This window comes from Phocoena phocoena, chromosome 16, assembly GCF_963924675.1.
Source record: "Phocoena phocoena chromosome 16, mPhoPho1.1, whole genome shotgun sequence".
NCBI classification, from domain to species: Eukaryota; Metazoa; Chordata; class Mammalia; order Artiodactyla; family Phocoenidae; genus Phocoena; species Phocoena phocoena.
Genome location: NC_089234.1, coordinates 62,036,349 through 62,107,481, shown reverse-complemented (window position 1 = coordinate 62,107,481; position 71,133 = coordinate 62,036,349). Strand labels below are relative to the sequence as shown.

General features: G+C 47.1%; 2 protein-coding genes across 2 annotated transcripts; one reads left to right on the top strand and one right to left on the bottom strand.

Annotated features, from left to right (window-relative positions):
- Positions 1-18,033: 18,033 nt before the first annotated feature.
- On the top strand, positions 18,034-36,267 carry EIF4EBP2 (eukaryotic translation initiation factor 4E binding protein 2). The gene is made up of 3 exons (XM_065894574.1): positions 18,034-18,178; positions 33,666-33,851; positions 35,413-36,267. Exons 1-3 carry the CDS (start codon positions 18,034-18,036, stop codon positions 35,442-35,444), a joined length of 363 nt encoding a protein of 120 aa, XP_065750646.1. The 3' UTR covers positions 35,445-36,267.
- An 8,768-nt stretch (positions 36,268-45,035) lies between these two features.
- NODAL (nodal growth differentiation factor) lies at positions 45,036-52,172 on the bottom strand. Its single transcript, XM_065894718.1, has 3 exons — positions 51,977-52,172; positions 47,068-47,765; positions 45,036-45,188 (listed from the first exon to the last, which is right to left on the bottom strand). The coding sequence occupies exons 1-3, from the start codon at positions 52,170-52,172 to the stop codon at positions 45,036-45,038; spliced, it is 1,047 nt and encodes a 348-aa protein (XP_065750790.1).
- Positions 52,173-71,133: the final 18,961 nt, after the last annotated feature.

Genomic DNA, 71,133 nt, shown 5'->3' with positions numbered 1-71,133 from the left:
CCAGCAACCTCAGAGCTCTGGGCATCTTATTATGTGGCTTTCATTCAAGCTTTTGAGGAGAGGTTTTTTGTTTTTTTGTTTGTTCGTTTTTTTGCGGTACGCGGGCCTCTCACTGTTGTGGCCTCTCCCGTTGCGGAGCACAGGCTCCGGACGCGCAGGCTCAGCGGCCATGGCTCACGGGCCCAGCCGCTCCACGGCATGTGGGATCTTACCGGACAGGGGCACGAACCCGTGTCCCCTGCATCAGCAGGCGGACTCTCAATCACTGCGCCACCAGGGAAGCCCCAGAAAGTTTTTTATTACCTGCAGCTGAATGCATTCTTAACTGGTCCATCATCTCCCTGGACTGTCTTTAGCTCATCTGCACTTGTTAGGGGACCTTCAGAATCTTATATAAGAACATCCCACTCATCTGTCTTCTGATGTCTTATTCTAAAGTTCATGTAACTTCCAGAGCAACGGCAAGACACAGGCACACAGAGTCTTTACTGAAATGCCTGAGAAGGCTGGGCTTTGAAGAGACATGCTATTGGAATGCAGTGGACCTCATAGCTAAAGGCTGAGCCGGAGGAGAATTAGAAACAGGATGGTGATTGGGGTGAATGAGAAAGGGAAGTGAGAAAAGAGGCAAAAAGCAGATGGGTTTAGTAATGCTTCCTACTGAGGAGACTAGGGAAGGTGGATTTACTAGGATTGGTGAGAAGGGAGAACCTAGAGGAAGTCCCAAGGGAATTTCCTCCATTGCCTAAAAACAATAATGTAAAATCACAGGCTACATGAAAACTTGAGAATATCTAGTTCAGGTATAGCAAACTCAGATGTTTCTGGGGTCCATGCAGTAGCATGAGTGAGTGAAGTAGGCAGGTGAAGACTGGAAGGTGGTCCGCCAGATGGGGCAGCGGTAAATCAGCGTCCAGTCTTGATGATCTACTCTGGGCCAAGAATTATTAAATCTGATTTTTCAAGAAAAGCTAGAAATCCACTTTTTATGTTGAAATCTCTAGGTTTTTAATGTGGAAAACTTATTAGGTGGTTTTGAACCATATGTGAGCCAAATAAAATACATCTGTGAGCTAGATGTGGTCAACCAGAGTGCCACGTCTGGTCCAGCCCTACCTCATACTGAAAGCAGTAGACCCCACTACAGTATCCTGCACAAGGGCTCCCCAAACCTCACCTTGAATGCCTCCAGTGACACAAGTGTTCATTAAAAATCCACCAAATCCTACAATTCCAGACATCAACCCACATCTCTACTGCAGCGTAAAAAAAGCATAAGACCGCTTCCTCCATGCATCCAATACCCTTTTCTTGTTGCCTGGTTAAAAAAAAAAAAAAGTGCCATACAGAGACAACAGATACATCAGAATCTTTCAGGCTCTCCATATGGGACTAAGGCAGAAAAGAGAGAAACAGGTGGATGCACGTAAATATTTAAGTCAGAAAATATAGGTCACTGTGACTGATTAGATATGAGGGGTGAGCAAAAGATAAATCGAGGTTGACCTTTAGTCTCTGGCTGGAGTGAGCCGGGGTTGATGGTGCCATGTCCCAAGAAAGGGCATGCAGGAGGTGGGAGAGGATTTGGAGCAGAGGGGGAGCAGCAGGCTCGATTTAGAGCAGCAGTCCCCAGCCTTTTTGGTACCAGGGACTGGTTTCGTGGAAGACAAATTTTTCCATGGAAGGGGTGAGGAGGATGGTTCAGGCGGCAATGCGAGCGATGGGAACGGCAGATGAAGCTTCCCTCACTTGCCCGCCGCTCACCTCCTGCAGTGCGGCCCAGTTCCTAACAGGCCTCGGACGGGGGGTTGGGGACCCCTGATTTAGAGGATGTACAGTTAGATGTGCTTGAAGGACATCCATGTGGCAGTTAAAATCTGAGATGGGAACTCAGCAAGGGATTCTGGGCTGAAGCTACAGATTTGGGAGCCATCGGCAGAAGCTGAAGCAGCAGGAGTGGACGAGCTCACCTTAGGGCGATGTGGGGCAAAAAGGCAAGAGGACGAAGGGAAAAACCCGGGGAACATCAACAGTTACATGAAGGGCAGTAGGTGGCAGATAGTAGATGAAGACCAAAATGGTGATGCCAGGAAGGGGCGACGAGAAATCCCTGAAATGCAAGGGAGGAGAAAGAGTTAAGAAAAAGAGAACAGTCAAATGAGGACCAAAAGTATCTACTGAATGTGGCATGGAAGCAGCTTCAGTGCAATGGCAGGATGGAGGCTCAACTGAAGTGACCGAAGAGTGGATGCCTGGAAATGGAAGCGCGATCGGCAAGTGCAGACAACTCCTTCTAAAAGCTTGGATGGAAGGAAAGGAGGAAAACATGGCCTCAATAAACTGGGAAGGGCCTTAAGCCCTAGAGAGGGTAAACTTGGGCATATGTAAAGTCTGACGCCAAAAAATCAGGGGAGGCACAGAAAGCCCATTTGGAGAGACAGGAAAACACTGACCTGAACTCTGGAGCCCCTCAACCTTATTTTTATAGCATAAGATACAGCCTTCTAGATAACCCCATGTCTGAATCGGCTCAGACAGCCATAACAAAACACCATATGCTGGGTGACTTAAACAACATGAATTTATTTTCTCACAGTTCTAGAGGCTGGGAAGTTCAAGGTAAAGGGACCAGTCCATTTGGTTTCTGGTGAGGTCTCTCTCCCTGACTAGCAGATGGCTACCTTCTCCCTGTATCCTCACATGGTGGAGACAGAGCTCTGGCATCTCTTCCTCTTTTTATCAAGGCACCAGCCCTACAGGACTAGGACACAACTCTTGTGAGCTCTTTTGACCTTAATTGCCTCCTTATAGGCCCATCTCCACATGTGATCACATGCGGGTTAAGCCTTCAATAAATGAATTTGGAGGGAATATAATTCAGTGCCCAGCACGCCATGTGCTCACCTTTCTGTCTATTTCTGGAGCAAGCTATTTGACGCTTCGTGGGCCTCACTGAAACTGCCAAGCTGGAGCTCCCTCCACCTAACCACACCCTCCCCTTCTCCACCTGTGTCTTCCCTTCTCTGACTCATAGGAAGGACATTGTTAAGAGAATTGCCTGATGGTCAAAATACAAGATGTTCTTCTGGAAGGAGGAAGGAGTCTGGAGCTTCCAAGAGAAACACCCTCATGCCAAGCCATGGGGTGGCTCATGTGACTGTTGTATGGACACAGATCATTCCCACCAAGGATGCCCCCAAATACACCTGTAGCTTCAGTTGTCCAGCTAGGTCACAATAAAAGTGAGTTTTTAGGACTACAATATCCACTTTCCACCCAAGTCATTTTAGCCTGTAACCATTGAACAGTCCAGCCCCTGCCTATCCCTTCACTCCTTTTGACCCTGAATGTCCTATAAATCATTTATTTATTCAACACATATTTACTGAACACCTACATGTGCCAGGCACTGTGCTAGTCCCTGGGGAAATGAAGAGACCATGACAAGGTGCTTTCATGGCACTTACAATCTGGGGGTGGTGGTGGTGGGGGCAGTTATTAATTAAATAATCACACAGTTATAAATGTATAAGTCATGTGGAGGTGAGGCACACAATGGCACGAGAGCCTCTAACAAGGAGATCAGGCCTTGGCATCTTGGCTGATGAGAAAACTCATCTCGGTGGGATGGGAATGGTAAGGGATGAGTAGGAGTAAGCTAGGTGAATGTTAGAGAATAGGTTGGTTTTCTACACTGCATATAGAAAATAGTAACACATTTACGCAGCTTTTTCTTTTTTAAACAACAAAGTTAGCAACTTAAAAGAATACCTTTGTGGGAATTCCCTGGAGACCCAATGGTTAGGACTCGGCACTCTCACTGCCGAGGGCCCAGGTTCAATCCCTGGTTGGGGAATTAAGATCCTGCAAGCTGCATGGTGCATCCAAAAAAAAAAAAAAAGAATACCTTTGCTATCTCACAGTTTCTTTGGGTCAGGAGTCCTAGCACAGCTTAGCTGGGTCCTCTGCAAGGCTGTAATCAAGGTATGAGGCAGGGCTGTGTTCTCACATGGAGGTCTGACTAGGGAAGGTTCAGAGGCTCTAGCAAGATGGAGTCTTACACAACATAATCACAAAAGTGACATTCTGTCACCTTTGCCATATTCTATTGGTTACAAGCAAGTCACAGGTCCCACCCTCACTCAAGGGTGTGAACACCAGGAGTTAGGGGTCATGGGGGGGTCACCTTAAAGTCTGTACATCACAGAGAACAACCAAAGGGAACAGCATGTGCAAAGGCCCTGTTATGGGAGTGAGCATGGTCCATTTGAGGAACAGAGCACAGAAAGGGAGAGGGAGATGAAGCCAGACCGTGGAGGGCCTTATTCAGGATCCCAAGAGGTGTGGGATGTCATGGGTAGAAGGTGGTGGTACAATACAGTATACACTGACAGCCATTGCTACCCCAGGGCTTCTGAGCCTAACTCAGTCTGGAAAGATGAATGACCCCATCTAAATCCAGCCAGAAGACCTGGATGCAAGGAGCTGAATGCATCCCATGGACGCTCCATGAGGTTTGCCCTTGTTCACCCCTGAACCCAGAGCCATGGCCATACCAACAGCTCAGCAGATATTTCTGAATGAATTAGTTAATGGAGATATGGAAGCCAGGTAGCCTGTCCAGAGCCTTTGTGGAGAATCAGATCCCCTAATCGAGTCAAGTCTTCCACCCTGAACTCGACAGCACCACCCAGTCACCACTAAAGGATTCCCAATGAAAACCCTGGGCTTCACCTAAGAGAGCGCAGAAGCTCCCGGGGCAAAAGCGCCCCTTGACTCAACGTGGCAAGCACCCAATCTGGGCTGCCAGGCTCTGTACGCTGTGTGCCTTGCCTTTGGGCTGTGGCTGGCACAGGGCGTGGCACACCATTCATTGTGGATGACAGTTTTAAAAGTGCTCTCATTAAAAAAAAAATAAAAGTGCTGTCTCTGGTTGGAGCTCAAGCTATCTAAACCAGCACATGCCACTGGATATGGTATGGCATTAAGTGAACTGCCCACTTTCACCCTGCAGGCAAGGGGTGCCAGAGGAAACGTTATACCCATGAAGAATCTTCTACTAAATACTGAGATGGAGAGAGAAAGACAGGAACTGCAGGTGCTGACGTGTAGTAAACAGGCAGACAATAAACAGGCTTCAGCAGAGGACTTATGATACCTAAGTAACTTTGAACAAACTGTACCTCATTTTCTGAAGTCGGCAACTACAGACTTTTATTTTTTTTGCAACACGGCACCATGCGAGGCTTGCAGGATCTTAGTTCCCTGACCAAGGATTGAACCCCTACCTCCTGCAGTGAAGCATGGAGTCCTAACCACTGGACCCCAGGGAAGTTCCTACAACTTTTGTTGGTGTCACCTGACAAGGCGGAAATACCAAGACTGAAGCATGGCCTCTGCTTCAGTCAGACATGCTGCCCTCTACCCTCAGGGGCCCTGGCATCTTCTAGGACCCAGATTGGTGCCTAATCATCATTCCCATCTGCCAAACCTTGGCTGGGCCTGACACTTAATCCTCAGAAGAGCACTCTGTGAATGAGGGACTCCTCCTTTTATTCACATGAGAGAACACGTTCAGGCTCATGGTCACACAGCAAGCAGGTGGGAGAGCCAGCACGTGTGAGGTCATAGCCTGTGTGCAGTGGACGGTTCCCAACCGCAGTGAGAGGGTAGAGCATTTCCAGAGACACGTCAGGGGACCTCGGGCAAGTTAGCCTCTCTGAGGCTGCATCCTTATCTGTAAAACAGGCATAATAATACCCATCTTGTATGGAAGTTGGGAGTATTTGAGATAAGATCTCTACAAGGCCTAGAACTGCCCTTGATTCAGGCTCACTGTCTATAAAAGTTATCGATGATTATTATTACCTTCTGAACACATTCTGCCTTTTATGTGTCAGGAGCTCAAGAAATGGCTGCTGCTCATCCCTGCATGAGTTCAGCAGGTGTGACAATAAAGAATGGGTCCCCAAGGGGCACCTTGCCCTCTTTACGATGCAGGAAGCCAGTGGGCACAAGAGGAAACACATAGGATGGCCAGCCAGAAGCTTAAGAAGTCATAACCTCTTTGAGTCTCAGTTTCTTTATCTGTGAAGTGTAAGAATAATGATATTGATAATAATAATGAAAATAATAAGCAGGCTGCCTCCATCACAGGGCTGTGGCTCAGCTTAAGTGAGATAATGGTCTGACAGTGCTTGTTAAAGTGGAAAAGTGTTATCTAAAGATAAGGAGCTATTATCCCTATGATGATACAGATGGAGAGTGGGTAGCCTCATTACAGAGGGCAGAAAGAGCCCCCCTCTGCCCCTGGGAAAGACAGAACCAGAGAGAACAGAGGTAGCAGTTACGTACAGGGGAGTCAGAAGGAATGAGTTTGGGGAGGCCCTGCTGGCTAAACACTGGAATAATAAGTTACAGAAGGAGCATCCCTGGGTTGGGGACACCCACGCCACTTCCATTTTTTGAAACTCAAGTTATACTAATAAACATTAAAAACAAAAAACTAATAAACATTAAAACATTAAAATAAAACATTAAAACATTGAAATAAACTAATAAACTAGAAAGGGCTGCCCAAATGTGGTATATATTGCATGTTCAATCCTGGCAGCACATCGGGTATGGGTCCAGGGGTCACAATCGCATCAGCAGCTTTCAAATCACCAACTATCTAGATAACCTCATTCAGAGATAAGATTCTGCTCCCAATTCCAACATGTGCATTTTTTCCTCACTACCAAGCAATTCTCCAAGACCAGCTGGGTGCCCTATAATTCTGACACTAAGTACCTGGAGATAGTGTCAGATGCCACAGGTTAAGGGCTCAGTCCTACAGGACTGCTCCCCTCCAACTTCAGATGCCAATCTCAAGTTCAGGTTGTCGCCTGTGCTTCTGACCGAGTGGCTATAGACAGGTGATTCTAATTACTGCCCCCCTCAGGTTTGATTAATTTGCTAGAGCGGCCCACTCTAGAACTCAGAGAAACATTCTACTTACTAGACTACTTACTGGTTTACTATTAAAGGATATAACTCAGAACAGCCAGATAGGAAAGATGCTTAGGGCAAGGTATGGGGAAAGGGTGTGGAGCTTCCTGCTTTTTCTGGGCGTACCACTCTCCTCAGATCTCCACATGTTCATCAACCTGGAAGTTCTTTGAACCTCCCCCCCTCCCCCATCCCCAATCTTTTTGGGTTTTTATGGAAGCTTCATTACATAGGCATGATTGATTAGATCATTGGCCATTGGTGACTGAACTCAATCTCCTGTCCCTTTTTCCTCCCCAGAGGTCAGAGGGGTGGAACTGAAAGTTCCAGCTCTCCAATTACTTGGTTGGTTCCACCGGTGACCAGCCCTCCTTCTTAGGTGACCTAAGGGCATTTCAAGAGTTACCTCAACATCACAAAAGACACCTTGATCACTCTCTTCACTTAGGAAATGCCAAGGGTCTTAGGAACTCAGTGCTAGGAACAGGGACTGAGAACAAATACGTATTTCCTGATATAAATCACAATATTACAAGAGCTAATACACAGCCTGTACATTTGAGGCCAGACAAGACCCTCCTAGTTCCCTATGGTAGGTTCTGGGAGAGGGAGCAGAGATATCTTTTTCCTTGAAATTCTCATCTGATCAACAGACTGTGGTATATCCATAAATGAAATACCACTCAGCCATAAGAAGGAATGGATTACTGGTATAGCAACACATGTGCTGTATATAAAACAGTGTACACAGTGCGCTTCCATTTATATGAAGTCTTAGAACAGGCAAAGCTAAGCTGTAGTGATAGGCAGCAGATCAGTGATTATCTAAGGCTGGGGCTTGGGGTGTGAGGTGACGACTACAAAGAGGGACAAGGGAACTTTGGGGTGTGAGGGAATGTTCTAGATCTTGATTGTGGTGGTATTTACAAAGATGGAAACATTTGTCAAAATTCATCGACATGCACACTTGAAAGAGGTGCACGTAAATTACACCGTAACCCAGTTGATAAAAACAAATGCTCACCTGAATAGGGCCACCCACTGCAGAACTGCCCGCAACTGTGTCTAATGTTTGTATCTCAGCTTCCACAAAGACTCCCGAAAGTCAATTCAACACCACGGACCACAGGCTGGTTCTGAGCCAGGCCCCAGACGATGCAAGGTGAGGAGGGGCCCAGTTCTCACCTTTGAAGAGTTCACGGTCTTGCAGGGAACCAGATGCATAAGCAGGCAACATTCACGCACAAGGTTGGTACAAGTGACCTCAGTGTACACAGGGCACTATGGGAGCTCTGGGGGAGGGAACCAGCTCTGGCCAGAAGGAGGAAAGTCAAGGCAGGTCAACCCACACAGAGTACTAAATAGGAGTCTGGGTTAGGCAGGGAAGGGGAGGTGGGGAGGAGAGCATCACTGCAGGCAGAATGTTCACTCCCCTGAGCTGGGGGGCCTCTGTCTTGTTTACTGCTATATCTCCTCCCCTAGAAAGTACCTGACACTCAGTAGGTGCTCATTAAGGATCTGTTGAGTTAATGGACAATATAAGCAAAGAAAGGGGAGCTCCCTGGCGGTACAGTGGTTAGGACTTGGCGCTTTCACTGCGGGGGCCCAGGTTCAGTCCCTGGCCGGGGAACTAAGATCTCACAAGCCATGCAGCACGGCCAAAAGAAAAAAAAAAAAAAAAAAAGCAAAGACAGGGTCTGCAAACTATGGCCCACAGGCCAAATCCAGCTGGCCACTTGTTTTTATAAATAAAGTCTTAACTGGATCCATGCTTATTTGTTTACATGTTGTCTCAGGCTGTTTTCTCACTACAACAATAAAAGTTGAAAACTTGTGACAGAGACCATATGGCCTGTAATGCCTAAAATATTTACTCTCCAATCTTTTATTGAAAAAGTTTGCTCACGCCTGAGCAAAGGCAAGGAGGCGAAGCTTTTAGAGTTAATCCCAAAGGCTAAGAGGAAGGAAATTAGGTAAGGTGAGAAAAACAATGCGAATGGATCCTTCATTGTCCAGTTACAAAATGTGTGTACACATTGACTTACCTTTTCTGGTGGATACATAGATTAATGCCCTTGACACCTGATCTAACTTCCTTTTGGTCTGCCTTCCTACACTGCAGAGGCTGGAAGGCTGAAAAACAGTATTTTTCATGTTCCCTTGCAGCAAAACTCCCCAGATGCATTTCGGAGGTTGGGGTTACACCAGTCAGATGCCTTCAGGGACTTCCCTGGTAGTCCAGTGGTTAAGACGCCATGCTCCCAATGCAGGGGGCATGGGTTTGATCCCTGGTTGGGGAGCTAAGATCCTGCATGCCGTGTGGCGCGGCAAAAAAAAAAAAAAAAAAATCAGACACCTTCACACAAGACTTGAGTGCTTACCTGAGTGTAGAAGGGAGAGAGGCAGTGTTGCTCCGGGCCTCCACTTAGTGGATATCGGTCTAGCAGACTGCGTGGGTTTGAAGCTGAAAGTGCGGCAGCAGCAGCCTGATCTCTGAATGTGGCTAAGATGGGACTGGCAGTTGTTTATTAGTTCACAGGTCCCTGACTCTCATCCAGGTTGCAGCTCTCTTGGAGGATCAGTTCTGCAGGGTTCTGACAATCATTCCTGGAGGCCTAGCCTTGAGCCCATTCTTCTAGTTTATCCAGTATGTTTCAAGCACCTACTTCTCTGAACCAACCTTTTCTGTTACTGCAACTGACTCCTGATGGATATATTATTTAAACATTTGTGCTGTGCTCTTTAAATGAAACCAGGTAGATTAATAAACATATGTGTTTAGCTCTTCTTTCCCATTAGACCCCCTGCTAAAGTAAGAGCAGAGGAATTTTTTTTTTTAAGTATAAACCCATAAGGACTAAGAAGTCAGGAAAGGATATAGCAGTGGAAGAATAAAGGCAACAACATTTTGGAAGCTGGAAAGCAGAGAGGGAAGTGGTAAGTGACTTAGCAGAGTGGGAAAAGTGAAGGTGGAACAGCTAACAAGAAAAAGGCCAGTTCGCCATATGACCCAGCAATTCTATTCCTGGGTATACATCCGAAAACCCCAAAAACACTAATTTGAAAAGACACATGCACCCCAATATTTATACCAGCACTAATTTACAATTGCCAGGGTATGGAAGCAACCTAAGTCTCCATCAACAGATGAATGGATAAAGAAAATGTGATATATGTATAATCACCAGATGTGTACACACACACACACACACACACACACACACGCACCACACAATGGAATACTACTCAGCCATAAAAAAGAATGAAATTTTGCCATTTGCAGCAACACAGATGGACTTGGAGATGAAATAAATCAGATGGAGAAAGACAAATACAATATGATATCACTTACACGTGGAATCTAAAAAATACGGCAAACTAGCGAATATAACAAAAAACAAACAGGGACTTCCCTGGTGGTGCAGTGGTTAAGGATCCGCCTGCCAATGCAGGGGACACAGGTTCGAGCCCTGGTCTGGGAAATCTCACATGCTGCGGAGCAACTAAGCCCCGGCGCCACAACTGCTGAAGCCTGCGTTCTAGAGTCCGTGCTCTGCAACGAGAGAAGCCACCACAATGAGAAGCCCATGCACCGCAACGAAGAGTAGCCCCTACTTGCCACAACTAGAGAAAGCCCGCATGCAGCAATGAAGACCACACGCAGCCAAAAATAAATATAATTAATTAATTAAAAAAAAAAAGAAACAGGCTCACATACATAGAGAACAAACTAGTGGTTACCAGTGGGGAGAAAGAAGGGGGGAGGGACAAGATAGGGATAGGGGTTAAGAGGTACAAACTACTATGTAGAAAATATATAAGCTACTACAAGGAAGGAGATATATTGTACAGCACAGGGAAGATAGCTAATATTTTATAATAACTATAAATGGAAAATAACATTTAAAATTGTGAATCACTATGCTGTACATCTGTAACATATATTATGCATCAACTATACTTCAATTTAAAAAAAAAAGAAAAAGTCCAGTTCATAGCACAGCACTCCAGGAGGGCTGATGAATCAGAGGCTCCAGGTACCTCTGTAGACAGAGGTACAAAGTGGGGCTGAAGAGATAAAAAAAAACTAGTTCAAAATCTTTCAAAGGAGCAGCTGGAATCCTCCCAAATCTGCTCCACCATCCTGCCCAGCTAAGATGATGGGAGTGTCACCTTCCTCCCCAACGCCTGCAGGTGATGGGAGGGTCACCTTCTAACAAGGCTGAACAATATATACAGCAGGTATCTGGGAACGCCTGGGTCCCTGGAGACACCCCCCAGGTGTGGCCTGGGGAAAGTATACTGAAAGCAATGGAGTCAGTGAAAGTCTGCATTCTAGATGGAGACCCCCACTCCTTGCCCTGCCCCAGCCTGGGTCTCAGAACCCGGCACACAGACTTCTACTCCCCAGGCAGGAGAATAGAGGACCCTTCTTGGGGAATATTGACCAGCAAAAGACAAAACATCTATAGACACTGACATTTGGGGGTCCCCCAGTGAAATGGCTGGTCTAGATCTGATGATCTCACAGAGAACCTCATCCCGAGACAAGCCCTCCCACCCACTCCTCTCACTCAGAGCCTCCTCTAAGTATTTTAGCCCCTCACTAGAGGCTGACTATGGAAGGACAGCCAAAAATCATTAGGCATGTGAGGAACTCTTCTAACCTGAAAAACAGGGCCTTAAAAGCAGGTAGGAAAGTAAACCCAAAGAAATAGAGACAATGCAGGTTGCAAAACTTCAAAGTTTTGAACTTTGAAGATATTAGATATCTTCAAAGATATTAGAACTTCAAAGAGTCTAATATCTGAGGGAGATAAAAGATACTGCATTGTGGTAGACTTATACTGGTGTCCCCCAATGAACTATAACTCCTGGTATGTAGGCTCTTATCCTCTGCCACATTGATTCTGGGCTTGGCCATGTGACTTGCTTTGGCCAGTGGGACGTTAACGAGTGTGGTGCAAGCCAGGGTTTATGAGTGCTTGCACACTGGGCTTCTCCTGCTAAAACACTTACAACCTTTTTGACTTTGGGCAAGTGTGGTGGTTTTAAAACATGTCCACAAATTATCTGATATGCTGTCCTTCAAAAGGTGAAGCCTAATTCCCCTCCCAAAAAATGTTGGCAGTACTTAGTGACTTAATTCCAATGATTAGAATGTAGCAGAAGTTACATTCCAAGGCTAGGTCATAAGATTCACTGTAGCTCACTCCTTGTTCCCTCTCTTGGTTCAATCACTCTGGGAGAAGCCAGCTGCCATGTCATGGAGAGACACAAGCAACATTATGGAGAGGTCCATGTGCTGAGGACTGAGACCACCTGCCCCCAGCCATGTGAAAGAGCTAGGAAGCAAATCCTCTGGTCCCAGTCAAGCCAGCCTTCAGGTAATTACAGACCAGGAAACCATCTTCACTGCAACCTCATGAGAGGGTGGCTTTCCTGACCCTCAAAACCTAAGAGTTAACAAACATTTGTTGTTTTAAGCCACAGGTTTTGGGGCAGTAATTTGTTATGCAGCAATACATAACTAATACATCAAGTTATTCAACTTTTTTGAGCTTCAGTAAAACGGATATAATAATGGAGACTACTGCACAGGGTTGCTGTCAGAAAAATACAAAGCAGTGGTGCACATAAAGTGCTTAGAAGAGTGGGGTATTGTAGTCACTCTTGGACATTGGTTGCTGTGGTTGCTATCGCCCAGCTGAATCTAAAAGGTGCTTTGCTAATCTACAATGCTCCCACTTCCTGAGTTCTTCATCTGGGAGTACATTTCCCCAGAGAATGTCAGCTTAGGGAAGGAAGTTTTTGCCAAGACAATTCAACGGGGAAAGAATAACCTTTTCAACAAATGGTGCCAGGTCAACTAGATAAACCACAGGCAAAAGAGTGAACTTGGACCCCTACCTCATACCATATACAAAAATTTACTCAAAATGGAGCAAAGACCTAAATAAGAGCCAAAACTATAGAAAGAAACATAGGCACGAATTTTTGTGACATTCGATTAAGCCAACAGTTTCTTGATATGACATCAAATGCATAAGCAATCAAAGGAAAAAAATAAATTGGACTTCACTGAAAGTAAAAACTTCTGTACTTCAAAGGATGCCATCAAGAAAGTGAAAAGACAACCCATAGAATGGGATAAGTTATTTGCAAATCATGTATCTGATGAGGCTCCAGTTTTCAGAATGTACGAAGAACATTTAAAACTCAATAAAAAGACAAATAACCTAACTAAAAAATGATCAAATGATTTGAATAGACATTCCTCCAAAGAAAATATACTTTGTAATAGTCAATAGGCACATGAAAAGATGCTCAATGTCATTAGCCATCAGGGAAATGCAGATGAAAGCCACAATGAAATAACACTTCACACCCACTAGGTTGGCTACAATCAAAAAGACAGATTATAACAAGTATTGGCAAGGATGTGGAGAAATTGGAACACTTATACACTGCTGGCGGGAATGTAAAATGGTGCAGACACTCCAAAAAACAGACTGGCAGTTCCCCAAATGATTGAACTCAGAGTTACAACACAACCCAGCAATTCCATTCTAGGTATATACCCAAGAGAACTGAAAACACGTTCACACAAGAACTTGTACACAAATGTTCATAGCAGCATTATTCATAATAGCCAAAAAGCGGAAACACCCTAAATTTCCATCAACTGATAAATGGATAAACAAAATGTGGAATATTATTCAGCCATAAAATGATCCAAGTACTATATACATGCTACATACGGTTGAATCTTTTTTTTTCTTTCTTTTTTTAAATTTTACTTATTTAATTTTTGGCTGCGTTGGGTCTTCGTTGCTGTGAGAGGGCTTTCTCTAGTTGTGGCGAGCGAGGGCTACTCTTCTTTGCGGTGTGCGGGCTCCTCATTGCGGTGGCTTCTCTTGTTGCGGAGCACAGGCTCTAGGCAGGTGGGCTTCAGTAGTTACGGCACGTGGGCTTAGTAGTTGTGGCTCGCGGGCTGTAGAGCGCAGGCTCAGTAGTTGTGGTGTATGGGCCTGGTTGCTCTGTGACGTGTGGGATCTTCCCGGACCAGGGCTTGACCCTGTGTCCCGTGCACTGGCAGGCGGATTCCTAACCACTGAGCCATCAGGGAAGCCCCGGTTGAATCTTGAAAACATAGTAAGTGGAAGAAACCAGTCACAAAAGACCACATGTTATATGATTTAATTTATATGAAATATCCCAAATAGGGAAGTCTATACAAATAGAAAGTAGATTAATTGTTGCCCGGGCTGAGGAGTTTGAGAATAAACGGTGGGTGACTGCTAATACATACTGGGTGTCTTTTTTTGGGTGATAAAATGTTCCGGAATTAGACAGTGGTGATAGTCGCACAACTTTGTGAATATACTACTAAAACCCACTGAATAGTATACCATAAAAAGTTGAATTTTATGGGGCTTCCCTGGTGGCACAGTGGTTGAGAGTCTGCCTGCCAATGCAGGGGACACGGGTTCGTGCCCCGGTCCCGGAGGATCCCACATGCCGTGGAGCGGCTGGGCCCGTGAGCCTTGGCCGCTGAGCCTGCGCGTTCGGAGCCTGTGCTCCGCAACGAGAGAGGCCACAGCAGTGAGAGGCCCGCGTACCACACACACACAAAAAAAGTTGAATTTTATGGTAGATTATTTTAATCTCGATAAAGCTGTTATCCAAAAATGGAGCAAGTTTTTAGAAAGGGTGTGAAAAATTAGCTGAGTGAGTTTTTTTAGGGTTTTCTAGAGGTGATGAAATCCATACCATGTACATACACAAATCCATGTACATACACAACCAAATGCATTCATGCGCGCATGCACGCACACACACATCAATTTCAAAAGAACACTGAAGCAATTTTGTGGTACTTTTGAAAACAGAACATGTGACTATGACACCTTTTTTTTTTGGGCCTTGCCTCCAGGCTTGCGGGATCCCAGTTCCCAGACCAGGGATCCAACCCAGGCCGTGAAATCACCGACTCCTAACCACTGGACCACCAGGGAACTCCCTGACACCTTCTAACTGGGAAAGGAAGACACCAGAGGTCCCAAGAAGAAAATCCTAAACAATCATTTTTTTTTTGGCCACATGTAGTGCGGATCTTCGTTTTCTGACCAGGGATTGAACCCATGCCCCCTGCAGTGGAAGCATGAGCCATAACTGCTGGACTGCCAGGGAAGTCCCATATCACCATTAATTTCAATATGACTTTGCTAGGAGGCAATTATTTGCCAAACAGTTTATACACTTAACTCATGGGACTACTCAGTGAGGTAGCATCATTATCTCCATATTACAAATGAGGATCAGAGAGTGTAAGTACCTTGCCTGGGGTCACACAGCATGTTAACGGGAGAGCTCCTTTCTCTACTCCAGGCTACCTGTCAAAATGAATAAAAAAAAACAGTTGATACTCCCCATCCCTGAAACTTCAAAACTGTACCCTGGTGTCAACTTCATTTACTTCTTCTCATTCTATACTACAACCCAACATCTATGTCCAACTTTTCCTACCTCCTTCACACTTTGCTCTGGCCAGAAATATCTCCCTGTTCTCCCTGAATGTCCCAAAATCTGTTACCAAAAGAGAGATCAAGGAGGGGTACATGTTGTAATCAGTGTACTTTGTAAGCTCTACACAGATGTAAACTAGCATTTCACCTTTTCCTTCCTCTAGGAAGTGCCTTCTTCTCTTGACATATGCAAAGCTTTAGGATCTTTCAAGATTGAGCTCAGCCCTCTCCAACTCTGGGAACCTCCAGACTGCAGGGTAGGCAGGGGGCTTTTCCTAGATTCCTGGACATTCACCATAAAATCCCTTCCACCTCATGCCCTGGTCCAACCTGACCACCAACCACAATATTTGCTTTGCTGTATAAGTTCTTTTGTCTGTATTTTTGTTAAGAAGTAATAGCTGTTTTACCTGGGCTGAACACTGGGTATTAGTCTCAATTTCCTCATTTGTCAAATAGGAACGATGATAGCTATGTTTATGGTACCCATGATTTTCTTTTCAATTCCATTTTGGGAATGATGTGGACAGAGACAATGTTGACTAGAGCATCAGTTCTCAAAGCGTGGTCTGGAGATACCTGGGGGTCACTGAGACCCCTTCCAGGGACCTGTGAGTTTCCTATTTTTTCAACTACATACCTGTGTGAATCTGAGTTTTCTTCTTATACTTGAATCAACACAACAGATTGAATGCAGAAACAGATGTGAGGGTTTCCCTGGTTGCACAGTGGTTAAGAATCCGCCTGCCAATTGAGGGGACATGGGTTCGAGCCCTGAATCAGGAAGATTCCACATGCCACAGAGCAACTAAGTCCGTGCGCCACAACTACTGAGCCTGCTCTCTAGAGCCCGCGAGCCACAACTACTGAGCCCGCATGCTGCAACTACTGAAACCCGCGCACCTAGAGCCCATGCTCTGCAACAAGAAGAGCCACCACAATGGGAAGCCTGTGCACCACAATGAAGAGTAGGCCACGCTCGCCACAACCAGCAACGAAGACCCAACACAGCCAAAAATAAATAATTAAATATATAAAAAATCTTAAAGAAAAAAGACACAGATGTGAGATTGCAGCTGTTTCCTATTACGTATACATTAAAATGTTTGCCAAAATGTAAAAAACCCCACGGTTTTCACTAATTTTTTTGGAAAATATAACTTTAAAAATAAAATATTATGTTTACATGGGATGACATTATTTTATGAATTGATAAACATTTAAAGATTCTGTTTTAGTTTCTAATAGAGTAATTATCAACAGATATAATCCACACAAACAAAAGCTCTTTGGGATCCTCAATAATTTTTCAAGAACGTAAATTTTAACATCAAAAAGTTTGAGAATCCCTAGAGGAAAGAAAGTGTTACAGATTTGAATTTTCCAGGTAACTCGTGGTCTTAACCTTCCCCTGTGCTTCAGTTTCTTTTATCTCTAACACAATACTCACTCATGTGACATGGGCAGCTATTAATTTCTTTGTTTTCTTAATGTTTATATGTTGCATTATGTCTGTATATAAGGACTGTCTCTGGAAGAATACACAATAAACTGGTCCCAGTGGTTCACCCTCGAAAGGGGAATTGGGAAACTGGGAGAGGTGGCATCGTAAACCTTTCTGCTGTGTTTTTTAATAAATGCATGCATTGCTTATTTTAATATTGAGCAATTAAAAGTAAAATAACACTTTTGTTTAGATGGATAGGAAACAGAAGTCGGCTCAAGGAAAGTAGTGTTGATTGACAATTAAAAAAAAACAAACACGCGGGCTTCCCTGGTCGCACAGTGGTTGCGAGTCCGCCTGCCGATGCAAGGGACACGGGTTCGTGCCTCATTCCGGGAAGATCCCACATGCCACGGAGCGGCTAGGCCCGTGAGCCATGGCCGCTGAGCCTGTGCGTCCGGAGCCTGTGCTCTGCAACGCGAGAGGCCACAGCAGTGAGAGGCCCGCGTACCGCAAACAAACAAACAAACAAAAAACACGCAAGTTTTCCGTGCCCACCGACGGGCAGCTGACAAACACTTGTTGTAGGCTCTGCCCGACTCGCGCCCAGCCCTCAGGGCTTAAGCCCCAGCCCATCAGCAGCCCCGCCTCGTCGCACAGCACCCGCCCCTCGTAACGTCACATCCGGCCGACCAGCTACCCCGAGCTCTCTCTGGCTCCCGCCTTCGCCCGCTTCCGGTCGTCGTCGTCGTCGCCGCTGCTGCCGCTGCTGCCGCTGCTGCTGCTACTGCTACTGCTGCTACTGCTGCTGCTGAGGCTGCTGGCGGAGGCCGGAGGAACGGGCGGCGGCGGCGGCGGCGGCGGCTGAGAGGGCGGCGGCGGGAGCGGAGCGGGACAAGGGAACGAGAGGAAGCGAGCGAGGAGCGAGCGGAGCGCGCCGAGCCCCGCCCGCCCTTCCGCCCGCCGGAGCAGCCGAAGCAGCCCGGGCCCCCAGCCGCCGCCGCCGCCGCCGCCGCCGCCCACCCGCCTGCCCACCCGCCGGACAAAGCCCGAGAGCCCGCGTCCAGAGCCATGTCCTCGTCCGCCGGCAACGGCCACCAGCCCAGCCAGAGCCGCGCCATCCCCACCCGCACCGTGCCCATCAGCGACGCCGCGCAGCTACCTCATGACTATTGCACCACGCCCGGGGGGACGCTCTTCTCCACCACGCCGGGAGGTGAGCGCCGGCCGCCCGCGCGGCCCTCACCCGAGCCTGGAGCCGGCTCCCGAGCGCGTCCGCGCCAGCCTCCGCGGTGTCCCCTCAGTTTCCCGCCACGATTCTTTAACTCAGGGCGTGTCCACGCTGGCCGCTCCGGCCACCCCGGCTCCGCCGCAGCCCCACCAAAGCCCCCGTGAGACAGCTTTCGGGAACCTTAACTTCGCGTTCTCTCTCGCCTGCAGCTCGATTCAGTGCGTGCCCACTCTGGGAAGTGGCTCTCCTGTAGCGAAAAAAAGCTCTTGTTCCCGCCTCGTGGCAGGTTTACGCACTCTGCCCAGTTTTCTGCCCCCTCTCCTCCTGCTCCGGGGCAAATTCGTCTACATTTGGTCTTGCACTCACTCGGCATTACCTCTGCCTCTTACATATTGTGTAGTTGTGCACATTGACGCTTGATTTTGGAGCCGTCTCCCGGGCCTTTGTAGAAAGGAAGTTGGGGAGAGTAAGTCGCTCCTGCGACGCTGCGATGACTTGTTTAGCTGCTTTTAGAACACCAGGAGAAGGCTGGAATGCGGAGTTTGGAAGCCTCGCCCAGTGTTATCCTGCTTTGACAGCATTGTTTACTTTGCTGGACCAGGCCCCGCGGGTGGGGGGAGTCCCCAGGCTGGAGGAGGAGTGATAAAATAGTGCTCAAGTAATAGTGTTGAGGGTAGAGCGCTGGCAGCCTTGAGGGTAGAGTTTTGGCGGCGCCGCCTTTGGAGGTAGATCGAAGAGGGCGTTGTCAAGCAGGGCACCCTTGCTGGGGGGCTTGCTTGATCCTGGGGAAGGGGCAATGCAGAGCGGGGTTTATGAACACTGCTTTTCGAAGTACGACCAGAAACTGTTTACAAGGAAGAACACTGGGGTAGAGGTGAAGAGCGTTGAATTAATTGGTCACGGGAAAAGGGAGCTCAAAGGTTGTCTTTCCCCTCACTGGGCTTTTCTCCAGAGGGAGGAGACTGGACTGCGATCTTGAGGTACATTATGAAAGGAATGGTGCTTCATTTTTAACTTCGTGACTTTGCCTTTTGGTGACGGCCTCTGGCTAGAGGGTTGGGACTTTGCTGGCAGCCCCTGCAGTCTGCAAGATTGCTAGCTTCGTTCTTGTGGGCTGGGCTCACCAGTTGTACTACAACCAATCCCCTGCAGTTAGGCCTGGGCGATCCTTTAATCGGTCGCACAATAGCAAGGCGGTAGAGTAAGAAGACCTTGCCAACAGGGGATAAAAATCTAGGAGAGAGCTCTACAGAGGAATCCAGCCAGGCCACTCTAGGAGTGGGGTGGCTGCCTTGGAAGACTTTTAAATGACCCAGGCAGGAGAAGTTCATCAATAAGTGTGGAGAACTGGGCTTAAGGACGTTATAACTTTGCAGAGGAGTGGAGTTTCTAGTGAGGTGGCTTACCTCATTGGAGAAACCTCCCTCCTGACCTGATCTGTTCAAGGCCAGACCCTAAGCATGCTGAAATCTTCTGGCCTTTTAATCGTGAAAGATTTTGGCAGATCAGAATCTGCTCCAGATAGGGTTGTCTTGAACTTGAACTGACAGCTTTTAAGAAATGGATACTGTTTTCCAAGGTGATGGACAGAGATTTATAACTTCTTCCAGAATTCTTTGTGAATTCCGTAATGCCTGTGCTTCCAGCAGTTCAGAACTTATGTCATAGTAGCAACTGCACTCAGATATTATTTCTTTGAGTAAGGAACTAAACTTTTAGCTGTATATTAATCATTATTCCCCTGAGGGAAGAGCCACAGGGACACCCTTTTTGGCATATTTCAGACAGCCAAGCTACAATGCTTTTAAAGTAAGGGCATAGTCTTTAGGCATACTTTAAAGATAGAAGCCTGGGGCTTCCCTGGTGGCACAGTGGTTGAGAGTCCGCCTGCCCATGCAGGGAACATGGGTTCGTGCCCAGGTCCGGGAAGATCCCACATGCCACGGAGCGGCTGGGCCCGTGAGCCATGGCCGCTGAGCCTGCACGTCCGGAGCCTGTGCTCTGCAACAGGAGAGGCCACAACAGTGAGAGGCCCGTGTACCACAAAAAAAAAAAAAAAAAAAAGAAGCCTGTCTCATAGTCTGGATTAGTTCCTACAGTGCTTGGAAAGATTCTGCCAGAAATACTGATTCATTTATCCTTCCTCCCTGTGTACATAGACGCTACTTCTTTCTCAAATATCACTGACCCTGTCTCCAGATTCTACACTTCTTTTTAAAATTAATATATTTAGTGGCTGTGTTGGGTCTTTGCTGCTGCGGGAAGGCTTTCTCTGGTTGCGGTGAGCAGGGGCTACTCTTCATTGCGGTGGCTTCTCTTGCTGCGGAGCACAGGCTCTAGGCACACGGGCTTCAGTAATTGTGGCGTGCGGGCTCTAGAGCACAGACTAAGTAGTTGTGGCGCACGGGCTTAGCTGCTCCGCAGCATGTGGGATCTTCCTGGATCAGGGCCCGAGCCCGTGTCCCCTGCATTGACAGGCGGATTCTTTTTTTTGCGGTACGCGGGCCTCTCACTGTTGTGGCCTCTCCCGTTGCGGAGGACAGGCTCTGGATGAGCAGGCTCGGTGGCCATGGCTCACGGGTCTAGCCGCTCCGCGGCATGTGGAATCTTCCCGGACCGGGGCACGAACCCGTGTCCCCTGCATCGGCAGGCGGATTCTTAACCAGTGCGCCACCAGGGAAGTCCCAGTTTCTACAGTTTTTAATTTCTGTCTTAAATACTTGTCGTCTTAGCTCATCTGTTATATTGAGCCAATATTTGTTGGTAGAGCACATTGTCATCTTTAAATTTTTAACACAAAGACTTACATAATGTGTTTATAAAATATAGCACTGTTGTGATTGAATTTAATCACTATTTTATAGCAATTAACTCAGTGCTGCCTAGATCAGTACTTACTGATTTAGTTTCCCCCCGCTTTGGAAAATTTCCAATTTTCTGATGGTTTGTTCATCTCTTTTGTTACATTTCCCTCTCTCCTCTCATGTAATTTTCCTTCCCTGAACCAGGGTTGTTATTTGGTCACCTCTAGGCACCTGAATTAATCCGGTTAGGTACCTTAAGTGAGTTTTGTGGGTCTAGCAAAGTGCTTTGCACAAAAGGGGACTACAGACAAAAGTAGGAAATGCAGTCTTTGTTCTGAATGGTCTTAAAATCGTGGTGGGGGTTAGGGGTGAAAAAGCTTTTTAGTTCTAAAACAAAAACTTTTAAAGAGTCAAGTGCTAACTTATATATTTCAGACTTGAAAACATTTAGAAAAGCGATAGAAGGCTTGTATTGAAAAATCTATTTAGTAGGAAGGAAGGGGATTAGAGTTTTCTGTCTCAAACTTCTGGAAACTTTCTGGAGTGTCATACACATGTCAGAGCATTCCAGGATAACAGTTGATGTGCTGAATGCCCTAAATGATCAGACTGGGCAAGGACATTCACAGCACAGTGAACTTACCATCTCTCCCCACAGAGGATACAGCTTACCCTTGAAAAGGTTTCTCAAAATTGCATTCCTGTGGTTTGGAAAATGAGAGTTGGGTGAAAACATACTTGTATTTCTCATATTTTTAGAAGTGTACATTTTCTCATTATTAAGGAAGAGTAAAATTTTTGAGTAAATTCAAAATGCCCTTGGATTTTATTTTGTTTTGTTTTATCTGCCTGTGGAGGAATGGGGATGAATGACGTTCGTTTCTAACTTTGAGAAGCTGCTTCTGGCCTCAATGAAAGGTAAAGTTACTGTAGTCTCCTTCACTTCTGTGACATTAAGAAGGAACCTAATGCTTTCATTCTGTAACTGAGAGAAATTAAGTAACTTGTTAGTGTCATACAGCTAATTAATGTCAGTGGGTAGTCGCAAATTTACTGTCCTGATACCTAGTCCAGTTTTTTCCTCTCTTGTCTTAAGATGTGTATTTTCCTAGGAAAGGAGGTTTACAAACATTTAAAAAGACTCTTCTACCTCTGGAATGCTAGCTAATGCGATTCTTTTTGTTATCTTATTTTTTTTTAAGTTCTGAACTGTCTCCCTGTGGGAGGGTTGTGCTCTGGGGAGTGAGCAGAAACACAGAGACCTCTTTGAGCCTTTCTTTTTGCCTTTCTTTTCCTGCATAACATCCTCATCAGCTGTGGAAAAGTATGCTGTTGCCATAACAAGAGCACCAGAGGGGAACTAACTATGATGGTCTGAAATCTTGTTCATACTCTGTGCTTCCTCTCTGCCAGCTGGAGAGTTGCTGTGATTGATTGGTTCACTGAAGGCCATTGGAAGGGTCTGGGGATAAAGGAGAAGACAGGAAGAAGGGAAAAGAATCCACTTGGAGTGAGCCATAATAAAGTAAGAGTATTTGGGGGGAGTCCTGAGTGTTAATCTGATTCCTTTCTTGGGAGAAATGAATAGAGCTCTGTGTAGATATGGGGAAGGCAGGCCAGTTTCTCACTGTTATAAAATTTCTAATTCAATGACCTTGGGCTGAGTTTATTCTAGGCCAAAACTTCTGAACCAGCAAGAGTACTTATTTGGCTCTCTCGTTTCAGTTATTAACCAAAGGACTTCATGATTACATGTGAGAAGTGTGTGAAAAACATGTTGAAAGTTGTCCAATCACTTTGCCTTGTGTTCGAGGAAGATGGCATTTACTTATCTAAGAGTAACAAAAATTAACATGTGTTGTCATTCTGGAGCAGATTTGGCTGTAGTCTCATATTCATCAGCTGCCAAAGCATGTACTAGAAGACGTAGCTCAGTTTTGTGTTGGGTGCATGTTTGCTGATGAGGGACTGAATTCTGAGCCTGGGAAGGCAGCAGCCCTCAGCCGCAAGGCATATAGCAGCGTGATGTGTGGAGGGGAGTGCCTCTGCCTGCTCCACGTCAGTCACAGCCTGATGAGGGAAGACAGAGCTCGTCCAGGCTGATAGTGCACAACTCCCTTCTGCTCTCCGGAGGCCTGTGTGTGAACCGGGAAGGGTGAAACGTGATGAGTCTGTAAATTGGCACTACCAGTGTTGTTCCCTGGTGCAAAGACCTTGTGAGGACTGGAGTCTTAAAGATGATTTTATGGGAGGGGTCTTGCATGGTTTGGAGTCAGTGTAAAGATTTGCAGATCAAGTCCTTTCAATTTTTCGATATTGTCTTGAATAATATTCAGGCTTCATGGATTTGTATGGACAAAAAAATATTTTGGTGTGTGGACATGTCATAACTAATGACCAAGGAATGTCAAGTTTTTATTTTTATATGGAATCAGCCAAAATAATTTTTGGAACTCAAATAGCTACAGTAGTAAATAATGTAGGAGATGCTTCATTGCCAGTCAGCAGTAAAGTAAAGGCTGTGATAAGGAAAAAAAAAAGATTTGCTGATCAGACAAGGTAAAGTTAATGTGGGAAAGCTAGTTCATCTGGTTGGAGAGGAAGAGAGCCTGAGCAGGACAGTAGTTTGTTGGTGAAGGATAGAACTTTTTCTTGGCTTCCAAGTGTTTCGATGAACAAATTAATGTTTAAAAGATTTTTGCGGGACTTCCCAGGTGGAGCAGTGGTTAAGAATCCACCTGCCAACGCAGGGGACATGGGTTTGAGCCCTGGTCCAGGAAGATCCCACATGCTGTGGAGCATTTAAGCCCGTGCGCCATAACTACTGAACCTGTGCTCTAGAGCCCACGAGCCACAACTACTGAGCCCACGTGCCTAGAGCCCGTGCTCCGCAACAAGAGAAGCCACCACAATGAGAAGCCCGCACACTGCGACGAAGAGTAGCCCCTGCTCGCTGCAGCTAGAGAAAGCCCCTGCGCAGCAATGAAGACACAATGCAGCCAAAAATAAACAAATTTTTTTTAAAAAAAATATTTTTGCTTATCTATTTATAATAAAACAAAAGTCAGTTGAAACTTGCTGTCATTCAACTTATTGAATAGATAAGGCCTAGGCTACCATTTTCAAATTTGTTTATCACAGAACTTTGTTTTGCAAAGATCCCTTAAAACCTGTGTTATAACACCCAGCAGCTATCTATCTGATGTGTGGCTTGTTTTTAAAGGACCTCTTCACCTGATACTCAGGCTACAGTTTGAAGCCAGAAGCTTAGAAATTTATGAGTGTTTATATCTGAATAAATGATCTTTCAGATCCTTAGGACAAAGGCCCCGACAAACTGAAGCTGTTCATTTCATTGAGTAGTTTTTAAAAGTAAAATCCTTAACAAGCAAGGATCAATTAACTGGAAAATACAATTCAATTCTTATAGATTCCTTGGGATTATCTATATACAAGATCACAGTTGCCTGTGCATAGAGATAGTTTTACTTCTTTCTTACCAATCTAGGTGCCCCATTTTGTTCTGTTTTTCTTGCCTAGTTGCCCTGGCTAGAACTGGAACCTTTAGTACAGTGTTGAGCAGAAATGGCAAGAGAGTGACAACAGATTCCCTTGACTTGTTCTCAATATTAGGGGAAAACCTCCAGTCTTTCATCGTTAGGTAAGATGGTAGCTGTGGTTTTTCGTAGATGCTCTTTATCAGATTCAGGAGGTTCCCTTTTATTCCTAGTCTGTTGAATGTTTTTATTATGAAAGGATGTTGGGTTTTGTCAAATGCGTGTGTGTATATATATATATATATATGTGTGTGTGTGTGTGTGTGTGTGTTGCATCTATTGGGATGATCATGTGATTTTTGTTTTTTATTCTATTGTTATGATGTATTATGTTAATTATTTTTAGATGTTCAACCAGCCTTGCATTCATGGGATAAGTGCCATTTGGTCATGGAATATAATCCTTTTTATATATGTTGCTGAATTCAGTTTGCTAATGGTTGAGAATTTTTGCATCTATATTCATAAGGGATATTAGTCTGTATATTTCTTGTGGTATCTTTGTCTGGTTTTAGTATCAGTGTAATACCTCATTCAATTTTAATTTTTTTAGAAATGGCCTGCTGTTTGTAGCAGAAGTGAGGACTGGTGAAGATAGACCATTGCTCTCTAGGTTCTAAGAGGTACCTATCAGAAAGTTTGAGAGGCTTGTGGTTCATTTTAAGATGTCATAATTAATCCTTTGAGCTTGAGAAAGGTGCTCATCTCATTACCAGAGCATGTTTATGTTAGAGCCAGGCTGCTTTTACATTGAAATGAAACCACTCTCTGGTCTGATAAGTTCCTAGAACCATTATGAAGAAGCAGCACTGAAAAAAAGTGACCTAGACCAGTGATCTCCAGTAGGCTTCTTTGCCTCTTATGAACTTTATTGATGAGTTCCTCACTATGAGTAAAAGTAGAAGACATTGATATGTATATATGCATTGTTTTTATTTTTATTTTTTAAGTGCCCAAGAGGAGTGAACTTGGGAGGAAGACAAGAAGTGGGAATGAAAGCCAGGCTTGAATCTGAGTGCTTTCCCCATACCAAAGCAGTGAACAAACCTTCATTAATTATTAGCATTACAGAGGCTGAACCACAACATCTGTGAAATCTAATCCAAAGAATTGATCCAGGATGCAGTCAACAGTCTGGCAGATCCAACCAACATTTTCCTGGAATCAGAGCCAGGCATTTCTTGAGAAAATTTATTTCAAGATGAATGTTCTAGCCCAAACAGACGTGGACATATTTGATGTACTTCATTTTGATAGACTTAAAATCAGTCGGCATTTATTTGAGATTAGTTTGTGGTTTGTATACCACTTTGGACCTGGTACTAACTAAAAAGGTCATTTGTTTCAGATCACTTTGCAACCAAGACTCAAGAGAGCCCGATTTGCTTAGAGTACCTTGCTTATTTGTGTCGGTCTCCTGGCTCCTGTGTCACTGTGTGATCTTTCTTTGGATGCTAGTTTCTCCATCTGTAAAATGACAGGCTTCCGCCAGATGCTGTCTAAAGCCTCTTCTAGCGCTGGACCTTCTGCATAGGAAGATGGTCATTATCAACTTCCCTTTCAGCCTAGGTTTGTGTTCTGCTATGGCAGTGTCCTACGTGATTGGGCAGGGAGCCATCCTTTGACATTTAATATCTTGGAAATCTTTATTGGAGTTAATCTTTATTGGAGTTAATCAAAGGACCATAAGGATTGGCTTTTCACAAACCTTGGAAGTCTTCCGTTTGCCATAATTATTTAGCCATACTAAGTTATAATATACTCTGGCTCCAATTGTGCCTTTTTTTGATGTAAAAATTGTCCCTCTCATGGTTTTATTAGCATTTTAGGGATTTGATGGTTGTACACAGTAAATGTGGTTTGGCCACCATCAACTTCCCTGGAGGATACTGGGTTAGGCAGCTTTTAGCCTCCTCTGGGTTATCTGGCATAGAGCTTTTAGGAGTCTGTCCTTTCATCCAGAGCCTCCATGAAGAACAGATGTTTAGAACTGTAGTTCATTGAAGAATGTTCTCTAACACAGTCAGTCAAACACAGGCCTTGTTAATCACCCTCTTAAGCTGGAATAATAAAAAGCAAAGGAAACCACTGTATTTGTAAGTCCTTTCTGTATTTTCACTTCTTATTTTCCCTTATTATTGGGGGAGACAGGGGCTTGGGAGGAAAGAGGGAAAGCGGCAGACTACCTTTCTGAGTGTATTGGAAACACTTGCTGCTTGTTCATCTTGTATCTGTTTCTGATCTCTTGGTGGGCCCTTACATGAGGCATAGATGGAGAATGTCAGGAATTTCTAATGGAATACTGAGGTTACTTGCCAAGTGTTTTGTTGTTGATGTTGTTGTTTTCATTTCTAGATTTGAAGGATACCTTCTTCCTCATGGCTTTAGTGTCAGTCTGTTATGTATGTATGTATATTTGCAAATTATTTTTGAGTCATTTTTTTCCCCGATACCTTATAATGGGGTTTGCTTTTTTTTTTTTTAACACTTTCTCTTAGTCTTAAAAAAAAAATTTGATGGTGGGGGGTTCTTTAAACAACAAATTTATTCTGTTACATTTCTGGAGGCTAGAAGTCTGAAATCATATATATTTCTTATTGGGAAATATACATAACATAAAATTGACCATTTTAACCATTTTTAAGGTACCGTTCCATGATTAAGTACATTCACATTGTTGCGCAACCATCACCACCATCCATCTCTAGGACTTCTTTCATCTTCCCAAACTGAAACTTCATACCCATTAAACAATAACTCCCCATTACCTGCCCACCTCCGGCCACTGGCAGCCATCGTTCTATGTTCTGTCTCTATGAATTTGACTAGTCCAGGTCCCTCATATTCGTGGGGTCATAAAATATTTGTCTTTTGTGACTGACTTGTTTGACTAAGCAAAATGCCTTCAGCATTCATGCGATCACCCTTTTATTTTTCTTTTACATTTATTTTTTGTAACCATGAAAGTAAAGTTTAAAAGTCATATAGTATTAGGCTAATAACAAAAAGCAACATTCTCATGCCCCATCTCATCTCCAGTTCCACTCCCCAGAGAAACCATTTTAAACTCTTTCAGCCATTTCTTCTAGCGTTTACCTCTGGATTTCTGAATGACATGATTTAATGCTATTTCTCAGTTTTAGATATTAACAGTTTCCTACTGTGGAAGATGAGGATTTAAATTTAGGTAAATATTAAATAGAGACGTGACGTGACTGACTCTATTGGTTTCCAGCCCAACAGCCGTTCACTCTTTTTCCATGCTACGCCAGATTCCCTCATTTTTTTAAAGTGGTAGCGTGCCAAGTCCCAGAAGATGCACCCTGACTACTCTGTGGCTTCCCCAGTGTCTGGGCTGGCGGGCATCTGACCCAGTTCTGGCCTAAGGATTGTAAGCGGGAAGACCACTAACGCTTTTCTGAGAAAGATTTTCCTCTTTGATGGCTAAAGTCCCCTGCGGGAAGCCCTATTTGACCCTACACTCTCCCTTCTTGCCTAGGATATTGTTAGGAGGGTGTAGGTTCATCTCAGCCTTCTTGGAGGGTTTTGTCACCAGCTATTCAAGCTATTCACTTCGGGCAAGTTACTTATTGTTTCTTTTTCTGAAGTGTCTATTTGCATGAGTGGATGCTTAATTCTAATTCTGGAAGCAGCCTTAGTTAAACAGTTTTATGGTCAGGACCCTGCAAAAGTATAGTAACTACTGCCCTGTCAGTTAACCATGTTACAGTGGACTTTGTCTAGGTGGTTTTATTTCAGGTTATACAGTTTCTTGGGTGTATATAGCTTAATATATGCATTAATTATAATTTAAACTAAGCTACTTGGTCTTGAAAGAGGCCCTTAGGCGTGAATGACCTTGTTTGTGTACTAACCATCTTCACAAGCATAATTTTGGGCCTTCTTCATTCACCCTCTTGTTCCCTGCCATTTGAAGATCACTAGTTTTTAGATCAAAAGGTAGAGCCTTTTTTTCCTCCTCTCTGTTCTCCATCAAAGGGACTCAGTTTTACTCTCATGTTTTCCTAGGAATGTCAGCATTTAGAAAATGCTGGGTCAGGGTATTAGATTTATCCAAAAAAGTGGTCACCAAGGGATGAAGAATGTTTATAGATATCTAATGTTAACCTAGATCTAAAGATTCCTATTTGTTTTGAAATCCAAACATGAAGACTAAAGTAATATATGCAAGTGTTAAAATCAAAATAGAAAAAGAAAAATTGAACAGAAGCACATAAAATGCAGAAATGCCAAGAGACTACTGCTTTTAACAGTTTCTGTTTATAGTGATTTTATTGGTTATACACTGTTACTGTAAATAATATACGTATACCACAATTTCTTGATTTCTTAACATTGGATGATACTGTTGACTCCCTATTATGAAAATGAGGCATATAGGACACTTTCATTACTTTCTATCCTCTCATTTTCCCTCCTCTCTCCATTTACCAATTTTTGTAGATTGTTTTATCGTTTTGGGTTCTTCTGGGTAGTTACCTTTAAAACTGTAAATACTATAGTTAATTAACTCTTGTGTTTCAATCTGATAGGTTTTTTTTTTTTTTTTTTAAATTAATTAATTTATTTATTTTTGGCTGTGTTGGGTCTTCGTTTCTGTGCGAGGGCTTTCTCTAGTTGCGGCCAGCGGGGGCCACTCTTCATTGTGGTGCGTGGGCTTCTCACTATTGTGGCCTCTCTTGTTGCGGAGCACAGGCTCCAGACGCGCAGGCTCAGTAGTTGTGGCACACGGGCTTTGTTGCTCCGCAGCATGTGGGATCTTCCCAGACCAGGGCTCAAACCCATGTCCCCTGCATTGGCAGGCAGATTCTCAACCACTGCACCACCAGGGAAGCCCAATCTGATAGTTTTAACTCTCCACCATATGAGATTATACTATCTACCTGTCCTGCCTCTACCTCCCTGGTAGGTCTGCCTTTCCATTATTTTTTACGATATCAAGGTCTGTAATATTTATATACTCTTCCTTAACTATGATAATTCACTTTTATTATGGTTTGATTGTAAACATTGAAAATCAATAAATAGCATATACGATACTATGAATTTTGTAACTTTTCAATATAAAACCAAGGAGTATGATGATTTTCATAGAAAAGGAAATGGAACACTCACTGGACAGAAAAAGTTTCCACTGTCAGTGTCAAATAGATTCTTTTTTTTTTAACACTCCATCAATTTATTAAAATCATGCTCCATTTTAATATTGTGTTATATGCAAGCTATGGATTTTTTTAACCTTCTTTAGGAATTTATGGTTAACTTTTCTCTAGTTAGTTGTGGATGCATTGCATTGGTTGATGTTGAATTGGGCTGACATAAATGTGGCCGGCAGTTGAAATTTGAATTATTGGAAGTTCTTGCTTCAGAAAATGTGTCTATGCATATGTATAAGAGACCCTGAATATTAGGTTTTTAATTGTCTTGGAATTCATATAATTTCACAGTAAACACAATATCTAAAAAAGGAAATATAAAGGGTTTTTTCCCCTGGCATTTTATTCATAGTCAGGTCTTAATGTTTTTCTTTTAATAGTTTTGGTTTTTTGAATGTCAAATGCTTTTCAGTTACACCACAGAATCCTTAGTCACATGTTAATTCCCTTTTTTTTTTGCTCTGTATCTGCTACAGTTAATTTTTTCAGCTTGCAGTGATCTAAAATTCAGACACTTAAAATACCGTGGTTTTGTACCCATATTTTCCCTGGCCATATTTAAGAACATTAACAGCATCAGTTAAGATCCTAGTTCTTCAGGGTGTCTTCTCTTCTGAATTGTTTATTTTGTGTACATTTGAAACCAAATGTATCTTAAAAATCCACTAACCTATTAAAACAAGTGAGTTTAGTAAGGCTGAAAGAAACAAGATTAGTATACAAAAACCAATTGTGTTTCTGTATACTTTCAATAAACAATCCAAAAATGAAATAAAATAATTCCATTTATAATAGCATAAAAATGATAAAATACATAGGTATAAATTTAACAAAAAAAGCACAAAACATATACTGTGGAAACTAGATGACATTGTTGAAAGAAAGAAGACCTATATAAATAGACAATCCATGTTCATGAATCGGAAGATTTAATATTGTTAAGATGGCACTACTCCCCAAATTTATCTATATATTCAGCACAATCCCCATCAAAATCCCAGCTGGCTTCTTTGCCGAAGTTGACAGGCTGACTCTAAAACTCATATATGGATCTTTAAGAGACCTAAAATAGCCCAAGCAATCTTGAAAAAGAAAAAGTTAGAAGACTCACACTTCCTGATTTCAGAATTCGTTACAAATCAAGACCGTGTATTACTGCCATAAGGATACACATAGATCAGTGGAAGTCCAGAAATAAACCCTCACAATTACGGCCAATTGATTTTTTTTTAATTAATTAATTTTTGGCTGCATTGGGTCTTCATTGCTGCGCGCGGGCTTTCTCTAGTTGCATCGAGCGGGGGCTACTCTTCGTTGCGGTGCACGGGCTTCTCATTGCGGTGGCTTCTCGTTGTGGAGCACGGGCTCTACGTGCGTGGCTCAGTAGTTGTGGCGCACGGGCTTAATTGCTCCACGGCGTGTGGGGTCTTCCCCGACCAAGGCTCGAACCCGTGTCCCCTGCATTGGCAGGCGGATTCTTAACCGCTGCGCCACCAGGGAACTCCCTACGTGAATGTTTATAGCAGCATTATTCAAAGTGGAAACAACCCAGATGTCCATCAACTGGTTAATTGATAAAATGTGATTTATACATACAATGGAATATTATTTGGCAATACAAAGAAATTAAGTACAGTTGATCCTTGAACAACGTGGGGGTTAATCCATGTGTAACCTGTAGTTGGCTCTCTTCCTCCATGGATTCAACCAACACTGACCATATAGTACTGCAATACTTCCTGTTGAAAAACAGTTCAAACTTGCATTGTTCAAGGGTCAACTGTACTGATAAATGCTAAACGTGAATGAATCTTAAAAACCTGCAAGTGAAAGAAGCAGTCATAAATGGACACCTATTGCTTGATTGTATTTTATGAAATGTCTAGAATAGGCAAATCTATAGAGACAGAAAACAGATCAGTGGTTGCCTAGGCTGGAGAGGTTGGCAAAATGTGGGGAGGGACTGCTAAATGTATATGGGTTATCTTGGGGATGATGACAGTGTTCTAAAATAGTTTGTGGTGGGAATTCCCTGGGGGTCCAGTGGTTAGGACCCGGCGCTTTCACTGCTGTGGCCCAGGTTCAATTCCTGGTCGGGGAACTAAGATCCTGAAAGCCTCATGGCACAGCCAAAAAAAAAAAAAAAGATTGTGGTGATGATTGCACAATTCTATGAATATACTAAAAACTATTGAATTATACACTTTGAATGAATTGTACATGAATTATATCCCAAAGAAGTTAAAAAATGTATTTTATTGCCCCTGCAAAGTCACAGGAATTCTTCAAAGTTTCTCTTATATCTGACACATTTAGGTAGAATTTCTACTACTTATTTCCTACTTGGTTCAATTATAATTCTTTATTGTTTATGTTGTTGTTAATATATAATTTAGAAATAGAAAGCTTGCTTTTATCCTGTGCTTTTTTTTCACCACCTCACCTCAGTTTCCAAGCTTAGTGTACTACAGAAGTGAGAATAATCTTGTTCCGACTTGCAACGTGAATATTAGTAAGAACATCTCAGGGTGAAATCTCACCCTTCTGAAACCTAGCCATGGACAAAAGTGGAGGTGACACAACAAAATCCATCCACTAAAGCTGCTTCCCTTTGTTCATTGGAAAACCATCAGGCGCCTTCCCAGCCTACTTGCTCGTATTTTACATAGTGTTAAAATAAGCAGATCACCAGTTTCCAAACCCAACAGATTAGATGTATCAAGTTAGAATGGGTGTAAAGGGTGTACTGTAGACTGAATTGTGCTCCCCCCCATTCATATATTGAAGCACTGACCCCCACAATGTGATGATATTTAGAGATAGGGCCTTGGGAAGTAATTAGGTTTAGATGAAGTCCTGAGGGTGGGGCTCTCACAATAGGATTAGTGTCCCAAAAGAGACACCAGAGAGCTTGCTCCCCTCTCCCCCGTGGCAGGACACAATGAGAAAGAACTGTAAGGAAATACATTTCTGTGTAACACACCCAAAATGTGGTATTTGGTTAGAGCAACCAAACTAAGACATGGACAAAAGATGGTTCTTAGCCAAATGGTGAGGGAAGAGACAAGGAAACCATGGTGGAGAGGGCTATAAGCACAACCTGGCTATCTGAATCCTATTCAGTATAAGGAAAATACAGAGCACCAACTGAATAGGCCCTGAGACTTCCTATGTCACAACATAGTATAATAAATGAGTTTCATAATAATCAACCGGATTCATCAAGAAAGGGTTGGTTTTCTGTTTAAGGTGGTAAAAAGTTTTAAAATCTGTATTAGAAAAATTTCCATCCAAAATAGTTCAAGTTACTCATTTTTCGAAAATTGAACTAAGTTTTCTACTCTCCAGAATGATTCATTCCTCATAATTTCAGCTACCTTTTTGTTTGTTTTCTTTGGCTGCATTGGGTCTTCGTTGCTGCATGCGGGCTTTACTCTAGTTGTGGCGAGCAGGGGCTACTCTTCATTGTGGTGCACGCGCTTCTCATTTGTGGTGGCTTCTCTTGTTGCAGAGCACGGGCTCTAGGTGTGCGGGCTTCAGTAGTGGCACGTGGGCTTATTAGTTGCGGCACACGGGTCCTAGAGTAATCGGGCTTCAGTAGTTGCAGCGCATAGGCTCAGCAGTTGTGGCTCACAGGTTCTAGAGCGCAGGCTCAGTATGTGGTGCACAGGCTTAGTTGCTCCATGGCATGTGGGATCTTCCTGGACCTGGGATTGAACCTGTGTCCCCTGCATTGGCAGGCAGATTCTTTTTTTTTTTTGCAGGCAGATTCTTAACCAGTGCACCACCAGGGAAGTCCTGCCTTTTTGAATTGTTACTAAGTTCTTATTTTTCAAAGCAAGGAGAGTGAAGGTAAATTTCTACTTTCCTTGTCCTAAAATTGTATTTGAAACAGGGTACAAAACTTCTGTCTTCTTTAAACCCTGTTTTCCAGGAACTCGAATCATTTATGATCGAAAGTTTCTGTTGGATCGTCGCAACTCTCCCATGGCTCAGACCCCGCCCTGCCATCTGCCCAATATCCCAGGAGTCACCAGCCCCGGCACCTTAATTGAAGACTCCAAAATAGAAGTAAACAATTTGAACAACTTGAACAATCATGACAGGAAGCATGCAGTTGGTAAGAGAATGCTGGTATTAGGGACCAAGAGGGTAGCCCTGGGATTCGAATGTCAGTCTGCTGTGGGTTGAAAAAATGTTGATGCTTCACTTATAACTAATATTCAGTCATATGTCTCTAAGGTTCCCCGCACTCCCCTCACCAAGGCTTATTGAATTGTTCTGAAAACCCTGAGTTCTAAACCATAACCAAATCTAATCTAGGTGGGGGTTGGGGGGTGAGGAAGAATCCAAAATCAGGGAATGGTAAATCCCAAAGAGGACTCCTTGAACCTGGGCTTTGTTGGACTAAGGGTAACACACACACAGAGAAACAAAACAATTTAATAGCTCCCATTTCCATCACCCTCAAGAAACAGAACTTGCTTCTTACAAGAAGAACGTCATTTTTGTGGTGTAGGGCAGCGGTCCCCAGCCTTTTTGGCACCAGGGACCAGTTTTGTGGAAGATGATTTTTCCATGGACTGGGGGGTGGGGGGATGGTTTTGGGACGACTCAAGCGCATTACATTTATTGTGCGCTTTATTTCTATTATTATTACACTGTAATATGTAATGAAATAATTATACAGCTCAATCATAATGCAGAATCAGTGGGAGCTTGTTTTCACTTGCCCCTCACTGATAGGGTTTTGATATGTGTCTGCAAGCAGTTGATTTATTATGGTCTCTGTGCAGTCAGACCTCTCTGCTAATGATAATCTGTATTTGCAGCTGCTCCCCAGAGCTAGCATCACCGCCTCAGCTCCACCTCAGATCTTCAGGCATTAGATTCTCAAAAGGAGCGCGCAACCTAGATCCCTCGCGTGCGCAGTTCACAGTAGGGTTCACACTCCTGTGAGAATCTAATGCAGCTGATCTGACAGGAGGCAGAGCTCAGGCGGTAATGCGAGCAATGGGGAGCGGCTGTAAACAGAGATGAAGCTTCGCTCACTTGCCCACAGTACCAGTCCGTGGCTGGGGGGTTGGGGACCCCTGGTGTAGGGAAAAGCAGTATGGTTTTTCACCCCGTTTTCCAGGACTGCCTATAATATTTCAGTAAATACTCCCCCATACTCACACACACACGTTTCTTAATGAGTCCTCTCTGTGTCTGTGGAAATGGCCAGCTCCTGAAGTACACCTTGGATTGCACTCCATGACCCTTTTACACGAGCCAGCATTCTGCCTCCTCAAATTCCAAATGAGTTTTTAATGGACAAAGTGTCGATTCAGAGCAAGGCCAAAGTTCAGAGCCTCCAGAAGAATGTGCTGACTTGATAGATGGCCAGGTGCTCCCCAGGAGCTCCCGTTTGGTCAACCTCTGGACAAAGGGACACTCAGAAAGTTTTCACTTGTATCCTTTCCCCCAGTTGCTCCTCCCTGTGGGTGATTTGACTGCCATTCTTGTTTTTCCCCCAGATTAAAAAGACTAGCCAAAGCAAAGCAGAATAGTTGTTTCAAGGCTGCAGGGAATGGGACAGTTTGAATTCCTTTTTGACCTTTGTGCAAAGGGAATAATAGTTAAAACTGTTTTTCTTTACCTCTTCATGCTTAACTTTTCCTGTTCTTCATTCTAACCAGGAGATGATGCTCAGTTTGAGATGGACATCTGACTGTCCTGCGCGGATCAGAAGAAAAGCGGCAACACTGAGACATGTGTGTACCTGATTTGGCCAATAGGATCAACAATGCAGAGACAGAAGAGGCAGTACCAGCAATCCCTGCTGCAGTCTCCTGCTCCCCTGCTCCTTTTCCGGGTGCCAAAGGATGCAAAGATGAGCTGCATCTGACCATTTCTTCTCCCTATTTCCTGTTCCCCTTCCCAGTTAGACAGATTGAAGGCCCTTGGCATATTTCTGTAGAACTAAGCAGCCCACAGAAGAAAACAGTTAACCTCTGGTTCCCCCTTCCCCCCATTTTTTTTTTTAATCCCAAATCAAATATCAACCTACCAATAATTGGCTGGCTGGGAAGTCTGGGGAAGTGATATGGAGGTTTGATAGGTTTAGCATCATTCCTGTTCTTACCCTCTGTCTCTCCTCCCTGTCTTGCTCATGTTTCAGTGCTGCAAAAGTCTGAGTTTGGGGTCTTGAAAACCCTTGGATGGAAATAGTAAACAGGAAGAGAGCTGCTTTCTCTTTTACCTTGAGGTGTTTGTCCTTGGGGACAGAACGCTGTTTGTACATCTCTGGTAGCATTACCCTGGGGCACTGTTTTGAGGTCCACTTCCCCTCCTTCCTCTGGGAGGAATGTCTTCTGTCTTTAGCATTATAGTTCATCTTCCCATTCGTTTACTTATCACAATTGTGCAAACATTTCTTAAGTCTACATCAGAAGAGGGTCTTCGGTCACCAGTTGTTCTTTCTCCTCCCCTTCTCCCACCCCTCCCTGCTTGCATCTTGCTGCTTGCAATCCTTTTGTACTCTGAGCTATCCACGTGATTTCTCCTGCTCCCAGAGCAGGTCCCGGAGGCTCTTTGGATAAGGCCCGATGTATTGGGTTGACCAAAAAGTTCGTTCTGGTTTTTCCATAAGATGTTACAGAAAAACCAGAATGAACTTTTTGGCCAACCCAGTAGTCCTCTGCAGGATGATACCCAGGAATGACGTCGGAAGACAAAGAACTGTTTGAGTACCCAGGCTCAGTAGTCCTTGTTTTTCAGTCCAGTGAGCATTGTGCTACTTGTTGTCTGGGATTTTTGAGTTTGAAGTTGACTTTCAGAAACGCTCTTAGAAAAGAGCTGAACTTCTTTCCTCTGTGGACCTGCTTTGTTTGGCTGCTGAGGTAGATAAGCACGGGCTTAAAAATGCGTTCCTTCTGCTTTTCTACCTTTCCCATGGTACTCTGAATTTCCCCGTCTTTCACTCCCTCCCTCCCTCCTTCCTTCCTTCCCTCCCTTATCTCTGCCAGGCCATTTTTCAAATGTACATCCAGGATACCTCAAGTGTCGGTATCTGATAATATCTGTCACTCCTCTTAACTGAGGAGTGACCTTTTATTTTTAAGATGAGTACAAACCTATTTTTAGATATGTTTTCAGTACAATTTTGAACAGCAACTTTTTAATTACACATCTTCCAGTGTTAGGTGGGTGAGGATTGTCCGTAGGCGAGTCTGCTGTTCCACGTCACCATCCCTCGTCTTCCCTAGTCCCTTACGAGCTCTCTCCTTCTCGCTCTAGTTTTGGGTGTGCATGTTTGGAGTTTGTAAGTGGGTGGATTGTGAAACTGGACCCTTCTGCCTTCCCTGGGTTGTTCATGGAAACCTTATTCTTTTCCCTTACCCTTTGCTGCTTCATTCCCCATCCCGTGGTCCTGACTATTGACTGGCCCAGTAATCCTGGGAGAGTGACTCCCCTCATAGAAAGACAAGTAAAATAGCCACTGGTGTCCCGGGAATTTCTGGTTGGATTTGGTGCCCTGAACCCTCTTATTAAGAGATCAGATCCCAGGGTGAGAGTAACAGGCCAGTTGGCTAAGATAGAAAGCTGTTTTTCTTTTGAACTATGAAGAGACCCTGTTTGCGAATACATTTTAGACAGAAAGAAGGAAGGGTGTCTGAGGAACTTTGTTCTGTTTTCTGCTACAAAATGTGAAGAGTTCAAAAAGTGAAACCTTTTGTGATGGTTGATGTCTCTCAGGAATAAGCTGGATCTCCAAAGTCTTGGAGATGCTTTCAGTCTCAAAAATTGATGAATGGAAAAGTATTTTTTGTTTGCTTTTTAATGTATCTCTGTTTTGATTTTAATTAAACTCCAAATTTCACTTTACATACTCTTGGAACAACTTAAGGTGCATTGGTAATTTGCATGAGAAGCTTGCTCAGGACCTCATTGTCCCCTGGGAGCTTGATTCTTTGGGAGTGACGCTTTCATCCTCCTCAGGGCCCAGCCTGGGCATCCTCTGGAATCTGACTCCACTACAGCGAGTAGTCGGGCTGTCAGCAGAAGCACGCGCCCTTGTTTGCTCTTTACTGCTGCACATGAAAACTCGGCTTCCTCACTGAGAGACGGGGAGTGAATTTAAAACATGCCAGCTTGAGTAGTCTTAAGATGCCATGTTCCCCTTTTTTGCTCTCTTGAGGAATTGCTGCGTGTGGCCCCCTAATCAGAGGCCATATTTCTAGTACTTCTTGGGAGTGTCAGCTGTATAATGTAGCAGCTTCCCAATCCTTTAGCCATCTCTGTAACGACCTCCATACTGCTTGGTGCAATTCCTTCCTGGAGGCCACTGCTACTAGAGATACTTTGGCCTCCATAAATTGGCATTTCAAAGATAATTTCACAAGGCAATAGATGAACTTCCAACAGATGACACCTTTGTGCCATGCCTCATAGAATCATTTTCAGGGCAAGCCAGAATCCAGTAGGTAGTTTACTCCTGTATGTTTGGAAGGAATCTCACAGTTGAAGCCCTAAATGAATAATCCCTCTGGGGTTTTTCCTGGAAAGGGAACCTCCTTAGGGTAGCATTTGAGTTAGGCGGTTCTTAAAATCTTATTGATTATTTGTACTTTTCTTCTTAGGAGAAAACCATGTTTCTGTACTTCTGGGGACAATCCATGTCGGTGAGAAATGACCTTGTCCAAATTCCAGCAGGAGACATGCATTGTCATGATTCTACCTCCTTCGTAGTGTGGTGCATTAAGTTCACCACTTCCTCATATTCTGTTGAAATAGCTATTGTGTTCTCAAGACCACAGTGTAGAGAAGCTGGCTTCTAGCTATTAGGCTTCCAAGCCAAGAGTTTTGTCCCTCCATCTGCGTTAGTTATCTATTGCTGTTTAACACATTACCCCAAAACTTAACATCTTAAAAGAGGAAACATTATCTGTCAGTTTCTGTGGTTGGGACCTGGGAAGCAGCTTCACATGATGGGTCTGGCACAGGGTCATAGGAAGTTGCACTCAAGATGTTAGTGGGGTCTGCAGTCACCCGGGGCTTGAGAATCCACTTCTGAGCTTTCTTTGTGGCTGTTGGCAAAATGCCTCAGTGTCTTTCTGTGTGGATCTCTTTTTAGGGCAGCATGAGTGTCCTCACAGCATGGCAGCTGGCTCCCCCTGAGCAAGTGATCCCAGAGAAAGAGGGCAAGGAGGAATCTGCAGTGCCTTTTATGACAGTCTCCGAAAGCACACGTCATCACGCCTTCCCATTCCGTTCCTTAGAAGCAAGCCACTAAGCCAGCCTACACTCAAGGGGAGGGGAGTTACACCCCACCTACTGCATGGAGCGGTATCAAAGAATTTTGGGTGTACTTTAAAACCACCTCGCCCCCAATAGAGAATGAAACCAGGTCAACAAGAGGGGGTAGGTTTAAAGTAGATGATATACTGAGAGGTGTTGTTACTGAAAACAGTTCTCTTAAGATGTGCATCGACAAACAGATGAAAAACGGATTCTCTCCCCATGGCTACTGCCAGTTTTAAGAGGGGAGGCAAGAAATGGCAATTCCCAGGAGAATGTATCTATACATTTGCCTGGTGTATACTACCAGCAGCCCAAGGTTGCTTCTTTGTAAGTCCTTGGCTTGGTATCTAAGACTCAATACTGCTTGCTTGGTATCTCCTTTAGCCAGGAATTGACAAAGGGAATTGGATCCTTCTATTTGAGCCACTCAAATGGACTTAATTGGAGTCAGGGCTGTTAAGCAAAGGGAGCAAACTTGAATTACATTTTGGGTTACTGGGCTGAGGAAAATTAACCGTTCCGATTCAGGGTGTCATAGCTGAGAGCATCCGGAAGCCAGGTCCCCACCAGAGTCGATGCTTGGCACCTGCTGTCACAAACTGCACCAGCTGAAGCAGACTTGAGCCAGGTCTCTCACTCAAGAAGCCACTTCTCAATAAGTAGGGAACATCTGGGAATTAGAAATGTCTGTCTGTGCTTTATTGTTCTTTAAATCCACTGCTGGTTAACTCTGCGTGCCCACCTCATCCTGGGCTTCCTGATGGAAACGGGTTCTTAAAGAGAACCAGTGCTGTCTTCACCCTGAAGAAAAACTTAGATGAAGCTTGTCAGTTCAACACGTGTTTAGTGAATGTCTGCTATGTGTTTCTGGCACCTGTGCCAAGTTTTTAGAGATTTCAGGCATCTTAAGGATGCAAATTCCTGTTTGGATTTATGCTCCAACTCTTCCCAGCATTTTGTCTATAGCCCTGCTTGCTTTAGAGTGTGCTTGAATAAAAAGGCATTGCTGCTGAGGCAGCTATTAAAAAAAGAAAGAAAAAGGTACTTCTTCCAGAATTAACGAACTCATCTTTAAAGCACCTTCAAATGAATTTTTTTCCGTCTGATTTTGAGGTGGAGTCAAAATAGGTGGTCTTTTATTTTTGCTGTTTGGGTTACCAGCTCTTTGGGTCTGTCAGACCTTAGGGGTATCATGTATCTTGGCTGCTTGAAGCCTGGGCCCTCAGCCCTTTACATTCCCCTCCAGAAGGGAGGCCCGGTGCTTTTCTCTCTGGGTCAAAACTTCCCCTTATCATGTTTCTGGACTACATGATAAGGGGAGCTATTTATTAATCTGCGAAACCCAATCTCTTAGCTGCCCATGATATCTAGGAGGGGGTAGTATTTGTTTTAAAGAAGCGTTGTCAAAAAAAACAAAAAAGAAGCGTTGTTTCCTTGGGAGGGCAATTTCTGTCTGGACTTTGAAGGGGGCGTAGTTACCACACATTACTATCCCCACCGCCGCCACTTCTTTACCTCTCTCCCAGCTTTTGATAAAAGATGACATCAGATCTTGAGGCAGTCGGGTCACAATTCTTTAGAATGCTTATACCCCAGGGGCGTTTCCTGTTCTAGTCATGTTTTTCCAGTTGAGTATTGGCGTTTCCCTGAGGCTTGCTCACGGACATGTCTGATTGAAGACTAAGGATGGTTGATACAGTCATTACTGTCACCTTTCCCACCCTCTGTAATTTACATTTCTTTCTCTGGGCTGGTCCTGGAAGTTGACACCTTTTGGCAAAGCTTAGATTTAGGAGAAGTATTTCAAGTCCCTGTTCAGATGATCTGTGGTTTCTCTTTGCTTCCTCTGCCTGCAGCCCTGGCAGACCATACTGTCTCGATCCCCAATGGAAAATAGTACTGAGATGAAACACATTCCTGGGGTATTTAAACTCTCTCTCTGCCACCTTTGTAAGAGTGGGAGGCTGGCAGAGAGATGCTGCAGTGCTTGAGAATCATTTGGCCCCGTTGAAATTTCCAAAGGGAGCTCTTGCCGGTGCTTAAACCCCAAATTCCTGAACACCTGAGATTGCATGAATCTAGCACAGAATATCCATTCTTGCCCCAATGTACCCCCTTCGTCTCCATCTTAATCTTTAAAACAAAACAAAAAACCCAAGCCCAGGCCAAGGGTCATTTTTACTTGAAACCAGGAGAGTGGGGGAGTAACACGAGAGATGAGGGGCAAGCTGTGTGGTGAGGCATCCTGCTCCTGGTGTGTGTTCCAATCACTGAGGACTGTGAGCCAGTGCCTTTCCTTCGCCTGGAGATGGAGCCCATCTCTTGCCACCTGGGTGAGGAGACCCTCTGCTACCCAGTGGCGAACCTTAAAGAGGGTGTCTTGGAGAGCCCAGAGGACACTCACATTTTTCGGGTGTCCATTTTAAGCATCTTTAAAATGTTTTATATATATTAAAAAAAAAAATGTTCTTCCCTGTCGTTGTGCCACCAGTGGCCCAGTTCCATCCATTCTGAATGGAAACACAGAGACTGCCAGTACTTTCCTTGGTCTTCCCTTCGTCTCCCTTAATGTGGGTATCCCCTTACCCGGCCTGTCCATTTCACTGTCGTGGATGGAGAACAGAGGGCACCACACAGTCCTGAGGCAGTCCTGTGTGACTCCGTGATCAGGTTTTTGTTTCTTGTTTTTCTAACTGTCCTTCCAAACCAGCAAGTGTTTGGAAATTAGGGGGAAAGTTAAATTCTCACCAACGGTTGCTGTTACACTTGAATCAATAAAGATCTTGAGTATCACCTTGGTGTTCTTAATTTTTTTTTTTTTTTTTTTTAAATTTCAGGTGAAATCCTGTTGACACATTTTGGGCATCTTGCCTGGTGAGGAAGATGGGCAAAGGCAGTTGGCCACTTCATGTGTCAGTTCCTCTCAACATTTACGGAGCACTTTGTCCATCTGGCCCTGTATGTGCCAGGAGGTGATGTGTCCCTTCCCTAAGGAGCTTGGAGGTGAACACGTACATTCTGGGGCTGGATGCACCCAAGAAGGCCCTTCTTTAGGTACCAGCCTGGAGGAAGCCCAGACAACAGCTTTCCTGACGAGGGCTGCCTCTGCCCCTCAGGAGCACTTGTTAGAAATCCATCATATCTGATGTCTGAAAATAAACTAGACTCTGCTGTGTGAGCATCACATTCCTTGCTATTATTAATCCAGTGAGGCTCACATATTAGTATTGAGAGCAAGAATCCTGTCCTTTCCAGAATCCTGTGGACCATGTAAACAGGTCCACAGAACAAAACAGCGTAGAGGTTTAGAGCACAGGCTTTGGAGTGAGACAGGCTTGAATTCCTTCTGTACCACTTAGTAGCAGCCACATTCTCTCCGACAGGATTCCCAGTCTCTGTAACCTTTGGTGTCCTTCTCTAAAATAGGGTTAAGAAGTAGGTCTTACCTGGGTGACTGTGGGCTCAGGTGGGATCATGGCAAGCACTTAGCCCAGTGGCTGGTATGTCAAGAGCTCAGTGACAGCTCAGTTGGTGTGACCAGTAGAGGTGGGTCAACTGGGTCTGCTCTTCCCCAGAATGTGCAAGTTTGGGAGTGGAGCAGGCTTGTGTGACCCCTAGAAGGATGAAATAATCTCTTCAAGGGAAGATAATCTTGAAAGCCATTTCATATATCCTTTACTTTGCCCCAAAGGCAAATAGGGTATCAACTTGAAAGGCAATTTAGGATAGAGGGATAAGGCTTTTACTGCTAGTAAAAGGGGAGACTACATGACGGAGATTAACCCGACTGTGTTGCTGTGTGAGAGTCACAGCTGCTTCCCAGTTTCTGCTTTTATCTTTCTCTACTCCTCCCTGTACCAGGCCCTCCCACTTCCCCAGCCAAGTGGAGTAATGCATCCAGTTTCCCCCAATCGGCTACTGACTTGGCACTGCTACAGGAACAGCGGAAGGAGACCTTTGCCTTCAGAGCAAGTTAAAATACCTCTGACTGAAAGCCCCTTCCTGGCCCTCAGGGTAGGGCAGGACTCAGTTCCCGCAGGCAGCATTTCCTCAGACTTAACAAAGCCTGCACTAGGAGGTAGGTTCCAGAGCACGGAGCTGTGTTGTAGGCTCAGCCGCAAATACCTCTGGCCAGGCAGCAGAAGGCCCCTGCCGCTGACACACTGCACAGTGAGCTTTTAGCAGGGGTCAGCAAAACGTCCTTTCACTCCTTTGTGCCTGTGTCTTCTGCTTGATATGAGGTGGTGTCCTGTCATCAGTGGGGTTTGTCCTGTGAGTTGGTAGAGCTGCTAACTGTAAACACTCCCACAAGCTATAGCCACAAATAGCTTGACCTTTCGCTTTCCTGGCCCCAGCCATAGAAGAACAGTTGGGCACCCATTTAGTACAGAGGATGCTTTAAAGCCCTGGGATAGGATTTTTACTCCAAGAACTTAAGTTTGGTAGTGGAAGTGGGGTTTCAAATGTCTGGTTCCAAAGGCTAAGGCCTTGACCCAAAGCTAAGAGCGCAGAGACCCCTAGATGGTATGACGGATGGTGCCCCTGGGGCTCCAGAGACCAGAGCTCAGCTCTTGGCCCTGCCACTCCTAGCTGTAGCATCAGGCCGCTAGGCTTCACTGGGGTCTCATTTAGGAAAGAGGATGGTACAAAAATTGACCTCACAAGGCCTCCCCAGCTCTACTGTTTTCTAAGTAGAGTCAAATGCAGAACCCTATTGTGATTCTGAATTGTGGGGAGGGCAGGTTATTTCTGCTCCAGAGAATGAGCAACTGGATCAGTTTTGTTGCTGAATCGGGGCATTGAGGTTTCTCAGGCCCAGGCCTGGCTCTAGCCTAGCCAACCCCTTCCTGGGCCAGGATTACTACCTTGACTCAACCAACTCAAGTTTGAGTCCCCTCTAAACAAGTATTCCCACAAGATTGGAATCATTTTTCCTAAGGTTGGAGCATTAGTCTATGGGCTTCTTAGGAAAGCAGGGTAAGTTTACTGTGGACTGACATTCCCAATAAAATGGTCCCCTCGCCTTGCCAAACAAAAAAAGTACAGCCCCTGTTTTGGCAGTGCTCAATGAGGCCAGCTGGCGAGAGAAAAGAAGAATCACAGAAATGCGCTAGGATCCGCCTGCTTTAATTTCACAAGATGAGGTTGAGCAGTGAATTACTCACCGGAGGTCACACAGCTTCTCAGTGGCTGAGCTGTGACCATAACGCAAGTCTGCCACCCAGGGCAGTGTCTTCACCGCTATGGATAGGAAGCCCAGGGGCCTCATTAATAGCACGCATTGACAGACTGAGGTGAACTGTCGAGAGAACTTTAGACTTGGATGGATTGTGCCCGCCAAAGCAGACTGACTTGGGGACGCCCCAGGGCTCCAGCTTCTGTAGTCCAACATGGCCAGTTCTCTTGGACTAGTTCCTGCCTTGCCCTTCAAAGGCACCAGCTGGCCTAGGAGAACTATACAATGGCTTTACTGTATGTACAACTCATTAGCAGAGATCCACTCTGCGGGGGCTCCCTGACCCAGCCTGAGGCAACCAAAGCCAATGGACTTTTTAAATTTTACATAGTGATACTTAATCTTCAGGCGGCAAGGGTGTGGGTGAGTGTATGTCAAAGGCCACTTTTGAGAATACACAAAAGTTAAACACAACCTTGTCCCACCTCAAAAATAAATGCACATATGCTCCAGCTCTTGCATACAATTTCCGGGGGATCATGGGTTGAAAAAAGTCAGCTAAAGGACTCTTGTACTAGTGCTTTCACGTGCTACTGTCTGTTCAGCAAAGAGAAAACCCAGCAAGCCTGCTTCACAGGCTTCCTCCTCCCTCTCCTCTGTGCTCAAGCAGACCCCACAGAGCCTTCAAGGACAGGGTGGCAGCCCTTCCTCCTTAGGTCTGGTGGACAGATGGACTTTTCCCCCTCTTTGTTTCTCCTCCTTGGATTAGATGGTTATCTTGTCTTCTAGGAGCTTCCCAACCTTCCAGGGTACAGGCAAATCCAACACACCTGCAGGAGCTCCTCAAAGGCACCCACATTCTTCCACAATCATGTCTTTATGATGGTCTAGAAGGACTCGGCCATTGTCCACGTACAGCATACTCAAGGGCTTGGTCTTCACTGGGGCACAGCAGGTGGAAGGGACTCGGTGGGGTTGGTACCGTTTCAGCAGACTCTGTGAAAGGGAGGACAGGGGTGTGAATTCACATCCTACTGGTGAGGTCAGAATGGTGTCATTTCTGGGTAAAGGGTGAAAAAGTTACAGAGAGTTAAAATCAGTTTCTGGGGGCAAAAATAGAAAATTCTTTTCATAAAGGAATCAGAATGCCAATACATCATCAACTCTAATATCTAAAGGTACGCGGGCCTCTCACCACTGCGGCCTCTCCCGTTGTGGAGCACAGGCTCCGGACGCGCAGGCTCAGCGGCCATGGCACACGGGCCCAGCCGCTCCGCGGCATGTGGGATCTTCCCGGACCAGGGCACTAACCCGTGTCTCCTGCATCGGCAGGCAGACTCTCAACCACTGCGCCACCAGGGAAGCCCTAAAATAACTTTTTTTAAACAGCCTTTAAACAGAAGATTCTAAAAGCTGTATCTGGGTAGAGCAGTAGGTAACATATGTTCTCCTGTTGTTCTAGTCTAGAGTGCATACCAACTTTAAAAATCTTCCAAGAAACTCCTGGTTTAGTTCCAGAAATATGAAGAAGAGAGTCATGTGGAAATTCTTGTGGGATTTGCTTTGTTGCCCAGAGAAGGGCAGAGTCAACGGGAGAAAAGGTAACAAGCCCTTGGCATTCTGGAACTGGGCCCTGTCCCTGTGGTCCAGTGGTGGCTTTTCGGGTCAGTGTTAGATTTGGTGACTGGGACTATCTGGGTTTCTGGTTCCCTCTGATCGTGCTGCAGGTAGGCTGGTGGACAGAAGTGGGGCCTGGGAGAGACTCAGGAGGGCCTGTGCCCAGGACAGGTCCTCTAGGATACCAGCCCCCACCACTGCCTCCCTCTCACGAGCTCAGCTCACATTCTCCCCAGAGCTTCTGGACCCTGCCTGAGGCTTGGCATGGAGAATGTACTACAGGTCCAAGAGATTCTCAGTCTAGGCCTCATAGAGTGAAAATAAAAACACTTTGATCCAAAAACAAAAAAAAACAAAAAAAAAAACACTTTGATCCCGTGTGACCTTTGAGAGCAGGTCAGGACCACCATATATAAGCTCTCTTCTCTGCTTTCTCCACCTCATTTTCCTTCCATTCCTCTCCCTCCACCACCTTCTAGACCATAGGTTGATTAGTGGCACCTGGTGGTAGCCTCTGGCTTTATTACTTCTGCAAAATGGGTGTCCAACTCCTGTTTTTAGGCAGCAGAAGTACAGTGGCTGGAACAGTAATACCTCTACCTTGGCCTCATAAACACGGCCCCCATTGCATCAATGAGTTACAGACTTCTAGTAATGGTAAGACAACATTATACCTGTTACCTGCTAACTATTGATACTACACATGTGGTATGCATATCATCTCATGTAACCCTAGAAGTAAGGCATTGCTATCCCCATTTTACAGATGAGGAGACTGAGGCTCAGAGAGACTAAGCAACTTGATCAATATCACATAGCTAATGAGTAGGATTCAAACCCAGGCCTGTCTATTCCCAAACTCCAAATTCTGAACTTCCTTTCCTAGAATGTCAGGGCAGTGGGAGGAACTGAGACCCTCCAGTCTACACACTCCACCCCTAATTTTTTTTTATTTATTTTATTTATTTATTTATTTTCCACCCCTAATTTTATGACAGAAGGAAAAAGTGCCAGGAAAGCAGTGTGTTCAGGGTCACCTGACAAGGCATGACTCCATGTAGGCTCTCTGAGGATGTTATCATTGGTCATCTCTATATCCTTAAAACCTGTCACAGAACCTGGCACATTGTAGGTGCTCGAATAACTGTGCATGAGTGAACACAGTAACCTAACAGCAAAGCCAGTGTCCTGATCTGGTAGTAAGGACAATTCTCCCCCACAGCTTACCGCCTCCCCTCCCCAGGCCTTGGCATCACACCTGGATGTATGCGTGGTTGGTTGGATGGAACTCTTCCCCCACGGGGTTAGGACACTCGCCCTCACAGCGATAGGCATTGTACTGCTTGGGGTAGATGATCCAGGAGCCCCATCCGATCAGGTTGAAGTCCACCTGGAACTTGACCTTCCGACACAGTTGGTTTCTGTCCTGCAAGTGATATCGACGGTGCCTCCTGGCCCTCTCCCGGGAGAGCTGTCCCTCCTGGACCCGCCAGGAGCTCTCAGCTTCCCACAATAGGGTGGAGCCACCCAGCCGCTTCCGCTCCGGGGAGAGGTTGGAATAGAGCATGAGGAGCACATTGGTGACAGGTGATGTGGGGGGCCGCCGCCAGCACTCTCCAGCCAAACTGGACATCTGCTCCCTCAGCTCCCCAGGGTGCTTCAGCCACTTGGAGAGTGGCCTGGTCACCTCTAGGACCATGCTGCCCAAGGAAAAGGTAACCTGGGACAGAGTGACAGTGAACAGGTCCATTCGAACACGTTCTGGGCAGTTGGGTGGGTCCTTATCCTCATTCAGCTTTGGCTGGTGGAAAATCTCAATTGAGAGTGGGACATCAGGAGTAAGGGCCACAGGGCTGGACAGCTGCAGCCGGAGCTCGGCCCATGCCAGATCCTCTTCTTGGCCCAGGAAGGAGAAGTCAAAAGCAAAGGTCCAGTTCTGCCCATCCACCTCCACATCTGGGTGAGAAAAAAACAGAAGGAAGCAGGTGAGTGGGGTCCTCCTGCAGCTTCAGTTGGTGTAACAACCACCATAGCTCATGACTGAGCCCTTACCTTATATGAATCGTCACGCTAACCCTATGAGCTGGGCATGTTATTGAACCCATTTTAGAGATGAGGAAAATTGAGGCTCAGAGAGGTTAAATTTCCTGCGTGAGGTGTCATTCTTGGAAGGTGGCAAAGCCAAGAATAAGCCCAACTGCAAAGCCCAACCTCCAAATCACTGTTCTGCTGCTCCCCCTCAAGACACTCCAGAGAACAATTAGTAAAAATTGGATACGTTCGTCTCCTTCTCCCTTCTCCCCTCACACATGCAATCTAAGGACAAGCCCTTAGCTTTCTGACAGAAATCCTGGACTTCCACCCACCCTGTGGCCCGCTTGCCAGGCTTTGTCTTCTCATTGGAAAGGGTGGCCTGTTTTACAGCACAATGAGGTCGATTCACAGATCATAAGGGTTGGAGCTCCCAGGGAGGCATAGGCAACGGAAGCCAAAGACTGGTCACCCTTTCCCCCACCAATTCCTAAAGACAGAGGCAGACACTTCAAGAGTTCTTGGCAACCTTACAAATAGGTTTCTAAAGACATCCTAAGCTTGACGGTGCGCTGACCTTGCACTTTTCCACCCAGTGGTCTCTCCTACCTACCTGCAGGGCGCTCACCCGTTCCCACTCCAGGTCATCCACACACCAGGGCAGACACAGCAAGCACACACCCAAGACAATTAAACCCATCCTGAATGAAAAGGAATGGGGAAGCACATTCCATTCATTTTAGTTCTGGACTAATGTGGTCTGATGTCTGGGAATAGCACATATTGGTGGATTTTTCAGGTCAGCTAAAAGTGCTCTTTAACTTTTTTCAAGCCCAGTTTCATCTTTGCAGTGGGAATAGTAATGCCCTACCCTTCCCTGCACTGTCATGAGGACCCAGGGAAATGAAGATGTTCCCAGGTCTATTGCTAAATAAAAGGCAGAGGTTATGCATTAGAAATAAAAACAGTAACCCTTTGGTGAATCAGTCCCGAAGGTAGTGATCTCTGACTTAGGTCCACTCTGGGCAGACCACACAAGAGTTTTGGTTTTTTTGGGTTCTTTGTCTCATAGAACATCTTTGGTCAGATAGTCAGTGGATTTCTCTGGGAAGTCCAGCCTGCATTAGAAGGGGGTAATTCCCAGCTTCAGCATCCTGAAGCTTCTCCCAGCCCATCCCTAGATGTTCTTTTTCACTTAATTTCCACTTCCCTTCTCATTAGCACCTGCAGGAGGCAATAACCGGCCCCTGACTAGCAACTCCCCAGAGGTGTGGGGAGGAGGCTGACACCACCCACTGCCCTGCGCAGCACCACCCCATGACATGTAGCAACTCCGCTACAGCTCCGCCTACACCAGGACTTAAAACACACTATCTCAAGTATCCACAAATGGCTTTTTAAAGGCATTCCAGCTCAGTGTTTAAGAGGAGGGACCTGGTGTCTCTGGTGATCGATCAAGTTCTGCCACTTGCTGCCACACTGGGCAGCCAGCTTTCTCTGGGCCTCAGTTTCCCTCTGGGTAAAAGGGAGATGGTAACAGTATCCACCTCACCGGGGTGTTGAGATTTACTGAGATAATGTGTGTAAAGTGCTTTGCCCAGCACAACCACCAAAGTGCAATAAACGGCCATCATCAACTGCCTCCTTATTATTACCCAAGTCCAAGTTAGAAATGCAGATGTCCAGGCAGTGAGGGACCTGGACAGGGGAACAAAGTCATCTGCTGCTGGGATGGCAGTGTGGATGCAGGGGCAGGGAGGCGGATACTCCTTCCTGCTGGAAGAGTCTGAGACCCCACTACCCTACCTGCAGCCAAGGGCTCCCCAGGACACAGTGCTAAAAGGTTTTCTTAGATCTGGCTCTGGTTCATCTTAGAATAATGGGGAGGTCTAATCTTTGAGGGTCACCAATGCCTGATAAAAGCCAAGAATGCTCTCCCCAGAAAAACTGCATTTCCTACTAACACAATAAATGTGATTTGGGGTGGTTATAAGAAAGGGGTGGGCTTCCCTGGTGGCGCAGTGGTTGGGAGTCCGCCTGCCGATGCAGGGGACACGGGTTCGTGCCCCGGTCTGGGAAGATCCCACATGCCGCGGAGCGGCTGGGCCCGTGAGCCATGGCCGCTGAGCCTGCGCGTCCGGAGCCTGTCCTCCGCAACGGGAGAGGCCACAACAGTGAGAGGCCCGCGTAACGCATAAAAAAAAAAAAAAAAAAAAAAAAAAAGAAAGGGGTTCATGGACACCCTGAAACCCATCCACAGACTGAATGCAGGCTTGGCCACATGGGCCCCAGCGAAATCTCGACCCACTTCCAATTCTAAAGAAGGAAGGGCTCATGATCTTGGGTTCCTTTCCCCTCAAACAGGGTGTTGAGTTAGAGTCAGGGACTCTGTAGAAAAAGAGGGTGAGTATGACACCGAGTTCCCACCCTACATTATTATAAATTATGAGGGTGATTACCATTAACTGCTTCCCTCATGCCAAGTGTTTTATAAGCCTTGTCTCCTTAAATCCTCCCCACCTTTATCACCATTTTGCAGATGAAGAAACTAAGGTCCAAGGTGAAGATGGTTAAACAGTGAAAGACACAAGACGCGGATGCACACCTGATTTGGTTAGATTCCAACACCCATTTCCCCTTATCCTGTGCAGGCTTACAAATAAACCCGAGATGGAAAGGTACCACACTCACACAAATGAGGTAGAAAGAAAGCCGGGCACTTAATTTTTACAAACGGGGAGGAGACTAGAAAAGTCAGCTGATGTGCCAGGGACACATGGGGAATTGGGAAGCAGGGTTTGAGGGACCAGACCCAGTTTCCCAGATTGTCAAATCACCACAAACCTTCCGGAACTCTCTGGAAGGAGGGAGTGAATTGGAAAAGTGCGCCTCCCACTCTTTGCTCATCCACCTACCCCCCACCCCCAACTTTCTGGCAGGGCAGAGCACTCCAGTAATTTTCAAATTGCTCCGCCCCCCGTGTGTCCCTAGTCTGACTAGTCCCCAGATGACCCTTCCGGAGACGGTCACTGGCCGTCTGACCCCAGACGCGGCTGGCCAGGGAGCTTGGAGCCCCCACTCCCAGATCACAAGGGGCCGGCGGGTGGCCGTCAAATCAGATTACCGGATGTGGATTTCGCCCGAACTCCGGGGAGGGCCGTCTGGCCCCCGGCAGGCAGAGAGAGGTGCAGGCAGGCAGGGGCCACCCCGGGCGCTGGGATGTGGATTGCCCGGAGTAGAGGAGCCCCGTGGGAAGGGCTCCCTCTTCTCAACATCTACCTGCGCCCAGTGCCCGGAACACACGCTGCCCCATCCTCGCGGCTGATACTCTCAAGGTCACCGTGGGAGTGACCACGCCCGCTCCAAATCTAGGCCCCGAGGACGACGAGCCCGGTGTTGTCCGGGACACTGACACCTACCTCGCCTGGGCTGGATGACCCAAGCCTGCCGGAGTTCTCGACTTCGGGGCATTTCATCTCTAATCCATAATTTCTGAAACCTAATCCCTGATGTTACATGCTTGACACCCTATTTCGAACCTCAGTCTCAGCCTGAGACACTCCCAACGCCAGACCCCGGAACACATTCACCCTCACTCGCGAAAAGAAAAAAAAAAATTTTTTTTGACAAGACAAAATAATTGTAGCAATAATAACGACCATACGTTACTATGCCTGGTTTTGTGCTAAGCGTTCTGTGTGCGTTGTCCGTAGCCCTCGCCAGTCCAATAAGGGACGCACTATTATCCCTAGGCTACAGATGTGCAAACCAAGGCGCCCGGAGATTACGGTAGTTTAAGACGGCACAGATAAGCAGTGGCACAATCAGTCTTCCACCCTATAGTCCCGCGCTTTACCCACCCTAAACCGGACCGGAACGCAGAGGTCTCAGTCCGGGACACACCCCGGGTGCCACCAACCCTGTCTCCCGAGCCAAGGCAGACGCCGAGACACCGTCAGCCCCAGCCCCTGAACGTGCCCTTCAAGCATGCGGATACGGTTTCAGTGGCACGTCTGAGGCATGGTGCCGCAGCCCCTGCCCCTCCAGCCCTCTCCTGGAGTCCCGCGCGGGAGCGCCCAAGGCGCGCCGGGGGTCCAGCCGAGCGGGGCGGGGCGGGGCGGGGCGGGGCAGCCTACCTTGCGCCTGCAGGCTACGTATGATGTCCGCCCGGAGCAGCGGCTCGCGGTACAGGCTCAGCATATAAGCAAGAGGGGATGGCGACGAGGGCTGCCCCCACGTTCGAAGGGGCACCGGGGCTACCATCGTGGCGCCCGCCTGGAGGAGAGCCCACCAGATTTGCAGGAGGAACAACGGCAGGCTGTGGGCGTGCATGGTGGGGTGGCGGGGCCCAAGGCCAGCCTCCGTCCCTTATATCTTGGGCCTTCGCGGGCGCCCCGCCCCTGCCCTTCCTCCCTAGGGGAAGCTTTCAGGTCGGATAACACCCCCCAGCCCAGCCCCCGTCACCGGGGGTGGCCCCCAGAGGGACCACCTGCTGGGGGCAAGTGAGACCTGAGCCTGGTAGGGAGGAGACCTGAAAAACTGGAGGAGCTGTTAGGTCCAGGGACCGTCTAGTTTGCCCAGTCTGGACACCCTGGCACTCTGCTACTCCAGGCTTTTTTTCCAAGACACAGCTGGCTTGTCGCAGGCAAACTCCCAGGTCAGAAGGATGGCTTCCTTACTCTCCCCCACCTGGGGTCCCTGCCCTTTCCTCTTCCTCCAGGTTCCAAATAGATGTCTGGCTCAACCAGGAGCGGATAGAGAATGAAAGCTGTGTCTCCTGGAGGCTCTCGGGCAGGGTGCAGCCCCACACTGGCCTGGGAGGCTCCAGCCCAGCCTGGCACCGTGCAGCCTTCCAGGACACTGTACAGATGGCCTCTGGGAGCAACCCCTGCCTTATACGGCAGGGCCTGTCTGGAGAGCTAGCCTCTGAAAAAATGCTGGGTACTGGGAATTGCTGGAACAAAAAAGATGAGTGCCAGACAAAGGTCCATGGGGACCTGCTTCAAATATTGAAGCTCTCTCCTGGAGAAAACAGAGGACAGGAGTGACCAGGATGAAGGACAGACTTCTCCACTGGAAAAGAAAGTGCTCAGAAGCTGGAGCCGAGGGCATAGCTAACGGGGTGAGTGGAGCGCCTGTGGTGGTATCAGGGTCTTCCTTCACAGGTTCACATCACCCCAAGGGTTTCAGGAAAAAGGTGTCGCCTGTGTCATCCATGTCCTGCAGTCCCTGCCTCCCCTGGCAGTTACCCTGGAGACCTGGGTTTCAGCTCAGGACCTCTCACTTTCTTCTCCCTGGGCCCTGCTTTCCTCACCTACACAAGAGTGGTCCTTGTCAGGGCTCTCTTCAGGTGCAAAGTCAGGTTGAAGCTGAAATTACCTTTAAAGAAATGTAAATCTCTGCCCCTTGTTCAGGCCCCAACTATTTTCTGCAACACTGGAGGGCTCTTTATGCCCCCGCCCTTGCCCCCCGGTCCTTTCCTAGCCCTGACATGCACATTAGCAGCTGGCCAGCATTCACCGAAACACTACGTGCCCCGCACACCTAGGCTTCTTTCACAGGATGCCTCCAGCTCCAAAGAACCACACGCTCAGCCCTGAGCAAGGTGTTAGTGGAAGGAGGCCCAGCAGGCTCAGCTAGGACCTCCAAACCCGTGTCCAGGTGGAAGCCGGCCCAGCCAGCAGGAAGGGGCCTTGTAGGAGAGATGTGGGTTGTAGACCTGTGCTGACCATGGGACCGGGACAATATGCTCAGCCAGACGACTGTTAATTCCTTCTAAAGCTGGGGACTGTCTTGTTCATCGTGCTCTCCCTCCAGTACATTTCATGGTTGGGACCCAAAGTATCTTAGCTGAGTAAATTAATCAATGAATGGTACTGTGTCTGGACTTGCCTTAAGATAAGTATCACCTGGAGTGTATGTTAAACTACTGATTCCTGAGTCCCAATCCAGGCCTTTAGCATTCGAATTTGGAGAGAGCCCTTGGTAATCTGCATATTTAACCAGTACCCTTGTGATTCTTATCAGACAACTTTGAGAACCTGGGTGAGCTAGGGTCTAGTTGCAGTTTGGAACCCACCTCTCTGCGTTCAGTTTCCTCATCTGTAAACCATGAATGGAGATACTTCCTTCCATGAAGATTAAATAAAACAAATGCTAAAATGCTTTGCAAGCGCTTAAAACCTGCTGTTTTTGTAAAGCCTTAAGCATACAGATTATTATGGGTGCTCCGTGGTTGTCATTCAACTTCCCTAGCCTGGGGGCTTGCAGCCTGGGGCTTGTCAGTCCCAGCCGTCTGCATCAGACCCCTCCCCAGAGGCAGAAGGTGCCTTCACCCAGGTTATGAATATATAAGTAAAAAACAATGAGAGATTGTGGTCAGACAGAGGTATAGGGGTCAGCCTTCCCCCAAACCTACATGTCCTAGAATCCAGGGGGTCCCTGTTTAAACAGGGGCATTCAGAACGTAGTAGTCTTATCCACCAGGATTGGGGAAGGAACAAAACAGATGATCTCCTTCCCGTGCTGCACCAGAAGCTTCTTGAAATTAAGCTTTATTCATTCTGTGTCCCTCGTACTATGTGGCATATAGTAGGAGCTCAGTAAATATTTCAATTAAAATGACAAAATAACAGTAGCTAACGCTTATTGAGCACCTAATGCAGTAAGCATTCTGGTAATCACTGCATTGATTTTATTATCATCCCCACTTCGGGGATGAGAAAACAGAGGCTCAGAGGGAACCTGGTAACTTGCTCAAGGCCACACATTTACAAGTGAAAACAGCCAGTATGTGAAGGATACTGCTTGTTACCCAAACCCATGCCTATAGCCTTGTGGCTTCCCCATAGATGAGAGGATCGACATGGGCCTTGTCCTAAGACTTAAAAAAAAAAAAAACAACTCTCAAAGTCTTGCTTTTCCCAGGGTCCGGGAGCAGCAGACACAACTCATTTCTGATGTGTATTGGCCCAAAGCCCTGTGGGGACCTGCTCTCTGACCAGCAAGAGGGACTCTGTCAAAGCCCATTCATCACTGAACTTTCTCCAGCTGGGGCACTCTTCAGGACGGAGGCTAACAGTCATTCTTCTCATTTTTAAAAGGTCCTTGTTCATACAGGATCTGTTTCCTGCAAGAAGGACCAGAAGTGCCTCTTCCCAGGAGGGGAATGACACCTTCTCGATTCCCCTGCCCCAGACAGACTGACCGTCGGATTACCTGACCTGGGAGATAACCTTTCAGGGCCAACCCAGCTGGCTGGAGAGTGGGGAGCAAAGTCCCTCGAAGTTCTCGAATGCTTTCCATTGGACCGATCTGGACCCGTCCTCCACGTGAGCAACGATATGCAGGGTTAAGTGCTGGGGCTCTGAGGTCAGGCTGCCGGAAGGCAGACTCTGGATCCTTCTCTGTCGATACCTGGGCATATTATATCACTTACCATCTTGAAGCATTTGCTCCCTCAGCTGTAAAATGGAGATAAAGAATAGTATCTACTTGACAAGAATGCGGTAAGCAGTAAACGTGTGTAAAGTGGCGCTTGTTTATTCATGCATCGAACAAACCTGCTTATCTAGGAGTCTAAGGCAGGTTACCGGCAAGTGCTAGATGCTCAGGAAGTCAGGGCAGGAAGGCATTTCAGTTCCACACATATTTAATGAGCATTTCCTATATGCCAGTGTGACACTGGCTGTCTTCACATATATGTTAGCCTATAGAAGCCTATGTAATCCTGTTCACCCCTCCCTGAAGCTTGGTAAGGTATGAAAGACATTTTAGAGATGGGGAAACTGAGGAACAGAGGAATTAAATAGCATCATTATTTTGAAGGTGGAGGGCGTCTGATTTATCACGCTCCTCCCATGCCTGGCACAACTCCTGGCACACAGGAACTCAGTAAGGATTTGTCAGGTGATTGAATGAGGTCCATATTCCTGAACAGGTTCCCAGCACACCTCAGCCTTTCACATGCTGCTTCTCCATGCAGCCTCCTGCTGTTTCCACTTAATCTCCCTGGTAAACTCCTTCTCACCTGTCAAGACACAGCTTAAACACTGCTGCTTCCTCTACAAACCTGTCACTAGCTCCCTAGCAATTTGGCAGAGTCCTCTTCTAAGCAGAGTGCCGAGGTGCAGTTGTCCCAGCCCTCATGAGTAACTGCCATCAGACTGTGAGCTCCCTGGAAGTGCGGACGACTCCTGTCTCTGAAGCCCAAGCCCCTGCTCCCTAGCTGACCATTGCTTGCTCTGATCCTCAGCTTGATGCAGTCCCGCAAATGGCAGAGGCGGGACTAAGCCCAGGCTTCTGGCTTCCACCTCCAGTACTTGGTTCCCTTCCTGTACCCCTCACTGCTGGTCTTGGAGGGCCCATCTAGGTGCCTCTACTGGGCACACGTGGCTCTCTCTGTGATCTGGAGATAAGAGACCTCAGCCTTCCACTACAATCCCCTTGTACCCCAAATGCACTCTGGCCCCATGGAAACACTCATCCTTCTGCGAAGTTCAGAGCTGTTCTGGCTCTGCCCAGAATGATTTTTACCTCCTCTTCATTCACACAAAATACACCTATTTATCCCACAGAATCCAGCTCAAGGGTCTCCTCTTCCATGTGGTCTCCTTTCCCCTTCAGGCTCTGGTGCCTGGAGCCCCTAGGAGTTTTCCACCAGGAGCCTGCTGCTGGCTGGCTCTGTATTCTGCAGTGTTCGGCAAAGGGCCTGGCCTTGGTAGGTAGAGCTTGCAAATCTGCCTGCAGACCACCTTGACTGATCCACAATGCTCTGTCTGCTCCCAACAGTGTTTTGAAAGGTTTTTATTTAAATCACCAATACTGAAAGTTCATAAGATTTTGCAGAAAATAGTTTGTTTTCATCATTTAAGAAATGGAAAGGGCTAGGCCCTCATTTTAACAAAGCAAGCATTCCCTTAAGCTGAATAGGATCTGCTTCCTTTAGGCAGGGTCTGTTCTCTAAGGAGCGGCACAGTCCCCACCACTCCTTAACTTACGGCACCCATGTGCCTGGCCCTAAAGACAAATGAGTTTGAGACACTTGCTGTATATTGGATGAGAGTAAGACACTCCGGAATCAGTTTGGAAGTGCAGGCTCCGGATTAGCCCACCCCGTTGTCCTTCTCCAACTAACCCATGGATTGTGGGTACCTGGCCCAGGCTGGATGAAATAGAAATAATCTATTATTTAATAAGAACTTACCATGGGACTTCCCTGGTGGTCCAGTGGGTAAGACTCTGCACTCCTGATGCAGGGGACCTGGGATCGATCCCTGGTCAGAGAACTAGATCCCGTATGCATGCCACAGCTAAGAGTCCTCATGCCACAACTAAAAAGAAGATCCCATGTGCTGCAACTAAGACCCAGCACAGCCTAAATAAAGAAATAGTTCAAGTCACTTACTGGGCTTCCCTGGTGACGCAGTGCTTAAGAATCCGCCTGCCAATTCAGGGGACACGGGTTCCAGCCCTGGTCTGGGAAGATCCCACATGCCGTGGAGCAACTAAGCCCGTGAGCCACAACTACTGAGCCTGCGTGCCAGAACTACTGAAGCCCGTGCGCCTAGAGGCCATGCAGAGAAGCCACCGCAGTGAGAAGCCCGTGCACCACAACGAAGAGTAGCCCCCACTCGCCTCAACTAAAGAAAGCCTGCGTGCAGACCCAACGCAGTCAAAAATAAATAAATAAAAATAAAATTTAAAAAGTCAGTTATTAATAAGTACTTACCATAATGTGCTTGAATTATCTAATTTACCCTTCCTATCACTCCCATGAAGCAGACTGGATATTTACTTCCATTTTACAGGTGTGAAAACTGAGGCTCTGCGGAGTTAAGCCCTTTGCCCAGGATGGAATGCTTGCAAACAGTAAGGCTGCGATGGATACTCAATCATTCTCACTCTGGAAGCCAGACTGGATATTGCCATGTCCCCACATGGTCGTTTATTACCTTCCTTATGCAAGGGGCCTTTCCCCTGCCTAAATGGACCTCCTGCCCTCCATCACATCAGCCTGTTCATTTCCTCCACAGCACTTCCCTGGTTGGAAATTAAGTTGTTTACTTTGGTACTGTTTGTTTATTTTTTGTCTGTTCCCCTTCCCCAGCTCTGGGCTGTCAGCCAGACTCCTGTCTGTTCAGTTCACCACTGAAGCCCCATTGCTTAGCACAGTTCTCGATTCTAGGACTCAGTACGTATATGTTGAAGGAATACATTTAACCCAGTCCCTGGACTGGGGGACACAGAAGTAAGAAGGCAGGGATAGGGGAGTCCCTTCTCCTCCAGTGGCCACCAAAAGGCTATGAGCCCCACAGGTCACCAGCTTCCTCTCGTTTCAAGTTCTTCACTCTCCTGCACACATGTGGGGTACATAGTAGGTGCTCAGTAAGCGCTCAGTACACCTGCTTTGGCTTGCAGATGTCTCGACACCAGCAAGGAAATGCCTTCCTGGCGCTTGTGTCTCCTCGTGAACAAGATTCATATTATTGCACCTTCTGCGTGCATCGCTCATGCCACCCTCTCGCCTCCATCCTCTCCCCTGATCCTTGCAGGAGCTGAGGGACCTGAGCAGGGCTGGTCTCTCCCTCCCAGAGAATGACTGGCCCAAGATGGTAGAACTGGTAAGGGCCAGGCCTGTCTGACTCTAAATCTCTTGCTCCCTCCAGCTCCCTTGGCCAGACTCTCGTCCCAGCCCCTCCTGGGTGGAGCCGAGGCTCGACTTGTGCTTCCCACAGGGTCAGGAGGTGAAGGCTCAGCCTGCCCTGGGAAACAAACAGAGAGACCACCAGGAGGGTCCCTCTCTTCCCACCCAGAGGCTTCTCAGAGATTCCCGCAGCGCAGCCTGCCACCCCTGCCTTCGCCTTCCCACCCCCCACCCCCACTTCCCTTCCACAGAGAGTCACTGGTCCTGGAGTTGAGGGGGAGTTTGATGACCCAGCTGAGCCTGGGACTGGGAGAAAGCTCTGTGCCTGTGTACATGCGTGCGCGCATGTGTGCTCTGTGTGTGTGTGTGTGTGTGTGTGTGTGTGGAGGGCAAGGAAAAGAATCACTGCTAAGAACAAACCCTTAGGGGAGTGCTTCCTGTGGGGGTAAGGAGTGCTTGGGGAGCACTTACAGTGGACCAGGCACTGACTATGCTAAGAGGTTTATGTGCACTATTAGCTCAATGTCTCCCCAAACTGCTTGACCACAATAATCCCCTGGGGCACTTATTAAAAGTAAAGGGAGTCCCAAAAGTCATAGTGTACTATTTTTAGTGCTCTTTTAAGCTCTGATAGCCTCAAAAATATAAATGATAGAAACTTACAAAAACCATCCTTTGAAAGTTTAATTTTTTAAATTCCTTTTACACCTATTTAGCTTTGTGAATTTTAATTAATTAATTAATTTTTGGCTGCGTTGGGATTTCATTGCTGTGTGCTGTCTTTCTCTAGTTGCGGCCAGCAGGGGCTACTCTTCGTTGCAGTGCGCAATCTTCTCACTGCGGTGGCTTCTTTTGTTGCGGAGCATGGGTTCTAGGCACATAGGCTTCAGTAGTTGTGGCTCATGGGCTCTAGAGTGCAGGCTCAGTAGCGCATGGGCTTAGTTGCTCCGTGACATGTGGGATCTTTCCGGACAAGGGCTCGAACCCGTGTCCCCTGCATTGGCAGGCGGATTCTTAACCACTGCGCCACCAGGGAAGTCCCTAGTTTTGTGAATTTTTAATAATACATTTTTAATTAAAATTTTTTGTTTTAGTAAACATTTGCTATTTTTAAAAAACATTAAAATTAAAATTTCATTATGCAAAATTCAAAACAGTGGATGATTGTATAAACAAATAATGGCATATATCTGTACATTGGAGTACTACCTGACAATAAAAAGGAATGCACTATTGATAAATATAACAAGGATTAATCTTAAATAATGATGCTGAGTTAAACAAGCGGACAAAAGACAGTATATACTCTATGATTCCAATCATATAAAATTCTAGAAAATGCAAACTAATGTTTGCGGACAAGCAGATCAGTTGCAGAATGCGGATCAGTGGTTGTCTGGGAGGAGAGGGGAGAGGGAGGATTTAGCAGGAGAATTTGGGGGGTGATAAATATATTCATTATCTTTTTTTTTTTTTTTTTTTTTTGTGGTACGCGGGCCTCTCACTGTTGTGGCCTCGCCCGTTGTGGAGCACAGGCTCCGGATGCGCAGGCCCAGCGGCCATGGCCCAGCCGCTCCGCAGCACGTGGGATCCTCCCGGACCGGGGCACGAAGCCGTGTCCCCTGCATTGGCAGGCGGACTCTCAACCACTGCGTCACCAGGGAAGCCCAAATATGTTCATTATCTTGATTGTAGTGGCAGTTGTATACATGTGTCAAAGCGTACCAAAATGTACACTTTATTTGCAGCTGTTGTGTGTCAGTTATACTTTACTAAAGCTGTAAAAATGAACATAAATACAATAAACTTTTAAAATATAAGAATTACTATCAAAAATTCATATAACTAAATAAACAAAAAAATTTATTTATATTTTTAATTTTTTTTATTTTCCCAAATTTCTTACCGTTTAACAAAAGAAATTTAGATAAACTTTGTGTTCTTTGTAGGTTTGTAGCATTTATACTTCTGAAATAGAACTATACTTAATAGAATATTAAGTATATTCGACTAAATATTAAGTACGTTCTAATAAATAGTATATTCTTCTGTACTTCTACTACAGCTTAAGAAGGCACTAAACTTTAAGGACACCAAAGTCTCATAGGTCTATGGGCTCAGTAGGCCTGGAATGGGACCCAGGAATCCCTGCCCTTCTAGACAGCCTTGTCAGGTAAGATGGAAAACACAGCATCAACTCTTTCTCTTTTCTTCCCTCTCTGTCTTTCTACAGACACACAAGGTAGATGCTTCTGCTGGCTTCTTTCTACAGCTGTGGAGTCTGAGGCTCGGAGAGGCTGGGCAACTTGCCCAAGGTCATGCAGTTAATTGATAGCAGGGCTGGGATTTGGGGCCAGGCAGTCTGACTCCAAAGCCTGCTTGTGGGGTAACTCACGAGGGGGACTTGTATTTCCAACTCTCCCACCCCCACCCCGGCGCAAGCCCTGTGCCCTGTTAGTCATTGACTTCAGGGCTAGAGGGATCCCAGGCTGGTGCATCCCCCATTCACATCAAAGAACCCCAGACTTCAAAGGCAGCTTGAAGGGAGATGCACATACCTGGCTGGGTATGCAGGGAAGCCCTGGAGAGCTAATATGATTAACCAGAGACCCAGTGGGGCAGGAAGAGTTTTCATGAAGCAGCTAACTCAGTGGAAGCAGTTTGAATCCATTCTCACCCACCATTCACCCTCAGAGCCTTGCATTCTATGGCTACTGGCAGAACCTCCAGACACCTGGGAATTGGGGGTGAGGGGAGGGCTGAGCCAAACCCGTGTCCATTTCATAGATGGAAAAACATGTTGAAAGCCAGCTGTTACCTTTGTGCGGGGCATAGCGCTGAGCGTTTTGGACACATGCCTTATGCACAGCTCGAAGGAGCTCCTTTCACACTGTATTCTATAGGTACAATGATTCCCGTTTTACCGATGAGAAAACTGAGGGCTGGATTGCTTAAACACTTGCCCAGGGTCAAGCTGGTGCTAAACAGCTAAGCTGGATTGGAGTCCAGGTCTGTTTTGACCCTAACCTTCATTCTATCTCCTTTGCTGTTTCAGAGCCAGAGGATCAGGGTTATGAGGCTTGCAGGAGGCTGTGCTTCCTCAGCTCCAGTCTTGGCCACACTGGCTTCCCTCCCTGGGAGACGCCAGCCCAGCCCCCTTCCCAGCCTACTCCTGGCTCTCTTCATTCTTGCCCTCCCCACTCCCACCCCAGCCCTCAGCTCCCCTTTTACATCCTCCCTGTGGACTACACCCCTAAGAACTGTGTTCCTCCCCCACTTGTAAGAGGGCGCTGCCCTGCTGGGGAGTCCAGCGAAGGAAATTCCCAAAGAGCAGGGCGGTGAGGGGGAGAGGGTATTGGCCTGAATTAGTACCAGTTAGATTGGCATGCGGGAGGGAAGGGGGTGAGGACATCTAGGGCCTCCTCTCAGCTCAACCCACACCAGCATGTGACCTTGGCCAAGCCGCGTGGCCTCGTTGAGCCTCAGTTTCTGCATCTGGTATTGTCCCCAGATCTGTCCCCCACTTGGCTATCCTGGACTTGGTGGAGATCTGAGACCAGTGAGTGAAGGTGTTTCCTAGCATTCAGGTCCTGCACATGTGGGCTTTGCAGCTTCTTCCTCCTCTGTTCATCCCAACCAGTTGATGAAATGTTAACAAAATTTTTCCACTTAGTTCCTTGTATTGTGCTTTTCTGTGTACAGAATTAATGTATATTCACTGTAGAAAATTTACTGCATAACGGTACATAGAGGAAAAGAAAAATCCCCTCTAATTCTGCAATCCATATGTAACCGTGGTTAGCATTTTGGAGTATGTCCTTCCTATCCCCCTTCCCCCGGGGCATTTATGTGCACTTGCATCTCTTACTTAGAACAATCACACTGTGTGAACTGTTCTGTAAACGCTTCTTTCATGTAACCTGAACATCCTTCCAGGCCAATAAGCACCCTTCACCACTATCTAAGAATAAATGTTGCTTATTTTAAGAGACCCCTCCTCCAGGAAGCTAGCTGAGATTTCTGCAGTCCAATCAGCCCTCTCTCAGGACCCTTATATCATGCCCCCTATTACCCACCTCCTCTTAGACTATGAACTTTTAGGGGACAGAAGTCTCCTCTGCACCCCTGCACTCAGTGCCCTGTGTACAATAGATGCTAATTAAGGGGGATGAAAAAGTACTTTTCTTATAGAGCTTGCTTTCCCCAGGCAGGTTGATTGTTGTCATCGGGAGGTGACGGAGGCAAAGGAAAGGAACACTCATGGAAGCCGTGCCCTTCAGCGTGCATGCCTGCCTCTGGCTTTGCTCTCTTGTTTGTGGAGAGGAGTCCTAAAGGGATGTACGCAGGGCGGTGCCCAGTTCCGCCAGCCTCGTCAGGCCGCTGTGCCAGCCTCGTCAGGCCGCTGCGCCCGCCTTCTTGGGAAAGCGCTCGGAGGGCGACCCGGGCGACTCGGCCGCCAGCACGCAGAAGGAGCAGAGTCGGCTGTGGCGCCAGAGGAAACTGGAGGCGGCAGTGAGTGGCCTGGAGCCCTGTCGTGGGTCCCCAGCACGGCAGCGGCGGGGTGTCTCCTCCCCAGGCCCCGGTGGGTGTGAGCGCTGCAGGTCTTGCCCGTGTGTCACTATGCCCACGACTTGGTGCTGCACCTCGGGCAGCTCCCCCGCCCTGGGGGTCTTGCCACTTGGTCCCGGACTGGAGCCCCGAGAAAGAGGGACCCTCTGGAGTGAGCACCCAACCTGGACGTAGTGGTCAGGGGTCTGGGTCAGCTGGATGTGTTCCCCTCCCGTCTATCCTGTCCCCACCCTGGGCCTACTCTGTAAGCTGGGGCCTCAGGAGGATGTTATGGCGCAGGGCCGTCTGCAGAGCCCCGACTTGGTGCCAGGCTGGCTCTGGGGTGCAGGTGGGATAGGTGGGGTGGGTGACCACCACCTTTCTGTGCTCCCCAGCGCTTCTGCCCCTGGACTTACAGAGGGCAGAGCCCCCCACCCCTACCCCCAGGGGAGCCCAGTCCGCAATAGCCACTGTCACAGTTTGTCAGAGCTCACCCGCGACCCTTTGCACAGTTATCTCATTTAGTGCTCACAAGTCTGCACGGTGGGTGCTGAGAGCTGATGTCAGTTGCTTCAGGCGAGGGCAGCCACAGGTGGAGGTTAGTTACCTTGAGGCTAATGAAGGGTAAGTTTCACGCACCTCCAAGGTCCCCAGCTCTAATTTGTATTTGTATTTTTGTGTTCTTTCCTTCAAACCCCCTGTCCCAACAGTATGAGGCTCGGGCCCCATAACAAGTGATCTTTCCTGGGTACCTGGCCTCGTCTGCTGTTCCCTGCCACACTGCCCAGGGTGGGGGATTGCCAGAGCCGGGCAGTGCAGGCCTGGCAGGGAGGGAAGGGCGTGCACACCCGTCCGGGTCCCACATGACCTCTGCACCATTCTTGGCTTCCCATGACTCCAAACAGCCTGCCAACCACCCGGCTCCCCACCCCCCTAAGGAGCCAGCTTGGGCAGAGCCCTAGTGTAACCTTGGGCCCCGCTCTGGGGCTCAGTTTCCCTCATCAGAGAAAGGGGTGGTTGTTACAGGGGTGACTACAGAAGCCAGGGTGAAAGTGGAAGGGCAGCAGAAGAAAGAGGCTCTGGAAAGCTGCGGGGTCCTGCAGCCCTGCCTGTGTCCTCCGTGCTCTCCCACCCGCCATGCTCCGGACCAGTTCCCATCAGAGCACTCCCACCATGCCCCGTAAAGACACCCCGTCTTTACAGCCACACACCCCAGTCCCCTTCCAGCTGCGCATCTTCTCGAATTGTCATCGATGGTGCTGCCTTCCCACACTCCCTGCCTCCTGGTCACTCTTCACCTCTGAGAGCGTCTCCCCCGCGCCCACCATGGACACTGCCCTGGCTTGGGTTGTGGGACACTTATGTTGCCAAATTGCTTTAGTGCTGCCTGACCTCAAGGCAGCTTTTGACACAGTTGAAACACTCTCCTACCCCTTGACTTTGGTGCCACCAAGCTTCCCTCCCACCCCACCCCCCGGCCACGCCTGCTCAGTCCTCTGTCCTCTTGGCCTCCTTCCCGTTCTCTAGTGCCCCCCACCCACTCGGCACTGATGGCTCCCTCCCCTCCCTCTACATCCTTCTTCTGGAGGGTCTTGCCCTCCTAAGGCTTAAACCCCACCCGATGCAGATGGTGCCCTGCCTTTCTCTATGTCTGAGTCCAGGACCCACATCCACCACCCACCTGTGCATCTCCCTTGGGCTCCCTCATGGGCTTCTCCAGCTCCCTTCCCGTCCAGGACTGAGCTCTTCATGTGCTCCTCACGCAGTGCTCCCACTTCACTCAAGTCCCTACCTCTACTCAAGCCAGACACCCTGATTCCCTCCTCTCCCCAACATCCCAACATCCAATCCAACACTAGCCCCACCGATCCTGCTTTTAAAATCATTCTCTAGAATCCATCTGTCCCTCTCCATCTCCTCTGTCATCACCCTGGTCCCAGCCACCATTTGCTCTGCACTGGCCTCCTGGCTGGTCCCCACAATCCATTCCTCCCAGGAGCGGCAGCCGTGGGTGGGATTGCAGCACTTCCCTCGTTGAAACCCTCAGAGCTCCCCTTGCCTCGGGATCAAATGCAAGCTCCGGAAGCCCGGGCCCTGTGCCTCATGCCTCACTGTCCTCCACCTGCAGCAGGCTTCCACCTTCTTTCAGTTCCTGGAATCTGGTGAGCTTGTTCCCACCTCAGGGCCTTTGCCCTTGCTGTCCCCTCTGCCCAAATGCCCTTTCTCCCACTCTGCCTGGCAAACATCTACTAGCCTTCAAGTCTTTGCTTACATATAACCTCCTTGGAGAGACCTTCCCCCAGCACGCTGTTGGAAGGGGACCCCCTCACAGTCCCTCAGAGCACGTATTGTCAGCTGTGGTTACATCTTTGCTCGGGGGCTGTTGGTTCATGTTTGCCCCCCACCCCCAGCAGACTGTAAGTGCCACAAAGTCTGTTGGGTTTACTGTCTGTATTGCTCTGCACCCCTGCACTGAGCATGGTGCTAGGCACACGGAGAGCACCCGGGAAACACCTGTTGTGAAGGAGAGGAGTCTCCTGCTGCCATCTGTCCAGCAGGTGGCCTCCCAGGGCAGAACTTCATCGGTCCTCTGATTCCAGGACAGCTCCCACTGCGGCCCCACAGCCCCCAGTTGGAGATCCAAGCAGCAGGTGCAGGAGTCAGGCTCCCCTCTCACGTCTTCCTGCCCCACAGAGCCCTCTGTACTCCGCTCTACTCTTTGAGACTTGGGGCTCCGCATCGTGGTTATGTTTACCGGCATCTCCTGCAGGGGGCTAGAGGCAACTTGAAGCCGGAGGCCAGATCAGACCCGTTTCTTTTTCCTTGGTGCCTGTGCAGAGCTCAGAAAACTGAATGACCAGTGGGAAAACCAAATGACTCAGTCCCGTGGAGAGGCTCTGTTCCTTATCATTAAGGCTTTGGTGCCTGATTGCTTGGGTTCTAATCCTCGCTCTACTGCTTACTAGTTGTGAGACTCTGGGCAAGTTACATAACCACTGTGTGCCTCACTTTCCTCCTCTGTAAAAGTGGAATAGTTCCTGTCTCATAGGGTTGTGGTGAGACTAGAATGAGGAAATACACAAGTATCTAGCATGGTACCTGGGTGTAGTAAATACTCAGTGAATGACAGCTTTTACTACTGAACAATTCTTTACCCCCTATGGGAATCCCCATTCCAGATGTGGGAGAGACTGTCCGTGCTTGTGCATGGCACACACACACACACACACACACACACACACACACACACACACGGAAAAACACAGGAACAACACGTACCTCTCCCAGCTGTGGGCTCAGGCAGGCCAAGGTGCCTCCTTTTCCAGGACAAGGGAGGCCAGCAGATGCCCAATTGCCTTCCTGGCACTGTGTCTCCTGCATTCAGTGCCAGTGGCTTGGCAGGACAGTTGCCATGGCAGCAAGTGACCAGGCCTGCAGACAGGGACAGTGGCTGGCTTTTGCTGAGCTCTCTGTCTCTTTAGAAGGGGTGATTTCCTGCCGAGGCACAGGCCCTCCTGCTGCCCAGACACTTAGCTGGCATGGGCAGCCTTGGCCACACCCAGAGCCCACCAGTCTCCCTACCCTGGGAACTGGGAGGCTGAGCCAGCCACTTACTCTGGGCGTTCCCTCAGAAGCCCTGGTGAGTTCAGATTGGGCCTGGCACCTCGTAGGCCTGTCTTGTTTGTTTTTGGGGTGAATGAAAGGACAAAAAATGAATTCCCTCTCACCACTTTGAAGAGTAAAATTTTGAGACATAATCTGACCTTCTCTAGAAATGGCCTGCTCATCCCACAAATATTTATTTAGTACCTACTGTGTGCCAGCCATTGCTCTAGGTGGAGCCAAGATTTGAACCCAGCTAGACACCTTCCTGCTCTCAGGGAACTGACATCCTAGTAGGGGGAGAAAAAAATAAACAAACAAACAGCCAGAACAAAGAAAGTATCAGATAGTGATGGGTGCTGTGTAGAGAATTAGGGTGACGGAATAGTGAGAGAATGAGGGACTGCTTCAGGTGGAGGCGGCAGGGAAGGCCTCTCCGAGGAGGTGGCAGGTAAGCAAAGACCTAAGTGGAGGGAAGGAAAGATCTGGAGGAAGAGCATCTTAGGAAGAGGGATCAGCAAGTGCAAACACCCCGAGGAGGGACCACAACTGGCCAGTTTGAGGAACTGAAAGAAGTTAGTCTGGAACTTAGTGGGCAAAGGGGATGATGAAAATAATGCATAAAGTGCACTGATTTTAAAGTCATAATCTGATGAATTTTCACAGCTGTATTCGTCTATGTAACATATCCAGATCAAGATATAGAACATCCCCAGTGCCCCAGAAGGTTCCCTCAGGCCCCCTCCCAGTCAATGTCCCCCCTCACCCAGAGGTGACTACCCTTCTGCCCTCAGTCCTCATAGGCTAGTTTTACCTGTCCTAGGAGTTTGTCTAAATGATGGAATCTTACACTAAATTTTCATTTGGATCTAGCTCTTTTCGTCCATGATGTTGGTGAATTGGTAGTTCACTCATTTTAGTTGCTAGGAAGTATTTCATTAAGACACTGCACCACAATTTGTTTTTGTTTTTTTGTAATAATTTTTTAATAGATTTATTTATTTTTGGCTGCATTGGGTCTTCGTTGCTGTGCGCGGGCTTTCTCTAGTTGCGGTGCGCGGGCTTCTCATTGCGGTGGCTTCTCTTGTTGCGGAGCACGGGCTCTAGGCATGCGGACTTCAGTAGTTGTGGCACGCGGACTCAGTAGTTGTGGCTCGCGGGCTTAGTTGCTCCGCGGCATGTGGGATCTTCCCGGACCAGGGATTGAACCCATGTCCCCTGCATTGGCAGGCAGATTCTTAACCACTGCGCCACCAGCGAAGTCCCCTGTACCAGAGTTTGTTCATCCATTCTTCTCTTGATGGACCTTTGAGTTGTTTACATATTTTGGGCTATTCTGAATAATGCTGCTAGGAACATTCTTGTAGATAGCATGCCAGCATGCCCGAAAAGATATTATACATGTGCTTTTAGGTATGATATATACACCAGTGAAGGATCAGCAAGCTCTACCCTTTCATTCTGCAGGTGGAGAAACAGGCCCAGAGAAGGGAATGGACTTGCCCCCAGGTTACCCAGGCAATCAGTGGGTGAGGGGGGATGCTGCTGACCATTTTTGCACCACTTGTGCTAGGCAGAAGGCCCTGGGTCCCTAGGAGGGAAGAGTAAAAAAAAGAAAATTTTTGAGCACCTACTGCATTTCAGGCCCTTCATAGGTATTATATCATTTGTGCTAATCCTCAAAGGATACCACCAATTAGGCATTATTATGCCCATTTTACAGATGGGGGGCCTAGTCTAAGAAGCATATTTATAGAGACGGAATCAGGACTCAGGCAGGCCTGTCTGATTCTAAAGCCTGACCCCTCCATGACATGCTGCCACCCCGGGGATTGAAGGCTCCATGTGCCAGGGCTGCAAAGGCGGAGTGTAGAACCTGTGGGGAAATGAGAAACTTGAGAGGCTCCTCACCTTAGCAGGTCCCCAGGCAGGATGGGAAGCAGCTGGGAGAAATAGCCTAGGTATTCTGTTTTAAACTGCAGCCAGACCCCAACTGGCCTGCATTTCCCTTCTGAGGACAGCTCAGGGCTGGGTCTGCTCAGTGGGCCTTGTGGTTAACTTGCTGTGTGACCTTGGGCCAGGCACTGCCTCTCGGTGCCTCTGGTACCTTCTAGCTCTGACCTGGGGTTGGGACTGGGGGTCTCCAGGCCTTCACTGGCCTGGCAGGTGCCCTTTGCACCAGGGCTGCCACTGGGGAGGCTGGTGGGGAGAGGCGGCTTTGGGATTCCCAGGACCGCTCCATGGGGCTGGTGTGAGGTCTCCGCCTCCCAGACAGTGGTCTTCCTACTCAGAGCACTTTGGCCACTTGGGACTTCTTGGTGAGGTCTTTTGTGTCGGGGGGAGGGGCAGTTATTTTCTCCCTTCTGTGGGGTGTTTTTTAAAATTAATTTTTTTTTTTTTAATTTTTATTGATTTATTTTTGGCTGCGTTGGGTCTTTATTGCTGCCCGTGGGCTTCCTCTAGTTGTGGCAAGCGGGGGCTACTCTTCGGTGTGGTGTGTGGGCTTCTCATTGCGGTGGCTTCTCTTGTTGCAGAGAATGGGCTCTAGGCATGTGGGCTTCAGTAGTTGTGGCACGTGGGCTCAGTAGTTATGGCTCACAGGATCTAGAGCACAGGCTCAGTAGCTGTGGCTCATGGGCTTAGTTGCTCTGCGGCATGTGGAATCTTCCCGGACCAGGGCTTGAACCCGTGTCCCCTGCATTGGCAGGTGGATTCTTAATCACTGTACCACCAGGGAAGCCCTTAAAATTAATTTTTATTGGAGTATAGTTGCTTTAAAATGTTGTGTTAGTGTCTACTGCACAGCAAAATGAATCAGCCACGCACATACATACAACCCCTCCTTTTTGGATTTCCCTCCCATTTAGGTCGGGTTTTTTTTTTTATTATTATTGTGGTAAAATATACATAACAAAGAATTGACCATTTTAACCACTTTTAAGTGGACAGTTCAGTGGCATTAGGTGCATTCACATTGCTGTGCAGCCATCACCACCGTCCATCTCTAGGACTTTTTCATCTTCCCCAAACGAAACGCCATACCCATTAAACACTAACTTTTTTTTTTTTTTTTTCGGTATGCGGGCCTCTCACTGTTGTGGCCTCTCCCGTTGCGGAGCACAGGCTCCAGATGCGCAAGCTCAGCGGCCATGGCTCACGGGCCCAGTTGCTCCGCGGCATGTGGGATCTTCCCGGACCGGGGCACGAACCCGTGTCCCCCGCATTGACAGGCAGACTCTCAACCACTGCACCACCAGGGAACCCCAAACACTAACTTTTTGAATAGTGGTTTTTGGAGGCGGGGGTAGGAGGTTGCTGTCCCTGAGTGACCAGGGGGAAGCTGTGAGAGGAAGTAAGAGAATGTGGAACAAACTAGTGAGGAAGGTAGGGATTTGTGGCAGAAACTGGGGCCCCTGAGCAGGGAGACTTAGCCCGCTCCCCTCCAAGACCCTGTCCTGGGCTGTCCTGATCCCCTGCTCCGGGCTCTTTATTTCCTTCCCACCGGCCTCTGGCTGCCTGCCCCAGCCCCATCCTGGCCTCTCCCTCTCTCTCCCTACAGAATAGTGAGCATTTTTAACCGCTTCACTGCTTCACTGCCAGCAGCAGCTAGAGATTTGAAGGGGGGCGGCGACAGGCTGGGAGGTGCGTGGAGGCTGCAGAAGGAGACTTGTCTGCAGGTTTCTGAATGTCACATGTCAGATAGGTGTGAAGTCAGAGCCGGGAGACCAGATCCCTGGGGGTAGGGAGGTGCTGAGTGGTGAGAGAGAAGGGTTTCATTCTCTTCTCCACCCCCTTGGGAAAGAGCTCCCTGGGGGACCTGGAGGTGGAATAACAGTTAAGGCCTTTTCCGGTCTTGGAAGTTCTCACGGGTCTTGGAAGCTCCCACAGGGCTTTGAAAGCCCAGGGGTTGTTTAGCTGGAGAAGTCTGCAGGCAGGGTAGGAGACGGTATTTCTCAAGTATTTGAAAGGAAGAGGTATGTACCTGTGCGCTGGTGGTCCCAGGGTGGTGGGGACAGGACCAGCTGGGGACTGAGGACAGTGGCTGGGAAGTGGAGGTCAGATTCATGTTAGGAGGAAAAAGACAGTTCTGCAGAGAAGTCTCCCTAGGAGGTGAGCTCCCATCCCGGGGGGTGATTAAAGTCAGGTAGCACTTTGGCTGAACTCAAGGGCTCTGAGGTCAGAGATGTCTGAGGGACATGGGGCAAGTTCCTCAACCTCTCTGTGCCTAGGTTTCTTCATTCAAAAAATGAGGATAGTAGCGGAATATGCTTTTCAAAACTGAGGAATGGGATTATGGATCTGAAGTCTAATACAGTCCCTGGCACTTAGAAAGCACCCAGTAAATGATCGGACTACAGTGGGGAGCACTCTTGGGTGAGGTGGGGAGTTGGGTTAAATTCTTGCAAAGAGCCCCTCGGCCCTGAGGTTCCATGGAAGGAGAACCATGGGGTTCGTTCTGACAGTGCACCAGACTCGTCTGAAGTTTGTCACTTACCA

Coding starts and splice junctions, on each gene's coding strand:
- EIF4EBP2 (XM_065894574.1), top strand. CDS start 18,034: ATGTCCTCGTCCGCCGGCAACGGCCACCAGCCCAGCCAGAGCCGCGCC. Junction 18,179..33,665: donor CTTCTCCACCACGCCGGGAG/GTGAGCGCCGGC, acceptor CCTGTTTTCCAG/GAACTCGAATCATTTATGAT. Junction 33,852..35,412: donor TGACAGGAAGCATGCAGTTG/GTAAGAGAATGC, acceptor CATTCTAACCAG/GAGATGATGCTCAGTTTGAG.
- NODAL (XM_065894718.1), bottom strand. CDS start 52,172: ATGCACGCCCACAGCCTGCCGTTGTTCCTCCTGCAAATCTGGTGGGCT. Junction 47,766..51,976: donor ACGTAGCCTGCAGGCGCAAG/GTAGGCTGCCCC, acceptor TTTCTCACCCAG/ATGTGGAGGTGGATGGGCAG. Junction 45,189..47,067: donor CCAACCACGCATACATCCAG/GTGTGATGCCAA, acceptor TCCCTTTCACAG/AGTCTGCTGAAACGGTACCA.